Below are 72,089 nucleotides of genomic sequence, written 5' to 3' on the forward strand. Positions count from 1 at the left end.
TTTATCATAGCCTTGTTTGATTGCAGATTTGAACTGGTAATACACAACATCTTCATGTTTGTGTTTCCGTTTTCCGGTTTAAATCTGCTGCCGAGCCAATCAGAGGCTATATCCACCTTCTGGAAAAGAGAACTACAGTCATGCACAGAGCCTATTCTCTACGTTATTTTAGTTTTCTGTTTCATCTACTGTATGGCTGCAGTTTTAAATTAGGGTGTAAAAATGTAGTGTTCTTAAGGTGAGGATTTAACAGCACAGATTTGAAATATTATAAAATAGCATTTTATGAAACCTCTTGAAAATAAATATAAATACATTGATTAATTTACAGATAAAAAAAAACTTTTATAGAAATTCATTGCATCAAAATGTACCGGTAATCAAATCTTGGTGAAATTTGAGATTTCATGATGACTTGAATCATTTACTGAAGAATCCAAATTGAATTGTTGTTGTAAAGGTGTGAGATTTACACCTGTTAGTTGTTGTATCTCTAAACCTACTGTATTAGTCCCACCTGACTGACTGGTTGTCTGTCTGTCTGTCTGTCTGTCTGTCTGTCTGTCTGTCTGTCTGTCTGTCTGTCTGTCTGTCTGTCTGTCTGTCTGTCTGTCTGTCTGTCTGTCTGTCTGTCTGTCTGTCTGTCTGTCTGTCTGTCTGTCTGTCTGTCTGTCTGTCTGTCTGTCTGTCTGTCTGTCTGTCTGTCTGTCTGTCCGTCCGTCCGTCTGTCTGTCTGCCAGGTGGAACAAGAGCAAGCAGGAACGAACTGCCGGCTGGGACTGAGGGAAGGACGACCGTTCTCTGGGGTCACGGCCTGCGTGGATTTCTGTGCACACGCTCACAAGGACACTCACAACATGAACAACGGCAGCACTGTGGTAATGAAGCAGTTCACCTGACGCCAATGCGACGTTCACTTCTGTTCTTCTGCTTTTGCGTGGGACAGCGGTCAGTTAAGACCAAATTATGCTTCGAGTGACAACTGTTAGACTTACGTGTCACAGTACGTGTGTCTCACAACGTTGTACGCTTTGAGAATTCATACTGTCCGTGCCTCGTCGCCACAAAACGTAAACAAGGAATCGGATGTAGTCTCGTGCATCACCGCATCTTCCCAACCAATCCGAGTGTGTGGCGTTTTATGAAGGCGTCTGCGACCTTTCATTTTTCCAGTGGTAAATGGAAAAATGCCACACCGTCGGCAGGGGTCCTCCGTTCTAGTTTTGACTTCACTTACTTTGTGCAACATGATCGGTCGACGCTTGTTATCTCATAAATTGGCCTTAACCCATTAAGACCCGAGGCCGATTCTACAAATGTCTTCTAAATCCTATGTTGCTATTATATCAGTGGTGATCAAACTTTTTCATGTCAAGGACCCCCAAAATTATATGTATATTATATTGAGATGGGGGACCCCCATCTCAAAATATTTTGTTCCAGGGACCCCCAGAAGCAAAGATTTGAGTTACAAAGTTACGCTTGAAAAATATATATATTCAAAGATTTGCACAAATTTGCAAAGAATTTTCAAAAATAGCAGATCTACAAGCTCCCGCGCTATGAGCTTGTATATCTGCTATTTTTGAATAGCCAAGTATAAAATAATGGTTCAAGTGGTTACACAGATGTGTTCCCGGTCTTAATGGGTCTTAACTGACCTCTGTTGCCCTTCAGAGCAGAGGCGGTTGTTTGCATGCAGTGTGGCTGAGCAGACATGGTATTTTTGTGTCAAATCTTCCAGGTTTGCACTTTAACCAAGGAAGACAACCGGGCGGTGCGGAACATACCGGAGGACGAGCAGCTGCACGTCTTGCCCCTCTACAAGGTCTCCGACAGGGACGAGTTCGGCCGCGTCGAGGGCCAGTGGGCCAAGATCCAGACCGGGGCCCTGCAGGTCCTGTCTGCCTTCCCCAGAGAGGTGGGTTCATTCCAGGGTGCACCGATATAACAAGTGGTGTAAAGTAACTAAGTACATTTCCTTAAGTGCTGTACTTAGTACACTGTTGAGGTGTTTTTTTTACTTTACTAGAGTATTTCCAATTTTCAGTACTTTTACTTCTACTCCATTACATCTCAGAGGTAAATATTATACTTTTACTCCACTGCAATTATTTGAAAACTTTAGTTACTTGTTACTTTGTAGATTTGTATTATTATAACAAAAGATACATTACCCATGCACTTCAGCCCTATATACATTTCGGCCATTTGAAAATAGCAGATCTACATGCTCACAATGCGTCGCGATGCGCGACATTGTGAGCTTGTAGATCTTGTAGATCTGCTATTTTCCAAAGGTTTTTATATATTTGAAAACTTGTGAAATGGGACATTCTGCATAATGAGTACTTTTACTTATGGTACTTTAAGTACATTTTGATACCAATACTTTTGTCCGTTTACTCAAGTAAATTTTGAATTCCGGACTTCTACTTGTAACAGAGTATTTATACATCGCAGTATTGATACTTTTACTTAAGTAAAAAATGTGAGAACTTTTCCCACCACTGGATATAACGGCCGTATATCGGTATCGGGCCATAATGTGCCTCGTCGACTGACATCAGCATATCGGCAAATACGTTGGCATTCACCGATGGCAGTAGTCGATGTTTATGTGTTGTTGTGATGCATCAATGTTGCGCTGGCTTTGTTGCTGTGTTTGTTATCTGAAGCTTGTTAGGTGGACTGAATGTTATAAGTATCCAAATATACAAAATCCTCAAGTAAGGTACAGATACTCAAAAAAGGTGCTTAAGTATAGTGTTCAAGTACATACACATTGTTACTGTCCACCACTGTCTGTCAGGTTTTAAAAGCATTATCTCGGTCACATCAGAAGCTAGGATCAGGCATTCTGATTCCTTGTGTCGGTGCGGGCTCTGAAAGCACATATTTTGACACGGCCAATGGAGTGAAGCATTATCTGTCTCCTTCATCTGTCTCTACATTCACGTTCTATATCTTCTCCATCGCTGCATTCTTCTGTTTTGGCAGATGTTCAAAAGTGCCACGCTACTTGAAAATACGAATATAAAGTATACAAATGACTAATAAATATATAATATTACTCAAAATACTTCTGAAATGTTCTCCTCAAGCAACATAACACTTTGGTTTCCGATGTCAAAGGCTACAGAGACAAATATTTGAGTACTTCTAGACAAATAATCCTAAGGCATTTCCAGCCATGTGGCTTTTGTTTACAAAGTCAGGGCCTGTGTGACAGTGAATCGGAAACTGTGTATGGACCTTGCTGTGGTTTGTACTGAGGATAAGGACAATTACTTGACATTACAACTAAAATAAATGATTTAAGTTGCATAACTTATGGAAGTTGAGACAACTCCCTGGTGTCTCCTGTTCCTATAGCCAAGAGCCTGGGTGTGCAGGTCTCTTGTGTATTTTATTCCTGTGTAAAAAAAATGTGCCGGGCCAAATGCATGCTGACCTGTCGCTGTCCATCGCCGGTGGTGCTGAACCAGGGCTCGGTTATATGACTTTAAATCAAGACCCTGTTGAAGACCAAAGGGTCGAAACATGTTGGTCATCTCTGTTGCCTTGCTCAAGAAATAAATAACTGCTTTTTCACCTGAAGACGGAGTGCCTCAGTATTTGTCCCTATACAGTCGGCATCACCTTAAACTGAACTTTGTTTAGTCTTTTTTTTTGCTTTTATGTGCAGTATATCTACCTGTTTTACTGAGCACCTGTTTGAGAAAGCCACTCGCAGTGACTGAATCCAGGCACTTCCTCCTTCTGTTTTAGACTTTAAATCAATATCAGATAGATACCTTTATTGATCCAGCGGGGAAATTCAGGCACCCAGAGACGGCACCGCACTAATAGTTACAGATACAGGACATAAAAAGAGTAACATCACAATAAAGACACCCTGAAACAAATTGTTAATTAATGTATACAGACGTATACACAATATGTGATTATACAATATCACAATTATTTCAAACTTTTGCCTGAATTACGATTAATAAATGCTAGTGTATTGTGAGCTTATAGATCAACTATTTTAGCATTTTAGTACAAGGAAGTACAGTATAATACAGGGTTAAAAAAATCTATTAGAGTTCTTCGAAGTATTAGAGATTCGTCGATATGTAAGAAATGTAAAAATGTTATAAAAAAATTACTGCTTCTCTGTTATTTGATTAAACTATATGAGCAAGATTAAGTCTGTTATTGGTTATACATTTTAGTTTTTGTTTTGCTGAACCATTCACCAGTCGATGCATGTAGATCCATGTTGATGTTTTCATTTCTAGTTACAGTGAAAGTGTGTATGGTTGTGGATTCTCTCATGCACACAGTTAAAGTGTAAGTAGGCCTAGGAAAAAGGTTAATTGTCTAATTCAACCCAACCTCTATTACCTGGTGCTGACCATGACCGTGTCTGTGTGCTCCCGACCTGCTCGGCATTCAAAACGCAGTGCAAAACACGGGTGATGGTCTATAATATGGTAATCTCTCAAGAACAGATTCACAGGTTCCCAGATTGATAATATGGCAATCAAGCTCTCAACGTGTCACATTGTGAGAGCGCTGGGAAGGGGGTTTACCAAAGAAATGCATGGCAGGCAGCTGCTGCGGATTATTATTATGTTTTTAACGCTGTCTGTGGAAATAAAAAATGGTTTACTTGTAATGCTTATAGGTGCGTCTGCTGGCTGAACCAGTGAAATCGGCTCGTAAGAGGAGGCAGGAGGCTCGGGTGAAGGCCCAAGCAGAGAAACTGGAGAAGAAGCTGGCGCTGGCCCAACTCACCCCCGGCAAAGTGAAAAGCGAGACCCCCAGCAAAGGTGGGAGAACCCATGGTTGCACTGCCCTTTGGTCTCATCTAATAAGCCAGTGGTTCTCAACGTAGGTCTCTGGGAACCCCCAGGGGTCCCTGAGGGGATTCCAGGAGGGTCCCCAGCAAAATCAATATCAGTTTGACCACTTTAACCCTAATTTATACTTAAGCTAATTGAAAATATATACAAGCTCACAACCTGTAAGCTTATAGATCTGCTATTTTTGAAATATTTGAAAAATCTTTTAAGTTTTTGACAAATTTTAAATATTTTTTATCTTCTCTTATGGGGGTCCCTGGCACAAAATGTCTTAAGATGGAGGATCTCTGCCAAATACACAATAATGCGTACATACGTAATGCGTCAGTTTGGAGGGCCTTGACATGAAAATGTTTGAGAACCACTGAAATGATGTCAAATGGATGTATTGGCCTATGTAATGTTATATGAATATAATAGATCATTTGTAAAATACTATGTTCTTTCTGTGGTGAACCACGGCTGATGCGTTTCATCTTTTATTTTTCATTTCATTTTGTGTGAACGTAGGTCTGAAAGGCACTTCGGCAGCGCAGTCACCCGCGTTCAAAATGGAACCGCAGGACTACTACAGCTCTTACAGCCCGGCCAGCGTGGGCCAGTACTTACCGGAGCAGAACCACAACAACACAGCCAGCACTTACAACCAAAGCACCAGCAGCAGCAGCAGCAGCTACCCCAGCCCGGGCCCTGGGCTCATCCCCCATCACCACCCTGGCCTGTCGGCCTCACCGCACGGACACAATGGCTCCGCACTCAATCATCAGACAAAGGGATACGCCATGAGTACTTACTCTCCGGGGCCCGGTGACGTTCCCAAAAAGCCCTTCGCGGAGCGACTGGACCACGTACCTCCCCATAGAGTGGCCGAGTACCCCCCCCATGCGTTTAAGACAGAGCCCAGCGAGGTGCAGTGTTCTCCTATGCACCCGCCCGGCGCTCCCCCTGCTCCCTCCTCCTCCTTCTCCCCCCTACCTACCTCCGAGGGTCTCTTCAGCAGGCTCAATGGGCTCCACAGGGGCGCACAGGGGGAGGTCGGGCCAGCAGAGGCCAGGGGTCACGGCCTCCTCCTCGCGCCCCCCTCCTCCCGCCCGTCCTTCCCTCAGACTCCGCCACCTCTTCCTCTGGACGCGGAGGAGGAGGAGGAGGACGTGAAGCAGGAGGAGGTGTGGTCGGACAGCGAGCACAACTTCCTGGACAACAACATCGGCGGGGTGGCGGTGGCGCCGTCGCACGGCTCCATCCTGATCGAGTGCGCGCGGCGCGAGCTGCACGCCACCACGCCCATCCTCCGGCCCGACCGCAGCCACCCCACGCGCATCTCCCTGGTCTTCTACCAGCACAAGTCCCTGAACGAGCCGGGCCACGGCATGGCCATGTGGGACGCCAAGATGGCCAGGAGGGAGCGCGAGCGGGAGGAGGAGGCGGAGAGGCTGGCCATGGGGCTGGACTACAGCCCGCTGCCCGACGCCGGGGGCGGGGGGAAAGGGCGAGGCCGGGGCCGGGGAGGAGGCGGGACGGCGACGGCGGCGGAAGAGGACGAGGACGAGGACGGTGGACAGGTTCACGAGGAGAGGGTGACGAGGGTCCCCACCCGTCAGGCGTGGACGCGTCCGCGCGACGGCGTCATTACCGTGTCCCCCTACGCTCTCACCCAGGTCACGGGCCCCTATAACCGCTGGACTTAGGAGTGAGTGTGTTTCACCACTCTCTCTCTCTCTCTCTTTCTGATACACACACACGCACACACACACACGCACACACACACATACACACACACACACACACACACACACACACACGCACACACGCACACACATGCACACACATTTGGATTACTTGTGAGGACATCAACATTTTAGAAATGGCGATGGCACCTGTGCATAAGTTGTGCTATAAATCGGGCAAAAATTCAACCCTAACCTCTACATGTCTAACAATCCTAATCCTAACCCAACCTGAATATTTTCCTAATGGTAAGCCTACAAATCTTGTATTAACCACAAAGACAACCATTTCTCTCACACTGTCAAATTCTACCATACTTGTGGGGACACTTGGCCCTCGCTGGTATAGTAATACAAGTAACACACACACACACACACACACACACACACACACACACACACACACACACACACACACACACACACACACACACACACACACACACACACACACACACACACACACACACACACCCTGTGCTTCTGCCTTACCTCAATCGATTTCAAAACGTTCTGCTCACGTTTTTTTTTTTTACAAATGTCATTTTAACCGTGCTTTTCTAATCTGGGTTCCTTTCCTCGTCTCGTCTTTCCTCCTCCGCCTTCAAAGTGGTGAGAAAGACCAAAGTGTGTGGGCTTTTTAACTGTGACTTTAGGTGTTGGTTTTTATTGTAAAAAAAAAACACATGGTGCTTTGAAGCATTTTAAAAGACATTTTCAAACTGGGTTCTTTTTTATATACATATATATATACCTGATAACGAAGAACAAAACGAAAAAAAGAAAGATGTGATTATTTATTCTGATCATGACAGTTTCTATTTAATTTCTGGTGTAAGCCTGTTTACTGCAAAATGTCTCTGATAATGTTAACCTGCATTATGTTGACACTCTGATTTCTTTTGGTTTTGTTTTACAACTAGATCTATGGTTGTTTCAACCAGCGGTGCTCTTTTCATAAAAATAAAAATAAATAAAAACTATTTTATGGGTTTATACATTGGTGCCATTTGAACTGTAACCTTTGTTAAAAACCAGTTAAACCCTATTATACTTAGTTGACCGGGGTCCCCCAGGGCTCTGTACTAGGTCCACTAGTATTTCCCTCTACACCAAATCTCTTCGCCGAGAATAGCTGATCTAAAACTTGAGAGTTTTTAGATCGGCTATTGTTCGCCCTCCAGAATGGAGCTCAACAGAGAGTTTCTGGAAGTAAAAAATCCCATTCCTTTTCTCCATAGAGGTGTTTTATTATCAGCTATAATGTTGCAACAATCCATTACAGATTTACCTCGAGGGTCCTGGTTGTAAAACGATAATACTATAATGAAACTAGTTTTAAGGAAAACATGTTTAATTACCGATGTCATGGAGAAAGAACGACCCACAATTACCCGACATATCTGGAAATCACTACCCAGTCAACTACAATGGTTTACAGTACTATCAACAATATAAAGACTATAATAAAGACAACAACAAACAAACAAAAGAGGCAAGCTAAACGATTGTTTAGACTGTAAGCATTGCAAAGATATGAGCAATGGCTTATGAGAGAAGTAGTTCCAATATTCTTAATTTATGTACACAGTCTTGTACCTTTGCCTTTTTTGCTTTTTAAAATTTGTTAATATTTCTTTATGAATAGAATCAAATATTTTATGGTCAGGATGCTGGTTGACTTGATTCCAGGCTTAAAACTCTAAATATAACTCTGAAACATCTAAGCAGACAACTATGGAGAAAAGGAATGGGATATTCTACGCCTGGAAACAGCGCCGGCGGCGACTGTTACGCTCCGTAGCCGTAGGGACGCTAGGGTTGGAGTGGTTAAGTGAACGCATTGCATCACGTAACATAGAGGAAAAGACTAATATTCATACATTTTTACTACAGCTGATGTCACATGTAGCATGGTGCTCTTCCTTCACATGCCTCTGAAACACATTGGCGCTCAATGAAGGAGGTGTGCTTCATCGTATCGTTTGCATTTAAGTTGAGATTGTGTCTTTTGTTCGTTGTACACAGATATGTATGGCATATTGAGAAGCACTTTTTTACATTTTTCTTTTTTTAATAAACTTGAAAAAGGTCGTGAACCATAGGCCTACATATGTATGGACAGATAGAGATATACTATATACCTGTACGTATATGACAGCTTTGTGTGAAACCTCTCCTCTTTCACAGTATTTCCGCATTTATCTACTTTTGTTCTGAAATTTGATTAAGCTACAATTGGTGGAAATGATCTACATATCGAATGGCATTCAGCCTCGTTCAATACCAAGCAAATTGCGAAATGCTGCAACAACAAAGTGCTTAATGTAGTTGTCACTTAATTCATGTTCACTCTTTGGAAAATGCATAGGGCACAAGTGGTGAAAAGAATACATAAATCATAGGATTCAAAGGTTTTTTTTTAAATCAGGACTTACTGTATGTTTATACTGTTTTTACTAATGAGGCTGTCCTTTCCAGAATGCAAAATGTGTCATTTATCTCATCAGGATATTTTCAGTTATTTATACTATGTCAGTGGATGCTAAACTAACTATATTCATTTTATATCGTTCTGTTTTTTTTTTGCTGGAAAACCACTCAGTCACATCCCACTACACAAGATCTAAGGATAATTCCAGGTGCTGTATTCTTGTGAAGACTTTGTATACAGATTTATATTTCACAGGGTCTCAATAAGGCATACAGGGTTTGTGACAGCTTTTTATTATCGTTCTCCATAAAAAGAATAAAATAAACGATACAGGCTGACACATTGAACTGATAGCCAGCCCAACACACTGGCAACAAACATTTTCACTGAGAATCTTTTTTTTAATTTTGTATCCTTTACACATTGTTTTCATCATGGTGCTAATCTGATATGATATCAAGGTGCATTTATTGACACCAGTTCATTGAACTGGTCTTACATTATTAAGGTGCTGGTATGGTGCTCGTTGCATGATCATCATATACTTTCTGCATATCGTCACTGTCTGGTGGAAACCTTGCATGTCCAAAAGTGTTACTTTTCACAAAATGGAAATAGGAGCCTGTGTTCCAATGGATCCAATGTAGTTCGTATTTAGCCACAAACTCTGGTTACTACTTTTTCATTGGTTCAATATTTATGAAACCCACAGACACGTAACTTTAACTTAAAAAGTTCACGACATGTCGCGATGTGTCGTGAGCTTGTACTGTTGTAGTTTGGCTATTTTTGATACTTTTATGGGACACTAATTATGATAGCGTAGCGGCATTAGTTTACAAAAGAATAAAGTAATAATTACATAAAAAGTTGAAATATGGAGATAGAAGGTTTCTGCCCGACAGCAACAATATGGTTCCACATAAGGGTTGTTTGAAAAACCACACTGTCAAACCCTGAATGTTAACTCTGACAGTGTTCAAATGAACCACTTGAGGTCCATCTGTACACTCTAAGAGTCAAATTATACTATGTATTTTCTCATTCACTAGGATACACAAAACAGGGGTCACTGGTAAACTGTACACTGAATCATCAGTTGTTGCAAATATAATTTAAGAGGTGGACTATATCTTAAACATGACTGAGGTTCAAAAGTCTTCCGCTGATAATAACCAAACTCACCAACCATGCACAGGAAATGTGTTCAACAAACAATCTCACATAATATATACATACTACAATGAATGTAAAAAACACAAATAAAAACTCACAAACCAGCTTTGTCGTAGGAAACACTTTTTTTGGGGGGGACAGAAATTATGTCACATAAGGAAAGGTAATACATGTTTTCTTTGTTTTTATTGGAGGAAATTCTTAGTCAACGTTGTACACCTACATTGAAAGTCTTTGTATCAAGGAGGAACTAACAAGCACCAGCATTTAAATATCTGAGGTTTTTCTGAGTTGAAAATTGTGTAAATATACGTATGTGAACCAGATTGTTTTTCACTGTACTGTTAATGGTGTGTAGACAATGGATGATCTCGCTTATTTTGAAACTGAATTACTGTATGTTGCTGAAATTATATCCATTTTAGACTTGAGAAGAGACTAAATTTAGCATTCCTTTTATGGGTGGCTGATCTCTTTCGGGATTGTGAAATAAAGACATATTTATATTTTGGACTTGATCATGATTTTGTCTTGTTTATTTTTGTTGCCGTGTCTGCAAAAATGTGGGTTTGACTAATTTAAGAATGACACTATGGATAGTAGTATTTTGAGACTATTCCCTAGAAAAGTTGGATCATGTGCACATGCTGAGTTTGTTTGGTTGTGTTTTGAGCCACATTTTTTTTATGTCAAAGACCCCCAAATTAATATGTATTTGGCCACAGGCCCCCATCTGAAAATAATTTGTGGCAGGGACCAGATTTGTGTGGTCAAAATGTTTCCAAAATAATCCAAACTTTTCTAAAAAATGCAAGATTATTTATAAATAGCAGATGCACGACTACAAGCTCACAACGCATCACGTCGTGAGCTTGTAGGTCTGCCAGCTATTTTCAAATAGCCAATGTAGTTGTTAAAGTGGATAAACTGATTAGGTTGACTTTATCAGGGTCCCCATTTTGCTGGGGACCCCCTGGAACCCCCTCAATGACCCCTGGGGGTCCCTGGACCCCACTTTAAGAATCACTGGAGCAGGCTGTGGGCTTTCTGTATCCATTATGAGAAACAGTGCACGTTATAGACCACAGGAGGGCGCCAGGTAACTACAATTGTACACACAGTGGTCATTTAGCTTCTAGAAAGACCCATTCTAATGCAGTGTTTGATTGATTGATTGATTGATTGATTGATGTAGTTTATTTAGTAAGACATGAGAATAGTACATGACAGTACATAACAGTACATGGAAGTACAAAGTTTCCTTTTATGTATCACGATGTAGGCTGTAGTTCTTAGCACAAATATAAGACTAAACACAGCACTATTATTCAACTCAAAAGTAAGATAAATAGTGGTTCCTACTAGTCCTACTAGTCAGTGGTGTAAAGTAACTACGTACATTTACTTAAGTACAATGTTGAGGTATTAATTATTCCTTTACTAGAGTATTTCCAATTTTCAGTACTTTTACTTCTACTCCACTATACATCTCAGAGGCAAATATTATACTTTTTACTCCACTACAATATTTTTTTTACTTTAATTACTAGATTTTGATTATTATTACAAAACATACATTAACCACTTCAGCCCTATACATTTTGTCCATTTGAAAATAGCCGATCTACAAGCTCACAATGTGTTGTGATGCGAATAGCATTGTGAGCTTGTAGATCTGCTATTTTCAAATGATTTTTTTATAAATGTTTTCATTTAATAGAAAACTTGTGAAATGGGACATTCTGCATAATGAGTACTCTCTACTTTTGGTACTACATTTTGATACCAATACTGTTTTACCTTTACTCAAGTTAATTTTGAATTCCGGACTTTTAATTGTAACAGAGTATTTCTACATTGCAGTATTGATACTTTTACTTAAGTAAAACATTTGAGTACTTTTTCCACCACTGTTCCTAGTACTTCACTACGTCATACAGGCGGAACTGATCACTCCGCAGCAGTTGTTCAGGGGACCATTACAGTGAGCGGACACTGGATCAATGGAGGCATTCTTAATGTTTGGTGGAGTGTATATTTTCAAACTTGTTTTATTTCACTACAAAGTCTCATAAAGACACAATAACCCTCCTTCTGTAATGCAGCCAGTGGGGTGTGTGTTTAAGATGACGTTTTTCTTTTTATTTGCTGATTCAGATCAGTTCCTTTTAACAAGTAGCAAGAAAACAAAAGTAGTCAGTTATTAAAAAGATAACAAAGTGACACAACTGTGTGTAGTCTGAATGCAGTGGTGGAAAAAGTAAGAATATATTTTTTTACTTAAGTAAAAGTATCAATATTGTAATGCAGATACACTGTATACTCTGTTACAAGTAAAAGTCTGGTATTAAAAATGTACTTATAGTACCAAAAGTAGAAAGTAGGATACTCATTATGCAGAAATGTCCCGTTTCACAAGTTTTCAAACATATAAAACATCTTTTGAAAATAGCAGATCTACAAGCTCACAATGCGTCACGATGCAACACATTGTGAGCTTGTAGATCTGCTATTTTCAAATGGCCGAAATATATTATATAGGGCTGAAGTGGGTAATCTAAATCCATATGTAACTAGTAACTAAACGTTTTAAAATTATAATTGCCTCAGAGATGTAGTGGAGTAGAAGTAAAAGTATTGAACACTGGACATACTCCAGTAAAGTAAAATTACCTCAACATTGTACTTAAGTACAGTACTTGAGTAAATGCACTTAGTTACTTTACACCACTGTCTGAATGTTTATTTGGTGATATATTTCATTTCATTTTAGACAGATGAATTCAGTGATTCAGTGATTCTATCAGAATCAAGCATTCAATCAAATTGTGTATAAACAAGTACACATGATATATGGTCATGTATTTGCCTTTTTGCTTATGAAAAAACCTCAATCAATTAAATTGTCCATTTCACCAGTGTGACTGTCAGTAACGGGCTGTCTGATCAAACTATGAAATGGCATTAACGTGGAGATCATATTTTACCAGCATTGTTACCTAATTACATGCACATTGGTGTTTATTGTCCAAGGTTATTGTTTGAATCCAGGTGTGTCCCCTCATCCTGCACACCAGATCAGCGTGATATTGATTTTGAAGGGCAGCTGAGGACCTGGACAGCATGGACAGCACTGTTGGTCAGGAAGGCCGGCTCCCTCGTTTGGGCTACCCTGGGGAAGGTGAGCATAGTAGCGTGGAAGCTGGACACTATCATCGACAACACACACACACACACACAGATATAGTGGGGCCATAGAGCAGGATGGGAAATGATAGATTCATCTACTCCTTTGTCTTTTGCGCCGGTAGCCATGAAGATTTATAATGAGACATATGATGGTGGCTCTGCTCGTTCAGTAGTCTAATTAACTGTGAAGTAACAACAGTTCATTACACTAAGGACTCTTTCTGACATGGTTACTGTGTTCTTATTATTTATTTTGTCCTGCATGATGCAAGCTTTGTTGAGGGTGTATGTTGTCTGCTTTTGTTCTTCATTGATGGTGTTTCTTTTGACCGTGATGTCTTTTACCCTGCTGTATCTTCAGTACTTCAGTCACAGGGCAGCCCAACACATGCTCGCACACACACACACACACACCACTCAGCTGAGTCAAATGACTAATTGACATCACCAGCTGGATTGGAAGTGACTGTTCAATATTGTTGTGTTACATGTTGCCTCTGTGTACAAATTACATTTTTAAGTAACGCATAAGGACTGAAAGGGTTTTAAACATCTTTATTTATTGACACTGCGTGTAAGTTAAATTATGTGTTGGTCACCTGTCTCTCCTTTGCAGTGCTGGCAATCCTGTTGATTGGAAGGGGCCAAGCAATGTAGAGGAGGAGGGGTGTTTGTTCATAATTCTGTATTATGTTTTCTCTTATTTAATACTGTGAATGAATTGGCGCCGGGGAAACAGTTGAATTTGTTTGTAAATTCCTTTATGATTAATAGTAATTGTGTAAGATAATTCATGGGCTAGCCATGTTTGAGTTAATTGGGTTACCAATTACTGATTATGGTATGGTTGCCTCGCCTGTTTAAAAGGCATGCATGCTACTTGTGAAGGGAGTTCAGTTTGGCTTGAGCTTGAGGACAACGTCAGGGGAGAGCTGCCAGGGCCTTTGTGGAAGGTTTTTTGCCTGTTAACAGTAGCTTGAGTTCCTGATTTGTTGTTTTCCTTTTAGGTTAAGTTTTCAAGTGTTGATTTTTGTTTCCTATTCTTGAAACTTTGTTTTGGCCAGTCTTTCTTTTTTAAGTATTCTTGCCTGGGCTTGCACTGTGAAATCCTGCTCTGAATGTTTATAGGTAAATACAATTCCAAAAGAACTTCATTAGTGGACTTGTCTACTTTTTGGAGCCTTGTGCCATCGGCCAACCTTTCACAACTTTCTCTTGCCCTGTGACTGTATCTTAACTGCTGTACTGCCTCTGGTGGCCCCCGTGGATCAATAAAGGTTTTATCTTATCTTACAGTGACAACTGACCAGGCCAACGAACGTCACCGTGGTGCAGTCTGACTCCCCTATGTGTCTCTGTCTCTGATACACAGGATATGTGCAGGTAATAATCTGACCCTGCCCTTAATGTTTGTTAGGAAAATCATGAATATGTTATCAATGTGTTAATTTTCTTCTCTCCACTACTCCACTGTGTTGTGCAAAGAAGTACGTACTGTAGTGTTTGAAGTACACTGGAGAAGCTTGGTGATGGTGTCGTAACTGTCGCTCACCTAGGTAATTAAATCATGTGTAATCACTATTCATACTTAATTATTGGCTCATTGTTGTACCTTATCAGTGTACTTGACACATTTGCTCTTTATCCCATAGATATTTCCCATTTTCCCCACAGAGTGAAACTAGAGCCCAGTGGCAAAGCCAGCCCTAAACTGTGAACATCCAGCTATCTGCTAGAGTGGCTTTCAATGATGCTTTATTTTTTCAAGTACACAAGGTAAGTTGATGAGTAAGAGTCACTTTATTGTTAACAAAGGGAAGTCACACAGCTCGTAGTCATGATGCTTTTTTCCCCTTTATTTTGAGCACAAACCGACATTTCGACTACAGTCTTCTTCAGGGTTTTGAGTTCATACCTGAACATCAAAAGCTACAGTGATCAACACGTTGGTATAGTGACCATGTTTTTTTGTTTTTTGTTTTTTTGTTCGGTTTTGTCATCACTCTGGTCCAAGGACCAATAAGCTTTTGCCAACAGTACCTCCAGCCAACCATCCTTCACTTACTTTGGTACGGAACATGACAGCAAACTCACCAGGTTAGTATAACTACTTGTAACACTTATTTATCGACACTTGAGTTGTACCGATACCAGGATCGTAAAAGCTGCCGATACTGCTGCCGGTAGTATCGGTAAGTATGCCAGTCCTTGCCAATCCGACATCACATAATGTATCACATGATATGTCATTTACAGTAATCAATTATTTTGTATTTTGAAAGCTTCAGTTGATGTTGCACGACTGTTTTATACTCTTACTGTACTTTCATATTTTACTTTGCTATAACTGGTAGCTGCACTTTAACAATTATGAATAGGATTTTCACTTATTCCTAGATCAGTGGTTCTCAAACTTTTTTTAATTTCAAGGACCCCCATAACTCTGACAGAGTAGGGTCCATTTGGTTGGTGCATTCGGTTCCATTTGTACACTCTCAGAGTTACAGACCTGTAAGGGTCCATTTGGAACCCCCCCCCAAGGAACCCTGACAGTCCCTGGACCCCGCTTTGAGAGTCATTGTCCTATATGTTTTTTTTAATACTCACTGGGATCGGTACTCTGTATCGACTGGTACATCTTTAATCGACACACACATGAAGTAATAGGCTCTGTGCATTACTGATTACTGTAGTAAGGTGGTTCCAGACCCAAGAGATGACAGTCCTTTCATTCTTGAAGTCACCACTAGATGGCGCTGATGCAGCACTGCCGCCATCTGGAGTGACTACATAAGAGGGCAGCTCAGAACCTTGAACCTACACAGACAAAATGATGGAGAAATATAATACCAAGTGGAAATGTCCATTGTGGTGCTGTGTATTTTTGCATGCATATCATGCAAAGGTCATTTAAACTCGGTTAAGTTTAAATGGTTAACAGCTCATCTAGATGTCTAGTCTGCCTGTCACTTAGCAGAGACTGTGGGTTTTACTGCATTGTCTTAAGCCTTAAATGCATTCTCAAATGTCCAGTGTTAGGTATGCAGTTGTTTAGTCCTTTAGTAACAGTTGTATGTCATACATTGTCAGATAGATTTATTTTGCACAAAGCAGGAGGTCCCACAATAAATAGTGGCAATAACATTAGTGTGATCGCTTTAGCGATCCCACAATTATACTTGGTGTGATCCCCGGATTAGAACTTTTGTTTTTTTCCCGAAAAAAATCCCTATCCCTGCAGATATCTAAAAAGGTCCTGCCTAGCCAACCTATATGTCTGACTGAAGTTTTCAAAACTGTCAATATCCCCATATAGCAGGAGGTAGCTAAATCACAAATACAGAAACCATTGATGTACTAGATGTTATGCCGTTTTTGGAAGAATCTTGAAAGTGTGAGAACTACTGATTTCGAAGGCATTTGTAGATCAGCCTCAGGTCTTAATGGGTTAAATGTTACTGTAATGTGCACGCACACTGACATTCTGAATGAATGTTAATGTAAGTTCATATACACACATGCACACATACACAGTCAGTTCTGAAGAGAACAGATTTATCTGCAGTCTGAACGGTGTCACTGTAACAGACTGTTCCAAAAGCACATGCATGAACAGAGGAAAAACATGGGGGTGAAAGGTTGCTATTGAGCCAAGCAATTAACAGTGAATTTGTGTAATAAATTAAATTCTAAACTCAGAACTTTTAACCCATTAAGACTGGGAACGCATCTGTGCCATTTTAGATTTTGTTGGGCTATGAAAAAAATAGCAAATATACAAGATCTGCTATTTTTTAATCGTGAAAATTTGTGAGAATCTTTATGTATATATATATGTACATACACACACACACTCTTTAAAGCAAACATTTGTTACTCAAATCGTTGCTTCTGGGGATTCTTTAATGTATTCTAAATCTCGAACAGTTTTTTTTTTTAAACTTATGTTACTATAATATCAGTGGTGCTCAAAACGTTTTCATGTCAAGGACCCCAAAGATCATATGTATTTGGCGGATCCTCATCTCAAAATATGTTGTTCCAGGGACCCCCCCCCCCCCCAGAAGCAAAGATTTGAGTTAAAAAAAATTGCTTTAAAAAATATATATACAAAGATTTGCACATTTTCCACGATTTTTCAAAAAATAGCAGATCTACAAGCTCATAGTGCTACGAGCTTGTAGATCTGCTATTTTTCTAATAGCCAAACTGAAATTGATATCGGTTGGTATCAGTCTTGGCAAAATTTGTAAAAGCACTTATTTAACCTCTTTTAAAGGCCTGTCTTTGCACCTGGGAAGGAGCATGGCTGTGAGGAGATGAAGAGGTGTGTCCGCCATCACCAACCACATGCAGAACCTCCAGCACCACGGCCACCCCTTGAAGACACATTTACTGTAGACCAAGTGAGACGTTTACATGTCTGTCTACAGCATTTTAATAATGATACTGAAATCCTACATGTTAAACTGTCAAGAGTAGCCAAAATAACCACCTTTAGTCATTTTTATTTCATTGATTTTAGTGTTTTAGTTTTATTTAGACATCGTAGAAAGACAGGAATTAAAACAGTGTTATGTAAAACAAAAACAAAAAAAATAATGGTCAATATATGTGGCACATAGAAAAGTATGATTTGTACTGCAATGTGCAACAATTCCACCAAATGTACTAGTCACTTCTTTAGGAGCCAAACCTTCTCTGTTTCGGCTGCAGGAACCACTAGCCAAAACAGGAATTATGTCATTAGCTTCTGTATGCATTAACATCTCCACATAAAAAAAAGGAGGAGGCGGTGGCCTCCGCCGCATCCTGGGTCTGCGATGCCGCTGTCTTGTCGGTCTTGCTCGATCCTGGTCTCCATGTCGGTCTCCATGTCATTATCCTGCTGAGGGTCCATCTCCATGCCGTTCTGGCTGTCGTTTTCTCTGGGGTGTCCATGTCGGCGGCGGTCTCTGGTGGGTCTGAGTTGCCAGCCATGTCGACGGTCTGACTGGATCTGAACATTAATGGCATGCATCACGGTATTTATAGGGCACTCTAGGGAACAAATATATACACTTTGTGTGTGCAACTGAATGCAGAAGGCTCTTTTTTTATAATGGCGGGATGTATCGACTCTTCATGCATCCCTTTATTGTCAAACCAGAATCTTGGCCTCAGCAGCAGCGACCCTCTTAGCAGCCACGACTCTGCGTTTATGAGTCACCGTCTGATGATGCCTGGTACAGATCTTTCTTGCAGCACGACGTCTCGCCTTAGCCCGTAGAACAGCGGCACCTGCTACTGGAGGTGGAGTGGGCGCGGCGGAAAGGGTATAATATCATCGAGTGCATCAGACTCATGGGATCCTTAAGTTGCAAACCTCTGTCTCTTTAAAGCCAACTTATACATCAATATGCAGTGCTTTTGCTTGACAAAAATGACAACCGACTTTTTCAATTTGAAATACTTTTCTCTAACATTTTAAGTTGAAAGGGTTGTGCACCGATGTATAGCCTTAAGTCTTATAGTCGGGGTGCCATGAAACTACAACTACAGGGTATACAAAAACAAGGGATTTAAGGCGATGAACCAAGTTAACCCTATGACAGATTAGATTACCAGAACCAACAAAAACCTATTCAACACTTCGTTATATCAGCATGCATGTAGAGCAAATGCACGACGTGTGCTGGCATTATCAATACTTTACAAAAGTTACACTAAGGTATATTAAATGTAGGACCGCAGACCTCCATTTTTACGCTGTGATTGGTGCTGACAAACAGGCAGTGTTGCAATGCTGAATTGGAACGTGGTTGCACTGTATGTGTTCATGCATGCCGTGCAAGGCCGTGCAAGAGCACAAGATAATGACTTACGTTTTGCTGGTGGTTCATTGCTTTTGAATTCCCAGCTGATCTTGCCCTCGGCCTTGCACCTCGGACTGTCGGACCATCTCGGTGGCTGTCTCGGCGCCTTTCTTAACACATGTTCGAAATGATCCTGGTCTCCAGTTTACCTGCACAACAGATTCAATCATATCAGCCTACTGAGATTTTCAGCAAGCACCTAATGCACAGCAACCATAATACTCCTGCCATAGGCACATACCTCCTTGGCCAGCAGTTTGGCACTCTAGCACGCTGCTAGAGTCCTGACAAACTAGAAAATATGACTATATTACACCAGTCCTAAAATCTTTACATTGGCTACCAGTCCCCCAGAGAATTGATTTTAAAATGTTGTTACTTGTCTATAAATGTCTCTGTGGCTCTGGGCCCAGCTACATCGTAGGCATGCTGGAGCCATATGAACCTCCTAGAACCCTTAGGTCATCTGGGGCCCCCTGAAACGGTACCCTACAACCAAGAAGCCAAGATTCAATATTGATATATCATCTGTTTCATAACAGATGATATATCAAGACGGTACAAGTTGAGGGTGTACAACTCACTTTGCACATTGGACTTGAAAATCTTCCATCAAGCTAAACAATACATTTCAGGCGGATAAGTAATATAACACAAATTTAATTGGTAAAATGCGCTTTATAAAGTTAAGATAAGATAAGGAGTTCTTAACAAACATGAGGTTAAATTCGTTCTTCCGTTATGCCACAAAAATGTGGAATGCCCTACCAACACAGCCATCAAAAAGTGTGACTCCCTTACCCTCCTTCAAAACCACCATAAAAGAGCACCGGTCTGCAATTTGCAACTGGTCCTAGAAGTCTTCTAAGCTTGACACAAGAAATGATCCCCCACGCCCAATTGTTTAGTGTTGATGATTTCTTGTACGTTATTGTTTGTCTCTAAAAAAGGAGTAGTTCACCCAAAACATGTAATACAAATTGTAATCAATTACACACCCCATGAAGGCTTGAACACAGATTTGTTATGTTTTTGTCGCATTTCTAAGCCAATAATTTGATGACCGGGTGGCTACTCTTTGAGTCTGCCGGTCATCAAATTATTGGCTAAGGAATGCGACAAAAACGAAAAAATGTATACAAGGCTTCATGGGGTGTGTAATTACCGGTAGTAGAAAATAAATTTATTTTGGGGTGAACTACTCCTTTAAATGTCTTGATAAACGGAATACATAGGACCACAATGGAAACAAGCCCTTAGGGCTTTGTGTTTTCCTTAGCATCATTGTATAATCGTACCACTGTACTATTTGAAAACTGTTAATAAAGTATTCAATCATCAATCAACCCTGACCTTCAAGGGACACCATGACATAATACCCCCTTCTTGGGAGGAAGGGTAGGCACAAACACAGAACAGCCACTGCTGATAACAACTACAGCTCAGCTGGTGATATAAACCATAACATCGTCAGCAGATTCTCCTACGAACGACGTTCGTTTCTTGAAATCAAAAAACATGCCTGGATTTAATTGAGTTTTAATTGACAAAATATCAACAATATTTGGACGTTGGTTAGATCAATCCAATATATATGACATCAATGACATTATTTTTTGCATGTCGTTCCCTTATAAAGTATTTCTTTTTTTTTTTTCAAGTTTTTATTGATTTTTCAAATACAAACAAATATGGGTCAAATATATAGGTCTTGGCTTTCTTGCAACCGGCAGCCGACGTTCCAGGAACTGTGGGAATAAGTGCTCCAAGTTGGTTCATCCTTGATGATCAATGGTTAGCCATGTAATTCCTGACACCAGACATCTAATCCAGCATGCATGCCTCCAAACAAATGTACCTAAAACCAGGCTTTTTAAAGAGCTGCGATGATGAGCTTAGGTGTGTCTAATCAGCAATTCAGCGCATGTGTGCCCGTTAAGTACAGGCCTAAGCTCCACCCACTTAGTACTGGGCTGGAGGGGAATATTCTATAACCTTTATTTTAAACGGGTTGGTCTTGCTGAGGCTAAAAATCATTCACTGCTCTCTTTGCGTTATACAAAAAAGAATGCATATAAATAATTAATTAAATAAAATATCTGGAGTCCTTGGATCATGATGCAACTCACCAGATCAGGGTTTACCGCGATGGTGCTGCCGCCGGAGTCAGCAGAGTGTTCAGAGCAGTTGTCAGGATCCTCCTCAATGGTTTGGCGGGGAAAGGTCATGTCGCTCTGTACATCAGCAATTTTCGCTGAATGTTCGCCCCAGAATAGGGACGCTAGGGTTCCAGTTTTTACAGTTTTTGTGTTTTCACATTCATTGTGTTTATATATTATGTGAGATTGTTTTGTTGAACACATTTCCTGTGCATGGTTGGTGAATTATCAGCGGAAGACTTTTGAACCTCAGACTGTCATGTTTAAGATATAGTAGTCCACCTATTGAATAATATTTACAACTGATGATTCAGTGTATAGTTACCAGTAACCTCTGTTTTGTGTATCCTAGTGAACGAGCAAATACACAGTATGATTTTCAGTGTTAATTTAACAAATGGAACAGTGTTTTCAAACAACTCTTGTGTGGAACCAACAATATGTTTATTCTTGTGTGTAATTGTGTTTTTCTATGGACCTTGAGTCTGCAATAGACATTCATCCATATTGTTGTCGGGCAGAAACCTCCCATCGCCATATTTCATACATATATTAAAGCCTTACTTTGTCATATTACAGTGTCACATAAAAGTAGCAAAAATAGACAATCTACAAGCTTGTTGTGATCTTGTAGATCGATTGGCTTTAAAAATATATATATATAATTTTTTTTTAATGTTAATGTCTGGGTTTTATAAATATTGAACTAATGAAAAAGTGTTATGTACTTGTGATTTTGTTTAAATTTGCAAAATGCCTGTTTATTTAATGCTTTTATATACACGTCATTGTGCATGAAGCAAAATTATTGATCTATCTCATTTATGTCAAGATAAGTAAGAAAATAAAAGCTAGTGTCCGTAAACAAACATCTGTTCCCTGACATTCTCTTCCATAACTACCGTCTGTTCTTCTGACCAAATGAAGGCAAAAATAGGCTAAATACATGCATACATACTGTACATGCATGCTGTAAATTGAATTGTAAGGTTTGAGAACCACTGCTCTGCCCAGCCTACTGGAGTGAATACAGGATGGAACACATCATTTACAAAGAATTAACCAACTGGAAAACACATGGGAAAAAAACATGTGATATGTCATCTTTTATTTTCCTGGACCAATGATTTTACAAAGGTTGCAAGCAGTGTTGCCATGAGTGCTTATTATAAGCGACTTTGGGCTTATTTTTCTGTAAAGTTGCTTGTAAATATTGGTAGTTGTAGTTTTGGGTTTCTTTCTAAAGTGTAGTTGCTTATTTGTGCTTGCTAACAAAAAATTACAATATTTAAAGCAGTGGTTCTCAAATATGTTCATGTCATGGACCCCCAAATGTATTTGTCCCTAATCCCCATCTAAAGTTGTTTAGTGCCATGGAGCCCCATACCAGATGTGTGGTGTTAGAATGTTTTAAAAAAATGTTTATTTCAAGATTATATATATTTTTATAGCAGCTCTAGATGTACACAGTGTATACAGGTTTAAAGTGATCATGTGGCCTATTGTCGCTTCTTTTGGGCTTGTTTTCCTAGACCTGGTTGCTTATTTCTCTCACAAATGCCCACTAGGAACTGACATCTATGTCCTTAGGTTATTTACAGAGCCTTGAGCAGAGCTTCTCAAACTTTGTCAGACAAAGATCTCCAAACTCAATTGTATTTACTGTAGGACCCCCATTAGAAAATATTTTGTCAGGGACCCCCATAAGATTTGTGTTAAAAAGAAAAATCTAAAATAGCTGATCTACAAGCTCACAATGCATCGTATCGGGATGCGCTGTAGATGAGCTTGTAGATCAGCTATTTTCAAGCCAAAGTATAAAATACTTATTTTGATGCTATATTAACCCGTTTTGCTGGGGACCCCCTGGAAGCCCCTCAAGGACTCCACCTGGAGAACCAACTGGCCTTGAGCAGTTCCTGGAAGTTGAAAGTAAACAGCACAGTGGATCTGCAGCAGAACAGACCGTTTATGATACACTTTTAAAAGGTAAGACGTTTAAGCAATGCTACACTCCGCCTACTGGCCCTTTTTGGTTTGGACAAACTGGTCTGTCACTATGTACAAAGAAAAGAGACCACACTCAATATTCCACATACAGAGACTATCCCGTGGTAGTGGTCGAATGCAAATGAGGGAACACTTTATATATACTTTCTGTATGTAACACCTCTAACAGACTTAATCTTCCTCAAGTTAGGTAAATAATCGAATAAACGAGATTCAAGCAAGTTTTCAATCAATTTAATATAACAATAAATGGACACATTTCTTTAATTGACTTTTTTGATAATCGACTAGTCTGATTAAACACAGTATTCAGGCCCGTAATTTCATCTTTTTAGGGGCAAGGCCATTTGGTCTTGTAAATGTTTTGAGGGCACAAAGGCCACATGCCAGGACAGCAAGGCCATCAAATAAAACAATGATATTAAGTCCACTGAAATAATGAAATTTAGGCGTTAAGAACACATTTGTAATTACCATATTATTTGACGTAATTAAAACAAATTACTAGTAATATCTGTACAAACTCCTGGAAAGGAGTTTGTACAAATGTTCATACTCAGTCACTGGACTGGTTTGAAGATGGGGACTCAGGAGGAGTTAAAAATTCAGAATCTCAACAAAAGGCAATGATGTCTAATAAAAAACACATTGACAGTGAAATAGATTGATCCGTAATTCTGTACTTTGTATGATGACCTTATATCCTGTAACTGTTGGCCCAACCGCGTGTGCATGATTAGTGCATGTTCTGTTTGTCATGTACGTGGCGTCTCAGAAGTCACATAGTGTAGACTGTCTGAGTTGCCTTTGTGCCTAACAATTTTTGAACATCCTTTTTGTCACCCTTTTTGTCACCTTTTCTGCATTCTACGCTCTTGTAAGGGCCTAGTTCAGTTGTGCGTGTCTTTCTCTGACCACAAACGCTTCACGTCTTGTTCTACAGAAGCAGGATGTAGTCTCTGTGAAGACATGCATGGAAGAGACAGAGGAGAAAGTGGTGAAATCAGCTGGGGCAGCATGGACGGGGCATCAAGGGCCTCAGGGCAGAAGGAAATTGCTTAAAAATAGCCAATGCTGGTAGATCACTAGGCCTACCTGTGAACTGATGTACATGATTTCTGTCCATGATTTCTAACATTCCTTTTCAAACAATGCTCTCTGTTGCTCTGAATGAAACACTGAGCGGACGCAATGCATTCAGTACCTAATAAACTGAATCTCATTGACTTCAATGCATTGTTGTGCTCAAGTACAATTTTGAGGTATTTTTACTTTACTGGATTATTTGTCCTTAACTGTTGGCCCAACAGTGTGTGCATGATTAATGCATGTTCTGTTTGTCACATAAGCGGTGTCTCAGAAGTCACCGCGCATGTGACACATAGACACATAGTCTGAGTTGCCTTTGCATCTTCTGTTTGTCATGTACGTGGCGTCTCAGAAGTCACATAGTGTAGACTGTGAGTTGCCTTTGCGCCTAACTATTTTTGATCATCCTTTTTGTCACCCTTTTTGTCACCTTTTCTGCCATCTACGCTCTTGTAAGGGCGTAGTTCAGCTCTATGTGTCTTTGTCTGACCACAAACGGTTCACGTCCTGTTCTACAGAAACAGGATGTAGTCTCAGTTAAGGGTAGGGTAAGTGATACTTTTAGTTTTTGTGTTAAACGGTTAAAGTACTATATTCTGATAGTAATCATTGCTACAGAGCGTTCTTTCGGTCACAGGGGTCTCTCCAGCTCTTTAGTAAACAGAATATAAATACATTTTCAGGTAGGTGACAACATTTAAGCCAATCAGGAGAGAGCACTGAAAATGCATTTTCTGTTTAATAAGGAGCTGGAGAGACATGGAGACTCCTGTTACTGAACAAACACTCTATAGCAATGAGTACTATCAGAATATAGAGCTATTTAACACTCATTTTAACCAAAGTAAATCACATACCCTACCTTTAAGTGTAAAGACTACAGGAAAGAGACAGAGAAGAAAACATTTAAATCAGCTGGGGCAGCATGGACAGGGCATCAAGGCCACTGTGGCCTCAGGGCAGATCATATTTTGAAGGGCAGAAGGCCAAACTGAGGGGCAACGGCGGCCATGAAATTCCAGCCCTGTCTGTATTACATCGTTGCGGTCAGATAGAAACCTCTTACCTCTGTGTTTTTTCGTAAATTAACGCCCTACTTGATCATACTACAGCGTCACACAAAAGCATCAAAAGTAGCAGATAGATCTGCTACTTTTGTTATTTTTGAATTTGAATCCTGAAAAATAACAGTTTTGGACATAATGAGGTTTCCACAATATGTTGTTGTAAAGTGGTGACATGCAACAATATCCAATGCTAGTATATCTGCTATTTTCATTTGAAGTCATATGGCCCAGCCCTAGATTGAAGCCTCAAGGCAGTTCTTCAATCTTTTGTCGACAAATAGTGACATTACTGATATTTCTGTAACAATGTCCACAGATGATGTTTTTTGACAACAAGGTATGATATCCAAGACATGGCATTGAACCAGGGATGTTGTGTTTGTTTTTCTGGCTGGCACTCTAGCCACTATACAATGACAACATTCCAGTTTATGGTATGCTATGTTCTTCTTGACACATAATAACATACCATTAGGCTATATCATTTTCACAACACAGTACTTCATGGCAATTTATTTTAATTGTGTATTATAGTGCTCTTATCTAGTTTTTATATATAGCTCTATGGGTCTGACTGAGACATTAACTAGTCCCTGTTGTTTCCTCAGCCAAACCAGAACCACTGAGATGGCTGCGCGCTACGGTGAGTGTAGAATGTACCCAAACACAGATGAGGCAGCTAAAAAAAACTGTTTATTTAACAAAGAACACTTCCAAAAACAGGGCAAGATAAAAAACAATTTTCATAGACAAGTACAAAGCTAGGCATGTCAAGACTTAAGCAAAACAGAGATTGTAGACAACAACAAGTTGGACTGGTCTTACAACTCTGATGCACTCTACAGCAAGGGAAGGAGCAGGCTGTTCTTCCTGAGAAGGCTCAGAGCTTTTGGTGTGTGCAACAGGATGCTGCAGATGTTCTACCAGTCTGTTATGGCCAGTGTTCTCTTCTTTGGAATTACGTGCTGGGGGGGGGGGCAGCAGAGCGGGTGACACTAACAACCTAAACAAGCTGACGAGGAAGGCGGGCTCCGTCGTGGGGACCTCACTGGAGGGGGTGGAGGAGGTGGCTAAAGTGCGTACAGTGAGGAAGCTGGACGCCATCATGGAAAACCCTTCCCACCCCCTACACCTGGATATAGTGGGACATCTGAGCAGGAGAGGAAACAACAGATTCACCTACACGAGGTGGAACTGTATGAGACTTGGCATGTCCTTTGTTCCAGTCGCTATGAGGATTTACATACAACGAGACACACGTTTTCGCTCTGCCAGGTCACATAACTTAGAATAAAAGATGACACTTTAGGGTTTGGATATTATACTTGACACTGTCACTTTTCTTTTGACACAGACTTTTTGTTTGTTTGGGGCGGGATACTGTGAGGACACTGTAACCTGGTGGTGTTGTTGTTTTTCTGCATAGTGCAGGATAGTTGTATATGTGTATACTTTTGTATACTGTTATTGATGGTGCTACTAATTGTTATTTCTTACCTTTGTATTGCTTTTTATTTTCCTTACTATGTACCTGTAACTTTGTAACTAACTACTGTGCTGCCTCTGGGCGACTGAAATTCCCCCACGGTAGGTAGGTAGGTAGGTAGGTACGTAGGTAGGTAGGTAGGTAGGTAGGTACGTACAGTGGTGGGAAAAGTACTTACAGTACATGTTTTACTTAAGTAAAAGTATCAATACTGCAATGTAGAAATACTCTGTTACATGTAAAAGTCCGGAATTCAAAATTTACTTGAGTAAAAGTACAAAAGTATTGGTATCAAAATGTACTTAAAGTACCAAAAGTAAAAGAACTAACATTTTTGAAAATAGCAGATCTGCAAGCTCACAACGCGCCACATCGCATTGTGAGCTTGCAGATCGGCTATTTAAAAAAAAGCCTAGGGCTAAAGTGGTTAATGTATGTTTTATAATATAATAATTTATATCTGCAAAGTACCTAATAACTAAAGTTTTCAAATAATTGTAGTGGAGTAAAAGTATAAACAATTGGAAATACTCCAGTAAAGCACAAATACGTCAAAGTACAGTACTTGAGTAAATCTACTTAGTTACTTTACACCACTGGGTACGTACTTACCTACGTACGTAGTATGTACGTACCTGCCTACCTATCTATCTATCTATGTCTCATTGTCCTCACGAACATCAAACAGTGAACACATGTTCACACTGAGGATTGGAGCAGAGCAAAGTATTTGTGGTTTTCCACTGAAGCAGGATGCAACATCTATACCAGTGAGCTCAAACAGACTTTGTTTTCATAGAAATGTTTAAGTGCTGTGGTTAACAGAGGTGTTTCGATACCACAAAAAATATCCACTTCCTCAGAGCTGCTTGTTCTAAAACTCACAAAGGTGTGATGTTGGTGGCAGTGGAGGGGAGGATCAAAAGATCATGGTGGAGGTGGAGGGGGTATGTGTGTGTCCTGGTGTTGTGAACTCGTCCTCTCTTCTTCACTCAAACATCTCCTGTAATACATTAAAACAATAAAACACAAACTGTAACATTATAAAGATTGGCCAGCATTGACACAAAGTGGGCAGAGATTATGGGCCCTATCTTGCACGCCACCTTACCCCTTATGCCTTAACTTATTAGCTATATTTTACTATTTTGAAAAACCATTTAAAATAGTTCAACTAGCCGATCTACATCGACACGTTGTGAGCTTGTAGATCGGCTATTTGAACTATGGCAAAAAAGTGTAGGGGTAAGAAGTTGAGGGCCCCAACTTTTCTCCCCTGCCTGTGTGTGTGTATGTGTGTATGTGTGCCTGCCTGTCTGCCTGCGAGCAGCTAATCTCGGACACCATTGGACAGATCGACGTGAAACTTTGCGCACACACTCTCAGCAGGCCAAGGAAGAACCTCTGCCACAACGTTTTAAAATCGGCCTCATGGTGACGCGATAACAGGCCACTTCACGTCTTCTATCATCTTCATCTTCAAGTCTTCAGTTGTCATAGATGATCAAAACAACAGACGTCTATGTATATCTATAACGTATGACTCCATATCTGGGCCCGTTTTCAGCCCCATCTGACCCCCATTAAAAAAATTCAAGTCAAATATTTGAAAACATTTTTATGACTGACCTGTGTTTATCTTCACAGTGGAGTACATGTCTTCTTGTCCTTCATAGGTCTGGTCTGGAAGAAACAAAAGAAACAGCAAGTGTCACTCTCACATCATCATACTCTGTCGTCACTCTGTCTGTCTGTACTACAGCTAAGTGGGAGATAAGACACAGTTTCTGGAGCAATGGATGTAGCAAAAATGATCATGTTAGCTAAATCATTGTTTTATGTTGCATCTGTGTGGAGGTACTGTACTTCCTAAGCCTACTGGCAGTGTGCACAAGAGCAATTTCAAAGTATATCATAACTGAGATCAGATTATAGTAAACTACATGTACTATGCAACTGGAACGGTGCTGAGTCGGCACCAGTAGTCCACTGGTGACAGCGCTCGGCCAGAGCCTGATGATCAGCAGTATGAAAAGTTATCCTTTCATGTAAACCAGGATGATCCCTAAACCCAGATAACAACCTATTCTCCCTTCATATAAACACAGCATATACTGTACTGTGTTCATTGTGACTGACCTGTGTTTGTCTTCACAGTGGAGTACATGACTTGTTCTTCAGAGGTTTGGTCTGGATAGAAACAAAAGAGACAGCAAGTGCTAAAACATTTGACACATGGAAACAACAAGTAAACAACAGAATAAGTGTGTGATCAGAGTATTATTGTTTATGAGAGTGATCTCAGAGTATTATTGTTTATGAGAGTGATCTCAGAGTATTATTGTTTATGAGAGTGATCTCAGAGTATTATTGTTTATGAGAGTGATCTCAGAGTATTATTGTTTATGAGAGTGATCTCAGAGTATTATTGTTTATGAGAGTGATCTCAGGCCCAATTCCAATGTCCCGCTAAAAACCCTGAAGCCCTGAACCCTAAAGCTGGCTCCAGACCAATCCTAATCGGCCCGATTTTGGGCCGAATTGGCTTCGGGAAGCGTCGGCCAGTCGGTTAGGGGTCCGTCGGGGGGTCCGTCGGGACCTTTTCGGCCGACCCAGAGCCGACCGAACATGTTCAGCTTTTTAGCCGACTGGTAGCGCAGTGGCAGTGACAACAGAGGGCTGTCGGTGTTGCCAGATTATGTGAGAGAAACAAGCGACCATGTCTAAGAAAACCTACATTCACTGTTTCTCGTGAGGGAGAGGGGGAGAGAAAGAGGGGGGAGAAAGAGAGAGAGAGAGGGAAAGAGAGAGAGGAAGGGAGAGAGGGGAGAGAAAGAGAAAGAGAGAGGGGAGGAAGACAGAGAGAAAGAGGGTGGGAGAAAGTGGGTGAGAGAGAGGGAGATACCAGGAGCGAGGGAGAGAGAGGAACGGAGAAAGCGGGAGGGAGAAAGAAAGGGAGAGAGACGGAGAGAGAAACGGAGGGAGGGAGAAAGAGGGAGGTAAAAAGCGGCAGAGGGAGAAGGAAAGAAAGAGAGAGGGAGAGACAGAGGGAGAGAAAAAAGGGAGAGTGAAAGATTGAGAGAGAAAGAGCGAGGCAGAGATTGAGGAGACGGAAAGAGGGAGAGAGAGAACGAGCAATTAAGTGAATTGCTTTCACCTGCTGCTGCTGCTGCTGTGCGGAGTGTGCTACAGGGCATATCTCCGCCAAGCCTGGGTGACCTACCCAGGCTCATGAAATTCATATTCAGGCATAGTAGCCAATTAGAATGAAATGTGCAAAAACGGACTCATATACTGATACAGAACCATATATTGACTATATATTATGGCTGTCGGGTGGAAATCTTGTATGTTCCTTTTTTATTATTATTTAAAAACCATTTAAAATCGTGAAAATAGCCAATCTACAAGCTGTAATTATTAATAATTAAGAAATACTATATTTTAAAGAGTGAAAAATCAACTAAAGTCATCATTAGTGCAAGTTCATTCACATTTCATTTGAATGAAAATAACTTGTGGGTAAAATACATTCTGTGAATCTAATGTGATTAATGTGACCCCTACTTCAGTCAGTGAAGTCCAGGGCTGAATGTGACATATTGAGACCTATATAACTAAATATTGGTCATTTGCCAACACATTATTTTGTGAAATAAATGGGTAATATTTCACAGATAGTTATACTATTCTTATAATATATTAAAATACAATCATCCTTAACCTTCAAGTTAAATGCATTATTTCCGTGGACTTAAAAATAATTTTTGGACTTAAAAATCTTTATTATTTTTTTGGATGGCCTTCCTGCCCTGGCAGGAAGGCCGGGCAGGGCCTTTGTGCCCTCCAAAAAATTACAACACCAAAGGCCAAGTGGCCTTGCCCCTAAAATGACGAAATTCCAGGCTTGAATGCAATAGATGTACTCTGAGTCTGTTACAAGTAAAAGTCCGGAATTCAACATTTACTTGAGTAAAAGTACTAAAGTATTGGTATAAAAATGTACTTAAAGTACCAAAAGTAAAAGTACAAAAATGTTTGAAAATAGCAGATCTACAAGCTCAGAACGCGTGCATCGCAACACGTTGTGAGCTTGTAGATCTGCTATTTTCAAATAGCTTATAGGTATAAAATAGGGCTAAAGTGGTTAATGTATGTTTCATAATGATTTATATCTGCAAAGTAACTAGTAACTAAACATTTCAAATAATTGTTGTGGAGTACAAGTATAGACAATTGGAAATACTCCAGTAAAGTAAAAGTACCTCAAAATTGTACTTAAGTACAGTACTTGAGTAAATGTACTAGTTACTTTACACCACTGCACGTCAGTGAAGAAAAAACGCTGGGAACATCCCTAAGTGGCTTTGCAGGGAAACAAGCCCAAAGTCGCTTATAATAAGCAGACCTGGCAACGCTGGCAGGCTAAAAGTCAAATTAGCACATGAATGGCCAGTCGGCTGACAGACTTAAATGGCAACTTTTGCCAACCGAATACCAGTCTGTTGCAGTCTGGAGTAGTCTGCAATAGTCTGGACGAGTCTGTTTGGTGCGGAGTTGCCTTAACAGACTTAAAGGGATACTTCACTTTCGGGCCGGGGACACATTTAAAAAAAATATTAAAAATAAATGAAAAAAGTTATGGAAAATTCATGGCCCCCTCACACATTAGTAGGACACTCTAATGCGTGAGGGGGCCATGAATTTTCCATAACTTTTTTCATTTATTTTTAATATATTTTTTAAATGTGTCGGCGGCCCGGAAGTGAAGTATCCCTTTAAGTGACGTGAGCTGGTACAGTAAGTGCATGAGGGTGAGAGGCTGCAAGGCCTCCAAATGGTATAAACTATAAAAGAAATGGGACAGCACTTTGAAGATGATCACTTTTAAAACTCTTACTGTCCTTATTTACAATCAGTACAACCCATTAAGATTCTACAAATGCCTTCTAAATCAGTAGTTCTCACACTTAAGATTTTTAAAAAATGTTCAAAAATAGCAGATGTACAAGCTTAAGGCACAAAGTGACACTCTGTGAGCATGTATAATATCTGCTATTTTTGAATAGCTAACGCTAAAATCTAAAATGACACAGATGCTTTCCCGATTTGAATGGTTAAAGGCTGTGATATTCTTTTTATATTCTGCTAGTTTTAATTTGTGTTTAGTTTAGGGTTTGGAATATTCATTTAAAAATGTATTTCCATATTCTGTATATATATTTACTTTGCCCATTTCTTATCTTGTGTCCCTTATTTTAATAAATATATCTCCTCCGCTCCGTCTCTTTGAGAGCGGTGAGAAAGCACTTTTTGTTTGTTGACATTCTAAACACAATGCATGACTAATTTGCATACTTAAAGGGACATGTCACTTTCAAATAAAATGAACAATAAAAAAAAAGAAAAATCACACACCTCTCACGCATTAGGACATTCTAATGTGAGAGGGGGGCGTGATTTTCCATTACTTTTTTCATTAATAAAATATATATTTTTTTAATGTTTATTTTATTTGAAAGTGAAATATCCCTTTAATGATTGACGTTTGGAGGATTCCCCTGGTAACGGTATGAGCTATGGGTAATTCCCTTAGGCAACGTCTGCATCACAGCTGACTTACAGAAAGGGTACATAAAGGGCTCTGTCAGAGCTTTCACTGACGATTTCAAATGGCACAACTCTCAAGCCCTCAGAGTCAGAAGTCAGTGAGTCTGTAAGGGACGTTGTGTTACTCTACCTCTCCTCTTCCGGTGTTGAGCTTCCTGTGTCACTCTCTCAGCATAGGTCACATCTAGGTCGCGTCTGTCTGTCCTACAGCCTGCAGCACACAAACACTCTACATCAGAACATAATTATAAATGACAATAAATGTGTATGTTTTGAATAGATTGACTTTATCAATCAGATTCAGATCAGAGACAGGTGTCTGGAAGTAAGGACGACAGAGTTCAAACCTTCATCCTTGGGGATAAACCCCGGAAATTATCAGAGACAGGAGGAGAGTTCAAACCTACAGTATAGGTTTGAACTCTGTCGTCAGAAAGCCAGAGACTGTATTTCTTTATACTGTAGGTTTGAACTCTGTCGTGTCGTCCATACTTACAGCCACGCCTCTGATCTTTTCAGGGTTTATACCCAAGGATAAAGCCAGAGACTGTATTTCTTTATACAGAGATGCTTGAAGTTGTCTCAAAAGGCACAAGGAATAGTTGCATCACATCCTGCAGAATCTTACAGCTAAATACCATACATACCATTGTACTTCTTCCAGAGACACAGGCCCAGAATCACAGGCAGGAATATGGTGACTCCAGCAAACATCAGAGGGTAGACACATGTTGGGAGAGAGGGAGAGGGACGGTTGTCTGTGGAGGTCGGAGAATCTGAAGCAGAATGAGACACATATTCCTCTTAAACACATATTTTAAGAGAAGTGAATACATTTGTATGTCAATATTACTCTTAAACACATCTATTTTAAATGTCAGAGAGAGAGAGAGAGAGAGAGAGAGAGAGACCCTCTTCTAGACTTTATTTGTCTTTTTCCCTCATCAAGGGTTTTTTACTTGGAAGTTTTTTCCTTGTCTGATTGAGGGTCTATGGACAGTGGATGTTTGTTTACTTTGTATCGTACATTTCAAAGTACATCATAACTGAGAGTGGATTATAGTAAACTATCTAATAATATCTAATCATATCTAATAATATCTAATAATAATATCTAATAATCAGTATTGTGAATTTGTACTTCCATGTACTGATGTTCTCATGTCTTACTAAATAAAGTACATCAATCAATCAATCAATCTGTATGCAACTGGAACGGTGCTGAGTCTGGGCTTCACAGCGCTCAGCCAGATTCTGATGATCAGCAGTATGAAAAGTTATCTTTTCATGTAAACCTGGATGATCCCTTAAACCCTGAACACAACATATTCTCCCTTCATATAACCACAGCATATTCACCTGTTTCCTAGGCTGTGTGTTTTCCACTTCCTGTCGATTTGATCCAATGAAATCCAATGAAACTGGTCAGATGACCAATGATATCCAATGAAATCGACAGGAAGTGGAAAACACACAGCCTAGGAAACAGGTGAATACAGTATACTGTGTTCATTAGACAGACCTGTGTTTGTCTTCACAGTGGAGTACATGTCTTGTTCTTTAGAGGTCTGGTCTGGAAAAAAACAAGAGACAGCAAGTGTTAAAACATTTGACACATGGAAACAACAAGTAAACAACAGAATAAGTGTGTGATCAGAGTATTATTGTTTATGAGAGTGATCTCAGGCCCAATTCCAATGTCCCCCTAAACCCTGAACCCGAGGGTACCAGCATTGCACAAAGAGAGACAGACAGACAGACAGACAGACAGACAGACAGACAGACAGACAGACAGACAGATTGCTTGAGTTTATCATAACAAGGGCAGTCATATCAACCTGATCAATGGGGCTGATATATTCCTGCCCTTGTTTGGATAAACTCAGGCAACGACAAATCCTGGGTGACAATTTGTTTATCACGTTATTTATTCACAAAGGTAATGAGAAAATAGCATTTGATCAACAGTTTAATTTAACCCTCTCAGTCCTGTGGGAATGTTCTAGATTAGTCAAGCTTGACCCACCATCTTGTCTCACTCACTGCTCTGTGACAATTGCACAGAATATCACATGCCATGGTATTGTTTTGTTGTTTTTTCAGTTGAATCTTTGTTATCGTTGTTATTGCTGCTACAATGTTGAGGAAATGTTAACTCTTGTGTACTCATATATAAGATGTAACAATACAAATTGTGACTCTTGATAACTTATTACTGTAAGGATGCACACTACCAGAAGAAAATATATAATGAAATAAAATAAATTATAGTTCTCCATCAGTTTCATCTTTGTTTGACGGTGAGTTCTTAGAGCACACTTCACCCATTTTCAACCTTATCTATATATAATTGGTCCTCACTAATGCTCATTATAAGATGGCACCGTTTCTGTCTGACTGTGTTTCACAGTGGGCTGTGGATAGTTCAGAAACCTGCATAACAATGACATAATCAGTAGTTATACCAAACAAGATTATTATTACATTTATTATTATTATTATTATTATTATTATTATTATTATTATTATTATTATTATTATTATTATTATTATTATTATGAATGCAAATACAATGGTTTCTATTTCAGCATGCTAACTTTCTAGGAAGAGAAAGGCTGTAGTTTCCATTAGCTTTTATTCCCCACCGATGTCATTGGTAGGCAGGTTGCTGAACTGTCCACAGCCCACCTGTGAGATGTTGAGTGTCGTGAAAGCATAATACTAACCATCCAACTGCAGGACAAGCAAACTCTTCTCTCTGTGCCGTCCAAAACCCAAAACAAACCTCCTTAAGGGCCAAGAGTGCAAAAAGCCCAGACCACCAATTTCAGGCACTTCTTGTACTAGTTCACCCATAGAGAAGCCAGTTCTGTTCTACCCACACTACTGATTTGATTCCATTCATATGGAATCATATCAGCCCTATAGGGGTTATACAGCAGCTGACCAATGAAAACAACCTCTCACTCCTTCAATCACTCCTCATATAGTCTGTGTTTGTGATACAATCATCTCACCTGTCACATCCATCCAGCTCTCTGGTGACTCTCCACGGCCAGAGATGTGACACTTGTATAATCCTTCATCAGACCTGTTAACACTGTGGATGGTCATCTGTCCTGTAGACTCAGTCCTGATGAGGGATCCATCTTTATAGAAATCAGCTGGGAGGAGCTCAGAGGATGGTTTAAGAGTTGTCTTGTTTTTGTACCAGCAGTGCAGAGTGACATCACTTCCTTCCATCACAGGAAGTACAGGGCTCCCCAGGATCACATCTCCACCTGAACAATGATAACATCAGAATCGAAGAACATTTGACTGAGGTGACATGATGAGGTTGTAACGTGAAAGAATCTTTAATAGACAGCTGAATAAATCTGAACAAAGACTTGCTTAACATACCAGTCACAGTGATATTAACAGTGTTACTCTTCCCCTTTGAAGACTCACACCAGTAAAGTCCACTGTCTACTTTGACTTGCATGGGCCCGAGAAGACATCCTGTGTTGTTGTTCTTCTTCCCCCAGTCACCACACTCTGAGGTGGTGTTTTTGATGTTGGTCTTCTTCACTCTCCAGACAGTAGAGTTAGACTGTCTGTCCTCACAGCTCAGTAAGACACGCTCACTTTTAAAGAACTGAGCTCTGTCAGGACTGAGTCTGAGAGAGTCTGTGGGGCAGAAATCCAGAAGAAAGTTGATTTCATGTATGTTAAAATCAAAACTATATTTCTTGTTACAGTTCCCATTTTCATTGATAGTTGTGGATAATGTAAACACGTGGTGGTCAGTAGAAGACAATCAGACTTACCTCTCATAACATCACCACGTCTTGGAACTTCTGCTGAGACACTCACCATGGAAATAGCCACTATGAGAGAGAGGGAGTTTTCAGAATCAGAATTATTTTGTATGTTTGCACATAATGTTGCATTACACTAAATAATGATGGTATCATAACATTTACGAATATAATACAGTATACACAAATGCACAAAAACAAAGATAAATTGTTCAGCATGTTTCATACACAGAGGCAATTCAAAGTGCTTTCCATAAGACATAAGACATAAAAGGAATTTAAAAGAATAACAGAGGAAAATAATGTTTTTTTGCGGAGAAAAACCCAGAATACATAAGGTATTCCAAATCACCAAAGTGTCCCTTTAATATGCATAATTTGAACCCCAACATATAAACCCTGATCAGTTGTAGTAGTGAAGAACATTTTTTTCATCTTGTCCTTGTGAGGACAATTTATCCTCATAAAGGTAAAAGGAAATGAACGAACACACACGCACACACACAATGGTGCGACAGCCGACAGCAGCGCTAACAACACAGCAGAGCTCCAGACCCTGATGCTGGACAGGAGGGAGTGGAGGGCAGCGATTCAGGAGTCCTGAGTTGGTGTCGGCTAGACCACACCATCGCATCACATCAATGTTGATTGTCATTAAGTGTCATAGAGTGCGACTCAGTGTTGGTGACTTGGACTCGAACATTGGAGGAAACAAGACTTGACTCTGGATCTAGTGACTTAACTACAATCTGACAGTGATGAGTGTCATACTGTAAGTATCAGTCAATGTATGAATGTGTGAGTGTTCCATGAACAGACACCTTTGTGTGTGGTGTACCTTTGTGTTCCATGAAAACATGCACACACTCACCATGAAATAAGTGAATACAATAATTGTTGTATTGTGTTTGTACTCACAGGCTAGAAGGTAGAGTGATGTTTGCTCCATGCTGCGTTGCTGCTCACTGACTGACATACTGTTATGACAGAGTCACTGACAGACTGATGTCTCCTCCTCCTACTGTTGTAAAGGGGGCTGTACTGAAGGAAGTGGTCTACTGCTGAGTTTCCTTGAAGTGTGAGCTCATTTAGAACATTCTTTGGAAAAATACCCACAAATAGTCGAATATACATTTCATATTGTTAATACGTGGGCCGAACTCTATTGTCTGTCCATAGACACAGTGTTAATTTTGACAGCAAATTCTTATTTAGTCTTTTGAATTACACACCATTTAGTTTTAGTCCTCTGAAATTGTTCAGTGAGAAAGAAAGAAAGAAAGAAAGAAAGAAAGAAAGAATACAGTACATAAGGTGCATGGTAGCTGAATGGTGTTGCAGATTAAACTTTTTCATAGATTTCTTAGACAGTTTCATAGACTTTGACAGCACTATCATGTAGTATGTTGGATTAATGTGTATTTTCAGACATTTAACCACTTGAACCGTCAATACTTAGTCTGCTCTTTTTTTCCCTCTACACCAAACCTCTTTGCCAAAAATAGCAGATCTACAAGCTAATGAGCTTGTAGATCTGCTATTTTTGGCAGTTCCTCTCAGAATAGGGATGCTAGGGTTCAAGTGGTTAATGTAAAAAACATGATCTCTCAACCCAAGTTTTTCAGAAAACTCTTAGGATTTAGAACAGGGATTTAAAAAAAAATAGCAGATCAAGCTCACATCTGCTATTTTTTGAATATTCTAAAAAAAATATAACACAAATTTTCTCTTCTGGGGGTCCCTGGCAAAAAAATGTCAGATGGGGGCCCGTGGCCAAATACATAATGTATCATTTTGGGGGTGGTTGACATGAAAACGTTAAACTGATTTATACTGATTTGTAGAATGTGTCTCATGCAGGTCTTAATGGGTTAAGGCAGGGTTGAGGCAGTTAAAAAGCAGTAGATATAATAACTAGGGCAGTCAAAATCATGAACTTTTAGTTGACGATTAATTGTAATACAAATAATTGTGATTAATGATTTAATACTCTCTTGGTATTGAACATTGGAACACAAATACAAATTACATTCCGTTTGCCTTTTATTATTCGAAATCAAACATTGCACGGAGCAGACAAACTTGCCTTGAATACTGAACAGGTATAGGTACATATAGCATAAAGAAGTAGCCGATATGCACATGAGGGTTGGACACAAGGTGCAAAAAGTAGCAGCTATGAGGTTAACGTAAAGTGCAGTAAACTAACTAGTCTTGACAACTTGACACACACACACACACACACACACAAAGAAAGAATACAGCATGCAGCTGGTTAGCTCCATTAAGAACCTCTCACTCCACTATACAGCTCCGAGATGAGGTTCTATGTGGATGTCACCCAGAATTGGTGGAACGGCCGCAAAGGCTCCGCTGTTTACCCTTTTGTCAACATCGTATCCCAAAACGAATGGTAGATTCCTCACCGCACAGATGTTTAAGGTTTGGTCCGGAGCATAATATTTTGGGTCCGGAGCGAAACTACCCGTTTAAATCGCTTATTTAGTCAGCCTGTGGCCATATTTTCCATTGTAGCCAAACCGAGAGCAGTACTGGCAGCGGACGTAGGGGGGTTATCCGGGTTGAACAACCACTAAGAACCTCATCTCGGAGCTGTATAGCAGAGTGAGAGGTTCTTAATGGAGCTAGCAGCTGGTAATAATATGACTTTCAGTAATTTATTCTTGTTTTTCAAGATAAAGCGGCATCTATTAGAGTGAACAGCTCTCATCCCTTGTAGCTTCATTGGAGCAGAGAGACAGACCAATGCAGCAGGAAGGTGGAGTAGATATCATGAATTTCAGACCTCAGAGATGTCATTCATTGGGCTGGACTATGAAGAAGATTGGTGGGGGGGGATAAGAAGAGTGAACTGTATCAGAACTCAACCGTTAACTATAATGTGGTGATAATAATGTGGTGATTGATTGATTGATTTAAAATGGCACTGAGGTAAATTGACAGCAGGAATTAAAACATGACACAAACTGTACCTGAACTAATCGACAGCTGAAATTTCTGGCGCTCAGTGGTGCAAGGGTAAATGACCTGTCCACCACCAGAGTGCCTCCAGTTTGGCTGAGTGTCATAAATGCAGAACTGCCCGAGTTCGGGGGAGGATGTTGCTGTACGTACTCCTATGGGCTGGGATGGAGACTGTCAGTAGGAAATGTTGAATGGGAGGAGTAGGATGGAGGCCCTACATCCTTCCAGTGGGGGCATCAGTGGAAACACAGAAATGTGTGTGTTTCATATATGTAAGGGTTCTAATTATTTTATTATTCACTGTTACATTGCAATGCACTGACATACATTCATCCAGTACAGATCCTGCTTTGGAGGAGACCTCTCTGCCACCGATTGGTTAGGCACCTTCAGACCAGCTGGACCTATCACAGAAGGCGGCCTCCTATTTAAGAGCTGTCACCAGCTATGTAATTTGGCAGTGTGTTAGTTAGTTGCTAAAAGTTTAGTAACACTCCGTTCTTGTGAACCCTGTTTGAAATGTTGAACCAGCTAATGATAATGTAATCACTGTTTAGTGATTTTGATTGATCGATGCACTGATGGTCTGATTTGCAACTGCCCAGCAGCAGTTTGACTTGAGGCCACTACAACTCGGTTGTGGTTTTGTTTAAAGAGCTACCGCCGCCAGCTTCTTGTACAAGCCAACTTTTGATGTAGTTTAGATTAGACTATAAAGAAAACATCACATGGATGCACCTGGGACATATCATTAGTGTTGTAGCATGGGGTCATCGGGCGTTTCGGGTCTCGCAACAACATACACCCTCGCCCAGGTGACCCAGCCGGGGTTGATCAAGCCCCGACTTACGGCCCAGTAGCTACCCACGGTCAGTCCTCTTAGGGAAAGACAGGGCCACTCAGTCCGCTTCTCCGGAACTACTCTGCCGGGACTGGGGGAGGCTCTGGCACGTGGAGGGACTAGGCTTTGTGGGTGGCCTCCTGGCCGGGCTCCTCCTTCGTCTCATCAGGTCCAGGACCTGAGCGCTGCACCAGACTCCCCCCGATCCAAACATTTCCTTCTGCCGTGATGGTTTCTTGGCCCGTGGTGGTACTGCAGGCTCCACTTGCGGCTTGCTTGAATGGCCCTCCTAAAGGCCTCACGTGGATTTGTTGGGCTTCTTCCTCACGGAAGACACAGGCTGGGGCGCCAACCCATACTGCTCCCGGGATGCCGTCTACATTCCGGCTGTCACCTGTCTCTCCGGTGGTCACCAAACTATTCCTGGTTGTCACGTAGTAGAGTAGTTAGATTAGATTAGATTCTATTGTACATTTTCATTTGGTGTTGGTTAGGTTAGGTAGAGGTTTAAAAGCAAGGATAGGTTTAGTTTGGTTTATTTGTTTAATTGCTTTGCACAGGGGCTTGTTTTCTGTTGTGTAAATTCAAGTGTTAAAATGCATTCATTGTATGTAAAACAATTCAACAATCGATAAGAAACAAACAGTTCATAAAAACAAAACTGCACTTTCCATCCCTTATGTGACAATCCGTTATTCCCTAGACAAAAGGATTGTAACAGTGTGGCATGGGAAGGAATTAATAATTGGCATAACGACTAAATTGTGGGAACAAAAGACGTAAAAACATTACTGGATACTCTAAATAGTGTGATATTGTCGTGAGTCTTCTTTAGGAAGAAAATAAATGTATGTACAAATAACTATATTGATCCGTGACAACCAAAGTTTTGCAGGTATACGTCTTATTTGCTGTTTTTGGAACACAAAAAACCTGCGTTTGACGTTACTTCCTGTGCGCCACACAGAGCTCGAAGGCCTAGATGAGCACATGTTGAACCAGACACCGTAAAGGCAATAGCAGCGACCCCCCTCAGTCTACAGAGTCAGGGAATGTTTTTTTTTGCTTAAAATGCTTTTTATTTGTGTGGATATATATATATATATATATATATATATATATATATATATATATATATATATATATATATATATATATATATATATACATATATATATATATATGCTATATAGTTATTAAAATGTACATAGTACATCTTTAACTTGATGTGTTAAGCTATGTCTGATTCAATGCAGGTAGAAGTGAAATAACAGCATGGTTACCTACCTTCTCCAGAATTACTGTCTGAGCCGCGATCACCTGAATGAACAGAAAATACCAGAATTAAACCAACACAACAAATTCTAAAACATAACTCTTTAATGGATTTTTGAGACAACTTCTTTGCTTCTTTCACTTTAAAACTCATCTGGGGCCATTTTAACATCTACTCTGCCTTTTCTTTTCTTTTCTTTTTTACACTCCTGCACCACCCGACACTCTCCCCTCTGTTATATTCTTTAAATAATAGGATAATTTAAACCACTCTACTGAATGTAATTAGGGAACCATGTTAAACCATTAAGAAAAGGTACAGTGATGGTTGGATCACATCAGATTTGTTTTTTGATCAATTCAATTTAATTACTGAGTAATTGTGAGCTTCCCAGTACCAGCATTTTATCGAAGTGTCCTTGAGCAAGGCACTGAAACACTAAACAATACATGTCTTGTTCTGCTGTTTAGCACAGCTTAAGAGAAGGAGAAATGACAGCCATTTTGGACGTAGACAAATACGTATACTCCACATTGGCCACTGGGGCCGTACGTCAAAGTCGCTGTTTTTGAAGGGCATGCGTTTTCATAAGATTTGAAAAATAATGACATTGTTGTGCACTGTTCTTACTGTAATACAGTATTTCAAACATTATGGGAAAAAATCTCCAAAGGAATATTGACCTAGTCTGTGGCAAATTGTCTTTTGATGCGAGACCTGACGTCTTTGAAAAGCCTTTTCAAAATCTTCTAGTGAGAGGGTGTCAGACTTTAGTCTTTTAAAAATCTTTGCAAAATTGTGTCAGGTCTGGCCAATCAGGTATGATTGCACTCCTTGATTTTAGGTAGAGAGACTAATTTCAGATTATGCCTTTCTGTCTCAAAGCAGTTCCATGCATGTCTGATATGAAGAAAAGACTGTAATATAGGACAATAATGGCTTACAATCTACACATTTATTTGTTATTCTTTTGTTTTTGTTTTTTCATTTAAATCCATTGGAAACATTGTCTTGAGAGTATATCCAAAGAGATTGGGACAAAAAAAGACAGACCCCTATGGCTAGGCAATATTGTTGTTCTGTACCACCTAAAGCATCTACAACTTAACCCTCGTATGGTCCTCGGGTCCTTTTAACCCGGTTTAACATTTTCAACATGAATTAAAAGTATGTAAAAAAAAATTGTTCTCTATGAAACTTCTTCTATTTGCCTTATTTACTGTACTAAACATGTGATATGAAAATGAAAATTTTCATTTTCATGAAAATGGAAATTTTCACCCTGGGCCTTCGGGTCAAAGTGACCCGAAGGCCCTGGGTGTGACTAAAACACGAAGACCCTACGAGGGAGTGTGTGATTAGAATCAGCTAAATGGTGTGCAGTCTGATATTCAGAGATTGTCTGAGAGAGACTGGTTATCCTTGAAGTAACGTGCAAGAAGAGGGTGCTACAGGATTTGCGTATATATATATATAAACATAAAATGATCTAAACAAACAACTAGAAAAGGGCACTCCTCTGAGTCGGGTTGCCTACCCAGGGCTGTGCGACCTGTTATATCGCCACCATGAGGCTGATTTGAAACATTTGGGGTGGCAGATCTTCCTTGGCCAACTGGGACATGATTTGTGGAATTTTTTGGCAAAACGGGCCCCCTCCCACCAACTTTGGATGCCAATCGTAGCAAACAGGAATGGAATATGAAAGCTCTGACACATACATCTTGATCACATTATATACAGAGTTAATGTGAACTGATTTGCTTAAGGGTTTGGACAAAATACGTAGGAGTAGCAAAACATATTTAGCAATAATTGGGGCAGAGGTTCTTCTTTGGTCTATGGGGAGTGTGTGTGTGTGTGTGTGTGTGTGTGTGTGTGTGTGTGTGTGTGTGTGTGTGTGTGTGTGTGTGTGTGTGTGTGTGTGTGTGTGTGCGCAGAGTTTCTTGCCTTTCAAAAACATAATCCCTCGCCTTTGGCCGTTCTGGCGGGGCTATAACTATCATCAGGCAATCTAAAGACATTTCAAAAGTGAGGACAGACTCATCCATGAAAACCATTTCAACAATGTAAAATACACTAACACTACTTTGAATTAACCTGTTTTTCCACAATTATTATTTCTCAGTACAATTGCCTTACCAACCATGAGTTGAACAGTGAAGTTCTTGTTGAATTCAGGAAGGGAGCACGTATAGTTTCCTTCATCAGATGATTTCACTCTGGAGAGTTTGAGGGAGACGTTGCCTTTCTTGAATTCATCCATGAATACAGATGTTCTTCCCACGTAGGAAGAATTCTTACCATCATCATATTCCTTCGAGTTCCTCTGGAAATGAACATACTGATCTTGTGGTATGTTGGTTCTGTTCCACTCTAAGGTCATTCCAGGAAGGTCAATGGTGGGATCAATGTTGGGATCAATCTCACATGGAAGAACAGTATCATCTCCAACATATGTTTTTACAATCAAACATTTCCCTGAGAAGAGTAGAGAAGACAAGAGAATAATTTAAGATATGGGCGGTGTCATACCTTTGGTTGCTTTGTAGGCCAACATCAGTGATTTGTACTATGTACGGGCAGTAACTGGGAGCCAATGGATTGAATTGAGAGTAGTGAAAAACCATTCTGCATCTTCTGATGTGCGTGCTACATCCCCCAGGACAAGATTAAGCCTATGTGAGTGGCAATGTGTGTAGGTAGCATTCGGAAATGCTACCGACACACAGCTCTCCTTGATAGACCCTGGCTTGTACACATAGTGTAAGTAAGCAAACAGCCACAGCTCCTACAGTTGATTGACCAGAATTCTAAAAAAATAAAAAATAAAACAAAAACAAAAAAATAACCCAGTGTCCTCTCTTTCAATGTAAATTTCATTTAAAGCCTATGCCAATTTTCAATGAAAAAAAATGTTTTGGTTAACTGCTGTGTAATTTACCTCCACCAGAGTAGCAGAGCATAATCAGACCTGAAATGAGGATACTTGAGGAATATGAATATGCCATCTTCATATCTAGAGAAAGACAGACAGACAGACAGACAGAAAGAAATGTAACTGCAAGTAGCGATACCAAGGAATGCAATATCCGATAAGCAAAATGCAGTATGCAATACGCACAATAAGCCATAGAACCAGAGTAGATTGAACTTGACACAAAGGAAAGTAAAGAAAGAAAGAAAGAAAGAAAGGGGTCCAAAGACTGCATAGGCTAATAATGTGAAATATGCGAAAAACGGAGGAAGAATAATAATAAACCTACAATAAAAAAGGGGACCACAGCAAAACGAGCTTGGCCCCCATGGAGACAGATTCGCTATTTTCGAATAGCCGGAGTATAATGGTTAAACTAATGTTGATGCTATAACTCAGTGGACCCCATTGACATGTCATCATGATTTGTGTGCGTGGGGATCTCATTTTAAACAAGCTTAGTGCTTTATGAGTGCTCCGGTTTAGTAGACCTTGTATTGTGAATTTGTACTTTCATGTACTGTTGTTCTCATCAGGCGCGGCCGGTCCGTGTACTTCCTGGCAGATGGATTTTCTTTTGGGAACCACAAACAGAAATCCGCCGTTGCGTTCATTTTTCATTTTTCATTTTTCATTTAGGGTCGCGTCGGTTCTTTCGCTCCCGTTCGCTCCCGTGTTTCATTTTTCATTCTTCATTTTAAAACAAGTTACGTTCGTTTCGCTCCCGTTTTTCATTTTTCATTCTTCAATAAAAAATAAAAATATGAAACGTAAGAAAACAGGGTTTTGATTTTTCATTCTTTCATTTCTCGATCTTAATCAAAGATACTGTAAAGACAAGACCAGAAGCGGAAGTAGATTTAGTACTTAAAAATAAAAGTGTATATATATATATATATATTAAATATAAATTTATTATACCGTAGGCTACATGATTATAACATTACTATGGCTACATCAATGTTAGACAGATGGACATATAGATAGATAGATAGATAGATAGATAGATAGATAGATAGATAGATAGATAGATAGATAGATAAAGATAGATAGATAATATAAATATATTATACTGTAGGCTACACGGTTATAACATAAACATAATTATGATAGGCTATATTATTATATTAGGCTATTAACATTATGCAAGCTAATTATATTTACCATGGTTACGTCAATAAGAAGACAGACAGATCTATATCTGTCTGTCTGTCTGTCTGTCTGTCTGTCGGACGGACGGACGGGCAGATATAGGCTATACGTGATTCTCTTCTTTTCATTCAGACATGCGTTTTTTCATCCAAAATGTGTGTTATATTTATTTTATTTAGTTGCAGCATGATTAATTAATAGCAATATTACGGAATAGGAAAACAGAAACAAATCTACCTATATAATTCGAACTTGGAAAGTTGGGTTGAGACTTGAGAGCTATACGCCTCGCTACTCATTGAACCATCGAAATTACATCTCTGCTGACGTTTTAATCGGATACAGCATAGGTGGGCACTAGGGACATCTGGGCACCAGGAAGAGTGGGTACTATGTGCACTGCCTGTGAGATTGAATTCTTTATTAACAATGATTATTAACACCAGTTTTCCCGGTGCCCAGTCTTCCTGGTGCCCAGATTTCCCTAGCGCCCACTCTTCTCCACCCCTAAGTGCCCACTCGTCCAAGGTGCCGCCCGTAGAAAGCACTGCCGTGACGTCTGCAACGATGAAGCAGCCTTATAAAGCTCAGCAGGTCATGTTATAGACCTACTACAGCATGTTAGATTTCCTCAATACACAATAATAAACATCTGCAGATGTTCTATCAGACAGTGGTTGCAGCGTCCTTTTCTATGCTGTGGTGCGCTGGGGAGGCAATAGGCAAAGGGACACACTCAGACTGGACAGACTGAGGGTACCATACGTGCGCTCCCGGTGCTATCTATCTATCTATCTATCTAATGCAGTCAGTAACCTAAAACATTTTTTTTTTAAATGAAGCCACTCATTGTTATCAAGTGTTTCAGAATCGGTATAAACAAAACGTGAATACTATCAATACAAAAGATACAATGCAACTTTGGACTGGTACATCAGCTTATCAATATTCGGTGTCTGTCTGTCTGTCTGGATGGACAGACGGACGGACGGACTTATACGGACAGATTGATAAGTGGACTTGATTATAGCCAATATATTATTTTATTTTCATTTACACATGCGCCTTTTCACCCAAAATGTGTGTTATATTATTTACTTGTAGCATGGTTAATTAATAGTCCCTGTTTGCGTAGCCCCCAAATCGGGCTCCCCAAGTTTTGCTCGCTGTGTGAACTGTTCAAAGACGCAACAAGCAGCTCCATACTAGCACTCGGTGGTACTGGTGCGTCTCTGACCGTTTCTGTCTGTCTGTCTGTCTGTCTGTCTGTCTGTCTGTCTACTCTGTCTACAGTAGGCCTACATAGAAGGATATAGACCTAGGAAATCCAGGTGTCCAAATGTAACAATGTTGATATTGCAGTAGTAATTTTAAATCGAGTCTTTACAACTGGCTGGACAGGCTGGTGCACTGGGCTGGAAATGAACTTGGATGTATAATACGCTACAATATTCAGACCCTGCCCTATGGCACACAGTGCCCGTGGTGGGATCATTCCTTACAAATGGTTACATACGGTTGTAGCCTATGTTTGTCATAATTGTAATACTTTTGGAATAATCACCATGAACAATCGCGCTCAATCTCTCCCCTCCATTGCGCACTGGAGTCTGGACGTTTGGTTGTTCATTGATTACAAGTTACACAAACACAAATAACCTCTTGCATTATATGGTCAATAACGCCAAAAAAAAAGAGGGGAATTGTTAAACCAGTAGAGAACAAATAGGGCTCTAATCATTATGATTAGAGCTCTATTGGTTAAATATCTCCCCCTCTTTTTTGGCATTATTTGTGTAAAAATAATAAAGTAATGCAAAATCCAGAGCTAATGTGCAGGATGTCATTTTACAGGTTATGAATTCATTCAATATATTTTACATATTCTACTGGAGAGAATCAATAGCGTTGCGCCTCGACAACCTGTGGGTTTCAAACGGTAGAAGCATGCGCAGTGGCGTTTTAAATGTAGAACTATTGCAATCCCAGATTTGACCACCAGGCGATGCAATGTTCTACCGTGGCTCTTGGTGCCACCTCCTACCAATACAATATTAACTACCTCCCACAGTTAAGAGGTTCACATCTCACTCTCTGGGCAGATCTGTTCTTTTCGGTTTCCTCGATTGCCATGGCTGGTACACACTGTATGACTTAAAGTCGTCAGGTTGTATTACTATTAATCATACTGCAACTAAAGCCAACACATTTTGGATGAAAAAGCTGATGTCTAAATTAAATAGATTGGCTAAAGTACATGTATGCCTCTTGATATATCTGATTCCTAATAGTGTTGCAAGGAGAAAAACAACCTTTGTAACTGCTGGGGATTTCAAAAACATTCATTATACAGTTGGGTTAAAAATGTTCAGTTGGCCATTAGTGGGCCTATTTGAAAGCAGACATCGTTAGTTGGTGCTATAATCTAACACAGTTGAGACTGGTAGGCCCTTATGTGTCTATAACTCTGAATGTACAAATGGAATCAAATGGGTCCAGGGTCCATTTGTATGCTCTCAGAGTTAAATTAACACTGATGGTATAGATTGGGGGTCCAAGAGATCAAAATCGTATCAAATGGGGGTCCGTGGCCTGATGCATATCAAACTGGGGGTCCTTGGTATTCAAATGGTTGAGAATCACTGCTGTAGGCTGCACGATTATAACATAAATATTAGTATGGCTAATGTTAGACAGATGGACAGATATATTATCTATCTGTATCTATATCAATAAAACAGGTTAAAAAGTCAATGCCTGCCCCACCAAACTGTTTACTGTACATATTTGTCTTTGATTTCTAAGCTGTTTATATGTTTAGTATTGTATATTTGTCTGTCATTAAATGTTTCGATGAATTCAGTACAAAGGACCCCAATGGGAAACAAGCCATAGGCTTTCTATTGGGTTTAAAATCCCCTTTGCAGATGTTGTATTGAACTGTATTTAGATATATCTGTCTGAGATAGATCTGATTAAATATAGCCACTCTATTGTCCTTTTAATTTAGACATGGGTTACATTATGTAGGCTAGTTGCAGCTGCTTCCCACTGTTAGGTCTCGTAGGGCTACTACTGACCATAGTTTATATTTGACCTAAGCCAACCCAAGGTGTATGACTACCACCAACACACACTTTACACTGTAAAATTTGTGTGTGTGGACACAGTGTTTTAGTTAACTGAATTTCTCTTGCAAATACTTGTTCTATTTTACAAATCCATATACATCATGTAGTTGAGACTGGTACTACACAATCATAATATTGGTGAAAGAATAGAACACAGATTATACAATGATAATACATTAATTAAACATTTTACCACAGAGAGAAGAGTCAACTTTTTTTTTTAACGTTTTATTTTTCAGACAGGCAGCTGATGGCACCACATGCCATTATCAGCATTATCAGCTCATGCTGATTATTTGAGTGATCGATAACTAAAACACTGTTCAGGACCACCTGCTGAATATGATATCATAAACACAGATAACAGGCAGCATAACATGACGGCACAGAGAGGTAAACGAACATGACAGCACAGTTTAAAACACTGTTCAGTATCATAAAACATTTTTTTAAAATGCATATTACAAAAACAAAACACTTGCCAATAAAGAATTGGGTTAAAACAACTCTTTTGTAAAAGACTAGAATACCCAAGTCTAGACAAACATTTAGGGAAAGAACATGTCATATAGGAACATCTCTTGAGTAAAAGTCAAACTGTGGCCTCAGCACACAAACCACAATACCAGCCGGGCCAGCCACACAGGGCGATCCGTATACTTTCTTCACTGGCGTTTTTTTACACATTTGTTTCCCCAATACATTTAGTTATATCACAATTCTACCAAATTTAGTCATTCTGCCAATTCTCCCAAATTTAGTCATTCTGCCAATTCCCCAAATTGTTGTGTGTGTCGTTCAACCCCCACCTCCCCATTTTATTTTTTAAGCCCCCCCCCCCCATTCACACTGCCGACCCGGCCGGGCAGGCCAGATCCAGCCTTGGCTGGCACCCACGAAACTGGCCTACCCGACCAGCCCGCCCCATTCTCCAAATAGTTGCATCTGTTGTTCAACCCCCGCCTCCCCATTTTCTTTTTTAAGAACCCCCCCCCCCCATGCCTACCCGACCAGCCCAGCCAGCCCCACAAAATAGCCACACAAAACCAGCCGGGCCAGCCACACAGGGCGATCCGTATACTTTCTTCACTGGCGTTTTTTTACACATTTGTTTCCCTGATGCCAAAACATTTTTTGGGTTAATGATCCATTTTGCTAACATAAATGTAGTTGCTAATTTTCATCCCCAATTTGATATTTTCTGATGTTCAAACCCCACCTCCCCAATTTCTTTTTTACTGGTTTGTGGACTAGCCCACAAATCTGGAGTACAGATCCAAATCCAGGAGCAGCTGTTGGTGCGGTTGGCTGGGCTGGTGTCTGCAAATCTGGACTGGCACCCACAAATCTGGCCTACCAGACACCAGCCCAGCCAACCGCAACGCCCGCTGCTCCTGGGCAGAGCAAGGGCACAAGTGCGACCCGGAGGCCCACGTCATGTATAACTACGGGAATGTAAAACTTCTGACATGAGACACATTTTCCTTCACTTTTTATGATACATTTAGTTGCCAATTATCCCTCATTGTCCCAATTAATTCTGTCAATATATGAAAAAAAAAGCAAGGATCATTAACCCAACATTTAATGTCTGACAGCACCAAGCATAACATCTTCTCTAACAATAGCAGCCTTTTCCAACAATCTCTGAAACTAACCACCTGATACAATCAGGATACCTCATTTGAGCACTCAAACTGATCTAGGGTTACGCCATCAATAATATTTTCAGTAATTTTTTTTGCCATTTTCTGTTTTAATATAAATTTAGAGTTGCCAATTTAGTCACATTGATGTAGTCTCTACACTGTTGTTCAAACCCCACCTCCCCATTCTATTCTAAAAATCCATCTAGTCAATTATCCCTCAGTCCCAATTTATTGCCCACATCGATGCCAATTCCCTAATTTTGTACCCCCCCCCCCAACAAATTACACTATTCAATTATGTCCTGAAAGATATTGATCACCTCTTCCATTCCAGTCATCTCAAAGAACCTGTCTTTGAATGTGCGGTTCCGGCATTTCGGGCACATGTTGTGATCTGCCAGCCACTTCTGCACACACCTGCGGCACCCAACGATACAGCGACAGCACGGGGTGGCAATTGGAATCCTAATTGCCTCTGGAAGATTAAAGATAATTGTTGATTAGAACATGAATTTGATCAGTACCTTCATCTCCATTTGTACCATGGTTGTGTGACTTAGGCCCTATACAGTTACAAGAAAAAGTTTATGTGAACTTTATAAACCAGTAAAGGTACATTCTTTACATGAGGAAACATGCATAGTCCTAACTAAGTATGATTCAGAGTTTGGATCCTTGTGCAAAACAGTAATGAACCTGAAAGTGTATAGCTCAGTATCAAATATTGTATGAGTCCATAAAGTTAACTTGTTACCATAAGACTAACAAATGTATTTGTGCATGCATTTATATTTATGTTTAATGCACACATGTAACATACACACCTGTGCACATGAAACACTGGAAGAGGTCTTTCAGGGCTTTTCTCTGCGCCTCCGTCAAAGCAACAGTTGACACCCGATTACCCTGGACATAGTCGGTGATGTTTCGCAGGCCTTGTGAGATGGCAGGGAGCTCTTCAGAGGCAAGGACAAATTCTTCCACTCTGTCCCTTGCTTCTTCTCCAAGTCTGGGGAAAGAAAAAAAAATTGAGACATCTTGTTTCCCCCCCCCAATTTAGGTGCTATATACAAAGTGTCAGTCCACCCCATTTGGCCTTTCTTGGAGGATAGACAAACAAATGTCTCCTCCGGTGATTAAGTCACCAGCCGTGAGTTAAGGGATATACTGGGAAGGCGTAACGCATGCAGAACACTACACTATCCATCCCGATTTTGCTCCCTGCTGAAAAGGTGCCCTGACAAACCTGTAGTAGTCACTAGTTTAAGATATCAAAACCAACTTGATACATTTTTGGGCTACTGAGAAGTGTATTATTGTCTTAAGGTCTTCTGTGGATAACCTTAGTAGTCCAAACTAATCCCATTCAAACAGTGGATGTTCTCTGCATTCAGGAAATTCTTACGTTGACCTCCTCCTCTTCTTGTGCGCCTGCATCTGACTGTAGGAGCTCTCCCGCAGTGCGACGATCTTTGAACCACTCTTCTTCCAAAATGCTGCATCTACAGAAAAGAGAATGTAACATAATTACCATTTGGTTTCCAAGTGACTCATCTCTGCTTTGCATCTTTACCAATATATAGACCTTGTAGTTACAGCTCTCAATCTACCATATCCCAAAATATAACACCATTTCAGCCAATTCTCATTCTAAAAATAATATTTACTTATGAATTAAGTCCCTACACTCAAGCTTAGCCCAGAGTTTTGACCTTACCACCACCCCACCAGTTACATATGTATAAATAATATGTTTGGTTGTTTCATTAACCTTTAACTGTTATAATAAAAATGTAAGCCTGAATTAAGTTTCAAACAAAGGTTCTGAATTACAAAGCATTCAACCAAGCCAGAGTGATTGACCAACTTGGTAAATACTATAACTTACTTCTGCAAGCGCTCGAGTCAATTATCTTTTGCCCCGACGGGTGACAGAGGACCACGTCTTCCTCCAAACTCAATTCTTCGCGGACCTTGGCGGACACGATGTCTATGGAGAGATCCTGTTCTGGCAACAAGATATGAAGGGAGCCATCATCGGTGAAGAGCTGTCCTCTCACCACTCTCCCGACAATTATGCTCCTTTCAACACAGAAAAAGACAGGGTGGGTGTTACTCACAGATTAACATATATTCATTTGGGTGTTTTGAGCGCTTTCCATTATCTAACATTAGGGGTGGAATAGGCCAACATAAAAGGCCAAAATTATACGAAATTTACAGATGGTGGTAGTCAACCATTTGAAATGCTTAATATTCAAATACAATCCATTAAAAGTAATGTTGGCATGCATTGTTTGAAATGACACATTGTTGGATAAGCATGCATACTGTATTTACAGACAAAGAATACATTGACTATATTAATTACATATTATTTGGTTTCATACTTGGTAAAGGTTTTTGGCTGGCGTGGGAGTGGCTGTGCATTTCCTCCAGCAGGCCTTTGGAGGAATAGGCGCTGATGAGGCACAGATGTTGGTGGTGGAGCTGCAGCAGCTGGCAGTTGGTTTGTGGGAGCCTCCTCGCCACCCACTTCGTACCTTATTTCTGGACTCACATCCATGTACCCAGTATTTCCTGACACAACCACATCGCCATTTTCAGCCGTAAGGTAAATGGTTGTTGAAGCCAACTGAAAATGGAGGGATGAAAAGGATTTTACTTTCATTCTTATAGTCCCTGTCTCAAATATCTTACTGTCCTTCACTCCTGTACAAACCGAATAGTGGAGAAAATTTAGTATGAGCAAGTTAGTGCTAGCTAAACTGCTTCACAGTAAATACTAAATAGTCTGATGCATTTTGTGAGTCCTTTCAGGAGGCCAAAAGAGGAAGTAGTACCATTTTCCCGTTAGACAGCCGACCCCCCCCCCCGTTCTTGTACATATCTTTTTCCCCACTTTTTTTTTTTGTTGTTGTACATAGTGTTACTTTTTTTTCTAACTGTGGTGCCACTATATATGTCTATGAACTGAATACCAAGGCCCTCATTGGAAACAAGTCCGCAAGGACTTTTATGAAAGGACCTGTTAGACAATGTATTTTAAATGCAACTGCTGTTTTACATTTTTTGCCTAATAAAATATTCAAAACTGCTCGAAGTCTAATGTTACATAGTCAGTGGTTCTCAAATGTGGTTCCAGGGAGTCCCCACCTAAATGTGTTAATATAGCATCAGTTAAAAACAATTAAATCCCATTTTATACATCGCCCATCTACAAGTAAGCACGGTAAAACTACAAATGCAGAGACTGTAGTGCCTCAGTAGGTAAATCAAGAACTACCATCAGTCTAAACACAATCCAAAAATAAAGTGTACATAAAACCACAATTCTTTTATGGGGTCCCTGGCACAATATATTTATTATATGCGGGTCTGCAGCCAAATGCATATTAATTTGGGGTCCTCTACATATAAGTTTGAGAACCAGTGTAAATTAAGTTATGGAATCACTTCATTAATCAAATGAAAAGTCACATCGGGCCGGCCGCCCAACACGTGGGTTGACCACGCTAGCATTAATTATCCATGTGTTAGTCGAATATTACTTTATTACACAAGTAGATTCCTAATATATTCCTATATGTATATATATATATATATATATGAGTGGGTTCTAAAGTGATTTTAGTTTAGCTGATCCTTTACTTTTAACATGACATGTCCATTTTTGACAAGGCATTATGGGCAAAAATGTCCAAATCTCAACACATTAAAGAAATGCTAAATTAGCATGCCTAAAAACGGTCACAAGACGCTTGTAGACCGGCTTTCTTGCATGCTGTAGCAAGCGGCTAAGCTACTAAAGCGTGGCAGAAAAGGGCTAGGCCCTGCTGGGCCATAGCTTATTGGGCTTCGTAGTTAGTGCTAGAATGTTCCATTACGGTTATGATAAAAAGAACAAACCTTAAATACAGTTGCCAGAGTCTGAACATTGAAGTCCACCAGACGTATGTTCACCGTCCGGTTTCCCTGTGAGACATTAATTCTGTCTTCTAGGTCTAGCGAAGCAGCTGAGAAAACAGACATGGTGAAGGAAGATGGCGGTGCGATGCGGCAGGTAGGACTTCAGAGAGAGGTGGAAGCAGGAAAGGCGGAAATGTAGTCGGTCTGCCTTTTATACCCTCCCAAAATGCGTGAAACCAGGTGATCAGTTCCTGGTGAAAGGTCACCTGACCTGTTGCTAGGTGGGAAAGAAAACATTTTTGGTTGGATTAAGTTTGATTATTTAGGGTATGTTAGACATTATTTGTATAACTATTTTTACTTATTTATGTATTAAATGAGATTAACTTATGGAGAAATTTGTCATTTCTTTTCATTTGCAAGTGATTGGAATGGGGAAAAAAACACCTATTCATATACTATACTATACACACACACACACACACACACGCACGCACGCACGCACGCACGCACGCACGCACGCACGTCATTGCTATGTCTATATTCAGACTGTCATGACTGTATTCTTTATTGCATCAGTTCTTGGCCTATAGTCACTGTAAATCAACTCATCGCTACATGTCAATTATGTGTCTATGAATATTTTTATATAAGCATTTCTTTTTTTTTAATTAAACAAATATTCCCCAAAAAATACAGCCAGACTGGCAGATAATTTCTGCTCCACCAACAGCTCCATGACAGATTATGATGGATTAATAGTGTATTAGATCTAATGCACTTAAGGGCAAGACGAGCTTTATGGCCTTATTCTGGGCAATTTGTAATTTAAGCAGGTCCTTTTTAGCAGCATTGGACCACACAACTGGACTGTAAAGACCGGATATCACTAGTGCCTAGTGGATAACCTGCACAGGCTGCACAGCAGATGTTGGAGTTAAACACTCTTGATCATGGACTATATTGATCATTTTCTTAGTTATGTTTTCAATGCGAGACCATGTTAGATGACTGTCTAATGGAATACAAAGTAGTTTTGTTTCATCTATACCTGCTCAATTCCTAAATCCCTTAAATTCAAATTCAAAAACATATACTGTGATTCAAATACAATGGATTTTGTCTTTGAAATGTTCAGGACCACCACCCACTCTGATATGTATTGGTTCCTTGTTAAGAGCTACAGACAACAGGTCTTCCACATAGTAGCAGACAAATTTGTGTCGTCAGAATACATGGCTATAGACGCCTTAACAGACGACGTCACACTGATACGAAACAGTATGCGCGCGCAGGTCGGCAGCAAAATAACCCCACCGCTCATAAGATGCAATGTAAAAGTGGTCACAGTCTCATGTGTAAAAATGCATCCCATCAAACTTTCAGATTCTGTTTCTCTCCCAGTGTGGAGGAAGAATGCTTAGGATTTTTACTGTGATCTCTCGCTCTTGAAATATATAATCCTTGGTTTCTGTTGTGTGTAAACAATAATAACAATTCAAAGCAGTTGTCCTCAAAAACAAAACAAAAATGAGCGCTCATGGCACGAGAACCTGCTTGGCTCGCGCAGCAGCAGCCCGTCAAGACTAATTTATGCTCCGTCCCGCGAAGGTGTCGCGCACAGAGAACGGCCGAGAATAGCAGATCTCCAAGCTCACAGCGGTCGCATCCGTGACGCGGTTGTGAGCTTGTATGTCAGCTGTTCTCGTGCGCAATACCGTTACGCGATGGAGTATATATGTGTTGCAGGGCGCACTCCACTAGCCTACACACAGAGGAGGTTGAATGAACTGAAACAAGCTCACCCCAAAACAACAGGTTTGGGGATCTGTTGGGAATTGATTACATGAAACAGTCACCTGTGCGTCCAGTCTCAATGTTTGTAAACAAATAATTGGTCTTTTGGCCCTGTCTAAGACCAGTGGCATGTCATTTGTAAATATGTCACAGTCACACCAATATGAACACCCCCCACCTGGCTTCCCAATCCCCCACAGAGCTTTTATAAATGTGGCAACTGTGCACAGTGCTCTAATTCATCAAATACCAAATGTTTTACCCATCCACCTACTGGTAAAAAATATAAAATATCCTCATTTATAAATTGTAACTCAACCCATGTGGTATACATGCTTAAATGTCTCTGTGTACTGGCATACATTGGTCAAACTAAAATACCACTTAAACTCGTATTGGTGAGCACAAAACTGCTATTCGCACTAACAACCCTGAATATGCCATGGCCATGGCAGGCACTATCAACAAGCAAAGCATGGCTCCCCAGCATCCCTTAAATTCTGGGAAATAGAGAAAATCTTGCAGCCTCATCACGGGGTGGTGACAACCGTGACATCATTAATAAATTGCTTCTCAGAGAAGTACTATGGATCCACAACCTTGACACCCATGGTCTAAACGAAGAGCAGAGCCTTTCTTGCTTCCTGTAGACGGTCCCTGAGGCTTTCATGTGTATTTTGTGTTTTTGGTGCCTTTCATTTTTGAAAATGTTCTCTTTTTTGCATTGTGTCTTAAAAAGATCGAACATGTTTTTGTATTGGCCTAATATTTTCCGTCCCTTATTTCTATATGTACACTGCTTTAACTTTATCTTGATATGGCATTATATGGTTTTACTATTTTGTATATATTTTGCAATATGTCTAATAGTCCATATACCCAGAGCCAACCCCAATCACCACTGATTGTCGCTACCTTAAGGCTGTGACGTGTAGTACTAGGTAATTACCATGAAACAGAGGGCCATCTATCATTGGCTCAATACATTATTTCTATTCATTTTTGTCACATTATTCCTTAATTTACAGTAGATCTGCCAGTCATCCAGACTGACAGATTCACTTGCCTTTTGCTTTGCAGTGTTTCTAAAGCCATGCAGTTCTTAATTTCCAATCCAAGGTGCTCTTATACAGGTTAGTTTGTTTTCTATCTGGAGCATGCTTGTCAGCTATTGACAAAAATAACTGCATAAACAAATTCAAAGCCTTACGCAGCCGCCAGTTAGCTGGCTTGTTCTTTCTTCATGGTGGTGTGTTGTGCGGGAGCATTTCATTGAAGGTATAGGCCTACTGTATGTGCTTTATTAACTGTTTATTCTCTTAAATTAGGCTAAGCAAAACCCCGAGTGTAGTCCTGGCTCTGCAGGTGCTCGTCGTCAGTGGGATACATTGGCCCACACACCTGTTGTACAATATATCAATGCGGACGGTGCTGTTTATGGTACGAAATGCCTTATTTTTAGCACGCACTATTAATGAATTAATGAACGCGCCTATATATAGACCCCTTAACAGACAACGTCACACTGATAAGAACCAGTATGCGTGCAACCAGTATGCGCACAATGAAACCTATTCTATCAGGTCTCGCTAACACGTCAATCAATGCAAATGATCCTAATACGATACTTGCTAAATTATAATAATGATAATACTAGTGATATTAATAATGCTAACTTAACAAATTAAAATTAAAATAAGGGGGGGATGTGTGTGTCCTCTATGTTGGTTGTCTCTACTTTTGCCGATGTAGCAGATTCAACATTTTTGGGGAGGACATTTGGTGTAATAAAACATTTATTAGTTATTGTTTTATGAATTTCTCTGCATACTTGTTTCCATTCTTCTTCATTTAGTCTCCTATTTCAGCGTTCTATTTTAATTGCATACACTATCATTTGTGTTAGTATTATTCTGGAGGATTTTATATATTTTTGTTGTGTTTTCAGGTACTGTCTGATGGTTTTTAATCAGAAAATTAATTAAAGGGTGCATTTAATTTTCTTCACTTGCGTTCTTAAACATCTTGAAAAATATGTCCTTATACTTGCAAATATTTATAAAAAATCCTTTATATCCTGTATCTGGATATTAATAATTTAAATTAGTTTATTTTCAGATGTTTGCATACATTTCCATGTTTTTAATGTGTTGTATGTGTTTAGCCTTTTGATTTGTATAGGAAGTAATTTTTATCAATATAGGTTAACGTTTTTATGGATATTGGTATAGATTCTTTCTTAATCTCCTCTCTACCCAATTTACTTCTGTTCTGTCATTTGACCATGTCATTATTGTGTTTATTTGTGTTGCATTGAAATAGTTCTGTAAATTAGGAACGTGTAAGCCTCCACAGTCCTTTGCTTTAGTTCGTTTACTAATTTGTATTCGTTTCTTTTGTAATTCCATATCAAATGTATATTAAGCCGTTCCATCATTTAAAATATGTTATAGGGATTTTAATTGTTAATGCCTGAAACAAGAAGAGGAATTGTGGGAGAATCATCATTTTGATTGTGTCTAAAAGATGGATTTAGTATAATTTTCCACGTACTCAATTGACGCTTAATCTTATCGGTTGATAGTTAGCCTCATACATTTTGTCCAAGTCTTTATGGATGAAAATGCTTAGGTATTTTATTTGATCCTGATTCCTTTTTAGTTTGAATTGTTTTTCGCTGTCTGTGTTAATTCGTTGCCAATTGTTATTGATTCGCATTTCGTTTCATTTATTTTATATCCTGCTAATTCACTATATTATTTTATTGTTTCCTTTAACGCTGGTAGTGAGGTTTCTGGTGATGTTATATACATAATGACGTCATCAGCATACATTGCTAATGTGTGCTCCTCGTCCTATTTTTACTCCTTCAATGCGTTTTAAGTCATTGATCAGTTATTCATTTTGTTAGGAGAAGCTCCTTGCCTCTGCTGTTTTTGTCCTTATTATTTTTCGTATTATTTGATTATTTGGTTTAGGTTTATTGTTTTATTGTATACAAACCAACTTATTTTGTGGTTTAGTGGGGGCTTTTTATATATTTATAAATTTATAAGCAGACATTTTTTTGTGCGTTTAACCGTACACGCACGCGCGCGCACACACACACACACACACACACACACACACACACACACACACACACACACACACACACACACACACACACACACACACACACACACACACACACACACACACACACACACACACACACACACACACACACACACACACACACAGCCATTGAGGGAGGCAGATGTGACTATAGTCATAAGAATGCTTTCTGAGGGCAGCATCAATTCAGCACAGGTGGACACGCTTGTTTGTGTAAGCTATTATTTTTGTAAACCGTCATAAAGACTGTCTGTCTGTATAGATGGATACAGCCTATCCATAGTAGACCTTATATTGATTATTGAAAATCTGTCATTTGCATTATTTTTTACATTGATAACATTGGTAGCAATGTTGATATTCCTCCAGTGTTAAATATAGTACAGAAATGGTTTTGATCAGCACGCATATGGAGCAAGGAATCTGCCAAGTCGCGCGACCGGCGCACGCACCGTGCACTGGAATGGAATCACTTGGGATGGACACAATAGTTTGCACAGTAGGTGGCGGTATACCCTCGAGGGTATACCGTCATAAAACCAAGAGGAACATTGCTAGCGGAACACAGCTGGGCTGATGGTTGTTGTTGTTGGCAGCTGCACAGCACATGTACTGAACATAAGACAAAGTTGATCATGTCTGTCTTGGAGTCTTATGAAGACACCATTCTCCAAATGGTGGGAAATGGGTATTCGGACCAGCACATTTCTGACCATCTTGTCTTCGAGATGGGGGTGCAGAGGGGAGCTTCAGAAAGAAATGTTAGGCAGTTCCGGACTGACAGGGGACTTGTCAGAAAGTGTATCTCTGACCAAAGCCTTGAAGTGGCCGTTGCAGAGGCCATAGATCAGGTATGTGGCTCATGTTTTCACAAATCGTCATTCGTGCTTATTGATTAGCTACTGCTACGGCATTGCCATTGCATTTCCAATCAATGCCTGCGACATTTTGGGGCGAGTTTCTGGGGCAGACAAAAATAGTGTTTCGAGAAAATGTTAACACATTTGTTAAATGAAAAGGTTACACAACATTCTTTTAGCCACAATGACCAACGCTCTCTATGACGTGTGGGGGGAAGGGAATCATTGTCAAGTCAGACTGGAGGTGCAAGCAGGTGGATTTGGCTGCTGGCATGGGAGCTTGAAAATAAACTATATTTGTATGTCCTGTTATAACTTTTAATCTTGCAGGGCCCTGCAGTGATACTTATGCCATAGTTTTGCACTAGGATATACAACAATCATAAATGTATCACTTTATACCAATTCATTGTCTCACAAACTCAGTACCATTACCTATGTTGACTGTTGCTTTTTAGGCTCTATGCACAGCAACCATTTGGAGAGAAATTTGGCCTCTTCTTATTTCCTTCACGGGTATTGCCAATGATGCTAATGAAGGCTCTGTTCCATTCTGGTCAAATGGAGCCAGGGTGCTGATATTGTGCATTTTGTCTCACTGGAAACACTGCCACACCAGTGGGTCTCAAAGTGTGGTCCAGGGACCCTCATGGTTCCCTGAGGGGGTTCCAAATGGCCCCTTAAAAGGTGTGTAACGGTTCCATTTGTACATTTGAGTTATGGGGGTCCTTGAAATTAAAAGGTTTGAGAACCACTGTGCTGCATGAAATGGAACAGAACCTTCATTAGTATCATTGGTAAAACCTGTGAAGGAAGTAAGGAAGAGGCCCAATTTATTCCCAATATGCTGTGTATACCCAAATTCTCAAATAATGACTTTCCTAAATAACATTGTCAGTCCTCATCCCAGCATTTACTTGACATGTTTATGTTTTCCCCCCAAACTCTTTAAATAATAGACTGGACCAAGCTATGGACGCAAAATGATGACCGGTCATTTAGCTGCACAGGGTGTCCATGCATCTGAAGGTCGAGTGGGGAGGACTTTGGCAAAGATGCATGCACCCTATCATGTAGAACGCCAACAGGTAGGCTGAAGTTGCATGTAAAAGGTCTTGTCATCAGTCATATAGCAAAACATGGTTATTGAATCACATGTTCATGTTTACTAGGATATTTTTCAGGCTGACACATTTAACAAATCTAATCAACAGTGTTTTTATTTGTGAAATACTGTTTTTAAAGTGTGGGATGTGTTTGACCCAGTGGTAGGTGACTTGAATGTAGCCTACTATGTAGTTTAAGTAGTACAGAGCTAAAGTTTGTGACTGCATGTATTGTGTGGCCACTGGCCACAGAAATGTAAATTGTAAAATTGTTCCTATTTAGGGTGCAAGAAACCTGAACTCTCAGCCTTATGAAGCAGAGTACTTTGGTCACAAGCTTCACATGGATCAGAATGAAAAACTGGCAATGTATGGTGTTACCCATGTGATAGCGGTTGATGGGTTCAGCAAAAAAATGGTTGCACACTCAACAATGCCCATCAAAAATAATCTAACAATTTATGAGGAGGTGTACCGGTAAGACTAACATTTTTTTTTTGCATTGATAATTAAGCAGATTACTGCAGTAATGTCAGTAAATTATTTAATGTATATTTGATCAGATACTGATGTATTTTGTTAATATACATAGTACTGTATATGTTTGGTGTCTAATGCTATGCCACAGGTGCTTATTATTGGCCCTGTTATGTGAAATTCTGAGAATATGCTCCAGCTAAGAAACATCTGATGCTTGATGTATTTATTTTCAGAATTCACAAGGTATGGGTGAGCCATTACATAACTGACCTTTTTATTGTTATATTTATGTTGCTTCTCGTCTTTCTGTATGTCTTGTGTGTTTCTCAGACATGCAGTCCTTACTTATGGGATATGGGACCAGGTGAGAGTGGCAGAACACTCGTAGCCACGATGCAGGATTTATTTGGAAACCGTTTTGACCATGCAAGGTCTTCTTCAGGGAATGAATAAGACCCTGCGTGGTCGAAACGTTGGTTTCCAAATAAATCCTGCATCGTGGCTACGGGTGTGTGTGCGGCCTCTTTCTTTATTTTCATATTTACTTATTTACTTAAGGTCAGCAGCACCTCACCAATACTGGTGTGCGCCCTCCTCCCTTTTGTTTACCAGGTCAGAGTGGACCATGGAACAGAGTTCTACCTCAGCCTGTTCATGCAGGAAGAGTTGGCTGAGCACAGACACAACCTTCAGAGACAGCCCTACGTCCAGACAACATCAACAAAGGTGAGATTACATTCATGAATTTTAAATGGAAATGAATTAGCTTTTACCACTTAAACCCCTGCATCAGTATTTTGGGGGAAACTTTAGCTGAAAATGCAGATCTACAAGCACGCAACATGTTGCTGAAAATAGCAGATCTGAAAGCTCACAATGCGTTGTGAGCTTGTAGATCTGCTACTTTCAGCAAAGATGTTTAATGTAGAGCGGAAACAAATAAATAAACTAGTATAGAGCCCTGAGGGACTCCGGTCAGCCATATAGGATTTCACTGGTCAAATATTTTCCAGACGGGTACAATCAAATCCTTCAACCACCATCACTGCACTTAAATGTAATCCATGTCACATATTAAGCTATGTTGTATGTAACATACACATTAATGTGGACTGTCAGGGACAGTTGACATCCTGTACTAGTTCAGTAATACTTATTGTCATGGATCTTTTTCTTCAACAGAACCATGTAGTGGAGAGGATGTGGGTTGAAATAAACCAGAGGGTCAACTTTCCCATCAAAAGTGCTCTGGTTAATATGGTAGACCAAGAGATACTGGACATGGATGATGAATTAACCAAATATTGCACATCCAATCTAACCTGTCAGATCAGCAGCATTGGGATGCAGAGAGCAGTGGATGCTTGGAATGCTCATCGTATTCCAGGTACTTGAAATGTTAATCAGCACTGCCTGGTTTGTATGATATGCCCAAACCTATGTTATATTTAAGCCCAGATTGTATTCCTGCACACTTGGCTCTAACTGCATCTCCAGACATTAGAAGTAATGTCAGGAAAAGAGACATGGCAATTTAATCTAATCTTTGTGATTTCACGCATTATCTGTTTTTGCCTTTTTCCCCCTTTTTTCTTTTTTTTTAGGGAAAGGCATTCCCAATGTTCTTGCACAAGGTGGTTGCCAGAAAAGACTCCCTGAAGACCTATTGCCTGGATCATCTGCAGCTGCTGACCGTTACCGACAAGAAACAGGGAATTCTTTGACCAGACTGTCTGTTTTTGGCACCGACCCATTTCGTACTGAAGAGGACAAGATTAGGGCAGAAACAGCGTTCAGTTTGCGTCACCGTGACCTGCCAGCTCTGTTTAACTGTACTGTTAACAGGCAATACAGACCATTCCAGGATTGTTTGCTTGACCTGGTCAACATAACCAGAAGGAATGTGTAGGAGTCATAGCTGCTGTTCTACAATGATTAGGATGTTCCAAGAATTCCAAGACTACATTTTGTGACCTGTACTGATGTTTTATGTTTTCAAAAAGTAAACTATGCAATTTGACTTAAACAATAAAGCACCATTGTCTGTGTAAAGGCAAGTTAGTAATTAACAATGGTCAATTTTTGGAATTTGATGCTTGCATGATGAAATCTTGTTCATAGAACTAAAAAACTCTGTCACAATGACAGACTGTTGAGTAGCTCATTCCTAATCGGTGTCCACCTAACACAAATTTTAGAAGCTGACAGAAACCTCTGGTCTGTCCCATAGCAACTTTATTCTGTTTACACACTGATGACACTTTATCTGACATGCCATGAAGACCGTAGAGCTTACAGTATTTGAAAACCTCTATGAGAACAAATGTGATAGACTTGCAGAAATGCAGAGTAACTGTAAATGGAACTGGGGTAATTAAAATAACACATGAAAAAATAAACACTAAAGGGAGACAGTTAATCTTGTCTAATAATGTACAATCATGTTTACTTAGTTATAAATAAAGATGGACGGAATACATTCGAGAGAAGTGGGGGAGAGACGGTGATTTCTCTATGTCAAATGAGGATTAATTTAAGATGTGTAAATTCCAATGGACGTGTGTTGATTCCCATGTGTGGGCAGAAGTGGAAGACTCATTTGTCTGGAGGGGGGGATGCAAAATGTTTAAGAAAGTGTTTCTCTGGAAGCCAGTCACTGGTGCTTTCGGAGAGCCCAATGAAAAAGCCTTTCTGGGCTGACTTTCATAGAGTAATAAATAGTAATGCATATAGATATGGCCTTTGAATTTTCCTTATTTTTAAGACATGCCAATTTCCAGGCAAGGAGACATGAATGGAAAGGATCTGGCTTCAGAGGGATGGGTTCATTACGTTTAGGAAAATTGGGTTAAAGAATATGTAAAGTTACTGGACTTTGTGTGTGGAGGTGAGGAATGACTTTGATCATTGTACTGCTCATGTAAACTACATTTATATTTTTATAGATTTGCATTTATTCACTCTGATCTTATGCCTTCTAATGTTTTGTTGTATGTAGGCCAGACAAGAGATGCGCGGATCGCGGTTTTAGCCGTGGTTGCTGCAGTTAACCGCACTTTGGGTGGATTTGGGTCAATCAAATATAATTATTAATTCATATCGGATAAACTGCGGGTGAAATATTGCGGTAAATAAATTAATGACATCTAATATATCTATCCATAAAATAGCTAAATATCTGCGTGCTTGTGTCTGTGTGAGTGTGTAGAGCAGCCTCTGTGTGATGCGATTACAAAATGCATTGATTTAGCATACGGAATGTCGGTGCGTCTTTTTTCTTTTTTTTTAACCGGTGCTGCTGTGCTGCGCTGAAGAGCAGTGCGCTCTGTATGTATGGGCATCCAACTGAGCCGCACCGACATTCCATAGGCTAAATCAATGCATTTTCTGATCGCATCGCACAACTAATACTAAAACTAACTAACGGGGAATACCAGAAAATATTAATATTTTGACATACGGGAAAAACGGTTGGTGCGGATGCGGATATTAAAATTGGATAATATAATTATTGCGGTTGGATATCAATCAAATCAAATCAAACTTTATTTATAAAGCACATTTAAAACAACAAAAGCTGACCAAAGTGCTGTACAGGGTTGAGTAAAACGAAGCATCAACGCATCAATAAGCGCCCATTGGCGCACAGACAAAAACAGTGCATTATTAGGACACAATAGCAGCAGATCAAGGACAATTAAAAGCCAAAGAGAATAAGTGGGTTTTTAGAAGGGATCTAAAAACCCCAATGGACTGGGCAGAACGGATGGGGAGAGGGAGGTCGTTCCAGAGCGTAGGGGCGGCAGCAGCAAAAGCGCGGCCACCCCTGGTCCTTTTTTTGGTTTTTGGGACGATCAGTAGGGACTGATCAGCGGACCTTAGGGCCCTGGCTGGAATATATGGATTGATGAGCTCAGAGAGGTATAGTGGAGCAAGCCCGTTTTGAGATTTAAAAGCAAATAAAAGGACCTTAAAATGAATTCTAAAATTGACAGGGAGCCAGTGAAGTGAGGCCAGGACAGGACTGATGTGCTCACGTCTTTTTGTGCCGGTGAGAAGGCGAGCCGCAGCATTTTGGACCAGCTGTAGGCGCCTGACGGATGATTGTTCTAAACCAGTGTAGAGGGAATTGCAATAGTCCAGTCGTGAGGAAATGAAGGCGTGAATGGCTATTTCTAGTTGTTGTCGGGGGAGATAGGCCTTAAAGGGGAAATCCACCCATTTTCAATATTTAACTATGTCATTAATATAGCATAAAGGAGTTGTGTGGAAATAAGAAAAAATTAAAAAAATAATTAACATTGCAAAAAAATTTAACATTGCAAAAAAATTAACATTGCAAATTACACTGTGATGACTCATCATGGTGTAATTTGCAATGTTAATTTTTTTGCAATGTTAAATTTTTTTGCAATGTTAATTTTTTTTTTAATTTTTTCTTATTTCCACACAACTCCTTTATGCTATATTAATGACATAGTTAAATATTGAAAATGGGTGGATTTCCCCTTTAACCTTGGCGAGGAGTCGGAGTTGAAAGAAACTGGCTTTTACCACGGAACTGATATGTTTGTCAAATTTGAAGGCGCTATCCAGAATTACACCAAGGTTTTTGGCAGAGGAGCAAATATTGGATTTGAGGGTGTCCGGGATGTTGGGGGGTGTGACGGTGTTGTGGCCAAATAGTATGATTTCAGTTTTGTTTTGATTGAGTGTGAGGAAGTTATTGTCCATCCAGGTTGTAACATCCTGTAAACAGTCGAGTAGTGGTTGAAAGGAGTTGTTTGAGTCCAGTTTGATGGGTAGGTAGATCTGGACATCATCGGCATAGCAATGGAAGGAGATATTGTGTGTGGAGAAAATGGGCCCGAGGGGTAGCATATACAGCAGGAATAGTATTGGGCCTAACACGGAACCCTGGGGGACCCCGCACGTGAGGGGGGCCGAGGGTGATGCGAATTCCCCCAGTTTAACTGAAAAGGTCCTATCAGACAGGTAGGACATGAACCAGGACAGGGCTGTGCCTGTGATACCAACCTGGTGTTCGAGGCGTGACAGCAGAATCCTGTGATCGACAGTGTCGAACGCCGCTGAGAGGTCGAGGAGCACAAGGATGGCAGGGGTACCGGTATCAACAGTTAAAATTAAATCATTAAAAACCCTAAGGAGAGCTGTCTCGGTACTGTGGCCTGGTTTGAAGCCTGACTGGAACTTCTCATGAAGGTTGTGGGTAATTAAAAATGACTGAAGTTGGGCATAGACTACCTTCTCCAGAACTTTCGAAAGGAAAGGTAACTGGGAGATAGGTCTAAAATTGGACAAAACGGATGGATCTAGGTTTTTCTTTTTGAGAAGGGGATTTACAACAGCGTGCTTGAAGGCAGCCGGGACACAACCAGAGGTGAGGGAGCAATTGATGAGTAATAATACACTTGGGCTAACAGCGCCAAGGACTTCTTTGAGGAGCCGGGGGGGGATGCTGTCAGAAGGGCAGTTAGTTGAGCGAAGGTGCATAATTGTATCGTTGAGGTAGGACAGAGTGATTGGCTGGAACTGATCAAAAGTGACAGGGCACAGGGAGGTAACAGCGTCTGTGGTGGTGGAAGTGTGTGCTGACCTAAGGTCAGAAATCTTGTTGATGAAAAATTGTTGAAATTTTACACAGAGGGCGAGCGAGGGTGCAATGGAAGGTGCTTCACGGGGGTTAGTGAGGGAGTTAAAGATGTTGAAGAGGACTTGGGGTTTATGGCTATTTATGTGGACCAAGACCTGGGAAATGGACTGTGGAAGTGAGTCAAAGAGGGCGGGTAATTTATCTAATAAAAGTGGAATGGTGGCACCTGGGAAACAGTGCGTTACTGCATTTGCAAAGCGGACATGTTTGATGATGGAGTCGCCAACAATCAACAATTTCGGCGAAATGAGAGGCTGGGGTTTGAGGGGAACTGTGGATGGAATGGATCGGTCAACGTTGTTTGCTGTTGAGCGACCCAGTACGGCGATCCGGGTTGGCGAGGCGATTGTGGAGAGGTGGGCAAATGGAGAGACAGGCGGCTGATGTGGAGGGGGGGTGGTGGTGGTAATTGAGGGGGGGCGACAGTTCTGTACCAGTGGGTCGGGAGGGGTGAGAGCCCCGGACTGGCGTCGAACCGCCGCCTTCAGCATTCGCTGGCGATCGATATTTTGACCGGGGGCAGACCGCCTAGGTTTCAACGAAGGCTGGGGGGGGGGCAGTGGTCCTGGGGTCGGATGGGGGGTGTTGTGGACAGACAGTGGGGGGAACGCACTAGCGTCCAGGGAGGAGAACATGTTATTGGTGGTGAGTGGCGGAACCTGCGATGGATGGGGGGGGGGGGAGGGCCCTCCGTGTTTTCCCCGAGTGACGGTTCTCCAGGGCACCGGTGTGGAACTAACCAGGGTCGGTTTTGAGCACCCTGGTAATCCGGGACAATTTGGGACGGTATCGTCCAGCTTGCATACAGTGCGAATGGGTGGTCGGTTATAGATCCAGCCGTCGGGGCAGGGAACAGTGTCATCAAGCTCGGCGACGGAATTGATGACAGGAGGACGGGAGGAGACCTCGGAGTGGGATGATGATACAGCATCGGCGGCAGGAAGGGTGTCCCCAGGGCAGAGGGAGTCGAAGAGGATTTCATCATCTCTTATTTGGTGGAGCCGAGTTACTCTCAACCTCAGCTCGGTCACCTCCTGGGATAGCTGGAGACATCCATGACATCCAGGCGACGACGAGGTAGGTGAACCCACCATACCTCGGCTGAGGGTACAAAAACAACTTTGGCCAGTAAAAGGTGAAAGTGACAGAGTAGAGCAGGCTAGGCACGGGGCATCGGGTGATTAAGCAACAATGCAGAGTAAAACATACCCGCGAGGGCCACACAAATGGTGGCCCGATGCGGAGAGTAATCTCAAATTATTAAAGGCAGGATGAAGCAGGCAGAAGGCATGTAGGGAAGCAGCAGTGCAGAAAGACACCTACCCGCGAGGGCCACACAGATGGTGGCCCGGTGCGGAGAGTAGACTCAGAGTAAAGGTAGGCTGGTTAGATGGCCACCCCTCGGTGGGTGGAAACTGCCAGGTTGTCCGCAGCCAGCGGACCAGTAGTGGCGGAAGACGATGGGGTTAATTAGCCTCAGGGCAATGCGTCCGATCATTAAAACACTTGACCGGGTTAAAAATAAACTTCTTAAACTACCGGTGTGTATGGTTAGCCTCCTGGCTAGCCAGCTGTCAGAACTGGCTAGCTGTCAAGCTGTCAGCTGGCACCGGCTACTGATCCCATACGGGCGGGATATCAGAGAGCTAAAAGCACACGATCGGTGCATCTGATCATTAAAAACACTTGACCGGGTTAAAATAAACTACTAAAAGTACCTGTGTGTAAAGTGTGGTACATAAATATAGCTTAGAAATAAGTAAAATAAGCCATATTCGGAGACGCTACTCGCCGGTAACAAACAAACCGCTAGCGCATGCGCATTCCCTAGCGCATCCTGTCATCCTGTCATCAGATAATTAATTTGTACCGCGGATTCGGATGACCATGAGAGGCCATCCGCGCATCTTGGCCTCATTCACTCATAAAAAAAACAGCAATGGCAATCACATTTGTGATGCTGTAAATGCTTTCTTAAACCTACATTAAACCGAAAATTGCGATCTACTGAGCAACTGAGCAATTTTCACTGCTCAACACCATTGGGCACTGAAGTATAATTCAGGCTTTTTAGAGGGCACATAACTGAAATGAAAAAGGGTCTGAACGCATGCTATATCATCCAGGGTTTTATAGTTATAATTGTGATCAATTGACCAATAGTATTTTTTAGCCCATGAATTTAATAATTCTATGAAATTACGTATTACATTATATTCACAAGTTTTCATTCTCCAAGTTAAAACTTTTCTAGCATTGGACAAACTAAATATGTGGACTGTTTTCTCTTATCTCAGTGAGTGCTCTCCCACTCTTAAAATATGTGTTCTTAAGAGAAAAGTAAAAATAAGACTTAACTTTGATGAATCAGTTAAGAACAAATTTACAGAAAATCTGGGCATGTATTTCAAATATATGCACAGTTTTTATTAGACAATGTATTAATGTGATATTTCTGTAAAATAAAACACTAAAAGAAAATATGTTAATGAAAGTCTCAAGGATGGCATATGCAGTAGGCCTACGTGGTCTGTTGCACTGGCTCTCATACACTTCTTGATGCTTCATATTAATTACAATTTGTGAACAAATTAGTAGTATCTTATGGCCACAAATTAACAAAATTGTGAGAACGAATTATCTCATTATATAGCCGCTATGAGAGTCTGCCATGATGACCAGGGAAGGGCAATTGGTCCCACCCTGCACCTGCAGTAGCCTACACGCAGCCGCAGGTGAACTCAATCTGCCATGAATGGAGTCCCTATAACAGCAAGCACAATCCAGTCGTCTGTTTGCGCTGCCACCAACCAGAACTGTGTCCCCAATCCCCATAATGTGTCTAAAAGTGAGTTTGTCTCTTATTAGCTTGATACCATTGTTTTTGTTCAGTTCACTATCCTGTGTTTCACTTGTTTGCATAGGCTAATTGTTTGTTTTGCGAGCGTCATGATGCCAGTGGTGTAAAGTAACGAAGTACATTTACTCAAGTACTTTATTTCCAATCGTCTATACTTTTACTTCTACTCCACTATTATTTGAAAACTTTAGCTACAGTTATTTTGCAGATATAAATGATTACATTATAAAACATACATTAACCACTTCAGCCCTAGGCTATTTTCAAACATTTTAGTACTTTTACTTTAGGTACATTTGGATACCAATACTTTTGTACTAAGTACATTTTTGAATTCCGGACTTTTACTTGTAACAGAGCAGCCTGTTTTTCCTCAATACTGAAACAGCAGTTATACGTTAGGGGTGCAAGGGTTCACAAAATTCACGAAAAAAAAAAAAAAAAAAAATATATATATATATATATATATATATAAATTAAAACTTTACTTTGAACAATACCCAACTTCTATAGGCAGTGGTTCTCAATGGGGTCCTTGAGGGGGTTCAGCTAAATTGTATATACATATATAAAATATATTTAACCCTATTGCCTAAATAGGCTATTTGGAAATAAAAGTAGTCGAAATGTGAACTTTATCATTGCATTCCTTTCAAAATGGGTGAGGTATGGTGCACCAGCTTAATATAATGTGTTGGTGTGACACTTATTTTAGTTATGCAATAAATAAAAAAATCGAGAATATATTCGGTAGGGGTATTTTACATCCCGGCTTGTGTACAAAAATATCTTTGTTTATACAAATTGTAAAAACTGTAATGAATCTGTTCTCTAAGGTCAAAAGGCTATTAAATTAACTGGTAATCAATATATTATTGGCCTAGTAATTAACACATTTTTGCTGTTATTATTTAGGCCATTACCAGCATATTAGGTGTGTGTGTGTGTTGGATAGTTACAGTTAGAGTTTTTTCTTTATTTTTATTTCATTCCAATCACATGCAAATGAACAGATGACACATTTCTCCATAAGAGTGAATATGTATATACTACTAATTGAATACGTAAATAAGTAAAATGATAGCGATACAAATAATGTCGAACATAGCCTAATTATTAATGCAACTTTTTGTTTCTTGTTTTAGTTCCTACCTAGCAACAGGTCAGGTGACCTTTCACCAGGAACTGATCACCTGGTTTCGCGCATTTTGGGAGGGTATAAAAGGCAGACCGACAGCATTTCCGCCTTCCCTGCTTCCACCTCTCTGAAGACCCACCGGCCGCATCGCACCGCACCGCCATCTTACTTCACCATGTGCTCTGTTTTCTCCGCCGCTTCTCAAGCCCATCTAAACAAAATAAATGTCTCACGGGGAAACCGGACGGTGAACATCCGTCTAGCAGACTTCAATGTTCAGACTCTGGCAACTGTATTTAAGGTTTGTTCTTTTTAATATGACCGTAATGGAACATTCTAGCACTAACTATGAAGCCCATTAAGCTATGGCCCAGCAGGGCCTAGCCCTTTTCTGCCACGCTTTAGTAGCTTAGCTGCTTACTACAGCATGCAAGAAAGCCGGTCTACACAAGCGTCTTGTGACCGTTTTTAGGCATGCTAATTTAGCATTTCTTTAATGTGTAGAGATTTGGACATTTTTGCCCATAATGCCTTGTCAAAAATGGACATGTCATGTTAAAAGAAAAGGATCAGCTAAACTAAAATAACTTTAGAACCCACTTATATATATATATATATATACATATAGGAATATATTAGGAATCTACTTGTGTAATAAAGTAAGTTGAATTATATTCGACTA

The 72,089-nt window shown here is 40.3% G+C and overlaps 2 protein-coding genes and 1 long non-coding RNA gene across 3 annotated transcripts in view; 2 read left to right on the top strand and 1 right to left on the bottom strand.

Annotated features, from left to right (window-relative positions):
* Positions 1-10,708, top strand: part of tet1 (tet methylcytosine dioxygenase 1) — a 67,856-nt gene extending 57,148 nt beyond the window's left edge. Inside the window, exons 17-20 of the mRNA XM_080449246.1 lie at positions 741-878; positions 1,745-1,921; positions 4,676-4,820; positions 5,364-10,708. Coding sequence (XP_080305372.1) covers positions 741-878; positions 1,745-1,921; positions 4,676-4,820; positions 5,364-6,541 — 1,638 coding nt within the window. The 3' untranslated portion in view covers positions 6,542-10,708. The remainder of the gene's footprint in view (positions 1-740; positions 879-1,744; positions 1,922-4,675; positions 4,821-5,363) is intronic.
* A 1,526-nt stretch (positions 10,709-12,234) lies between these two features.
* LOC308100866 lies at positions 12,235-14,925 on the top strand. The gene is made up of 4 exons (XR_013934467.1): positions 12,235-12,450; positions 13,242-13,371; positions 14,676-14,762; positions 14,865-14,925. It is a non-coding gene; the product is annotated as an uncharacterized lncRNA (long non-coding RNA).
* Positions 14,926-26,230: 11,305 nt separating this feature from the next.
* LOC308100092 (uncharacterized protein) lies at positions 26,231-37,419 on the bottom strand. The gene is made up of 10 exons (XM_080448992.1): positions 37,374-37,419; positions 36,465-36,524; positions 36,058-36,324; positions 35,673-35,936; positions 34,178-34,228; positions 33,303-33,431; positions 32,786-32,866; positions 29,185-29,235; positions 28,675-28,728; positions 26,231-28,048 (listed from the first exon to the last, which is right to left on the bottom strand). The coding sequence occupies exons 1-10, from the start codon at positions 37,402-37,404 to the stop codon at positions 28,038-28,040; spliced, it is 999 nt and encodes a 332-aa protein (XP_080305118.1). The 5' UTR covers positions 37,405-37,419; the 3' UTR covers positions 26,231-28,037.
* Between the last annotated feature and the right edge of the window lie 34,670 nt (positions 37,420-72,089).

This window comes from Gymnoscopelus braueri (genome assembly GCF_963280865.1).
Source record: "Gymnoscopelus braueri genome assembly, chromosome: 14".
Classification (NCBI taxonomy): Eukaryota; Metazoa; Chordata; class Actinopteri; order Myctophiformes; family Myctophidae; genus Gymnoscopelus; species Gymnoscopelus braueri.

Bases quoted from the DNA above. Each gene is read 5' to 3' on its own strand.
- LOC308100092 (XM_080448992.1), bottom strand. From the start codon at position 37,404: ATGGAGCAAACATCACTCTACCTTCTAGCCT. The intron at 35,937-36,057 runs GTATGTTAAGCA...ATCATTGTTCAG, and splicing joins TGTTAATATCACTGTGACTG to GTGGAGATGTGATCCTGGGG. The intron at 34,229-35,672 runs GTGAGATGATTG...GTTTTTTTCCAG, and splicing joins GAGCTGGATGGATGTGACAG to ACCAGACCTCTAAAGAACAA.